We start from the raw sequence: 71,887 nt of genomic DNA, 5'->3' as shown, positions 1-71,887 counted from the left end.
ATCCAGTGACGACTGGACTGGTTCTGAAAAACATATTATATTTCCATGCCTAGAAGAACTTGTGATAAGGGATTGCCCTGAACTAAGGACATTAGGATTGTCACCATGCTCTTTTGAAACTGAAGGCTCTCACACATTTGGCCGTCTCCATCATGCTACTATCTATAACTGTCCTCAACTAATGAATTTACCACAATTTGGTCAGACAAAATATTTGTCCACAATATCTATTGAGGGAGTAGGATCATTTCCTTACATCCGATTGTTTGTGCGAGCATTGTATATCAAGGGATGCGCTAGCCCAAGTAAATTGGATCAAATATTAATGTTGATTGAGGGCAACCTATGTCTTCTTGAGAAATTAACGATTGAGAGTTGCCTCGATCTTACATATTTGCCATGGAAAACACTCAGCAAACTTGTCTCTTTGGAGATGCTGGTAATTGTGGACTGCCCAAGGCTTTCTTTGACTTTATATCCATATAACCAAGATGGGGGTAATTTTTCTTTCATGTCATTGCTCAACAAGCTTGTAATCCGAGCATGTAGCATTACAGGGAAGCAGTTATCTCACTTGATCTTACAGTTGCCCTTCCTTCATTACTTGACAATTGGAAAGTGCCCAAAGATAACATCCTTGTTGCTTGGTGATGTGATTAATGGGAGTGACAGCTCTTCAACATCTGATTACCTCCAATTGACAACTGATGGCATGTTGCAAATACCATCTCATCTCTTAATTCAACTTCAGTATTTGAGCATAGATGACTTTCCAGATCTGGTTCTACTCTGGAAAGAAGGCTTCCATGGATTCACCTCACTTCGGACCCTACACATCACAGGATGCACACAACTTCTCTCCCCCATGATAACAGAAAACAAAAGATCCAACAAAAACTCTTCCCTCCTGCCACCATTACTACATGACCTTATGGTTACTCATGTGCATAATGAGTTGCTACCTTTCTTGCTCTCGAACCTCACCTCGTTATCCATATTTGCAATATCTAACAGTCCAGAGTTAACATCCCTTGTTCTTCATTCTTGCACATCTTTAGAAACTTTGATCATTGAGAAATGTGTTGGGCTGTCTGCTCTAGAGGGTTTGCATTCCCTCCCCAAACTTAAGCATCTACGGATTTTTCAATGCCCTAGTTTGGCTAAAACATGGGGCCCTTCCTCAGTGGACAGGCCAGGTTTCTCTTTATATCTAGACAAGCTTGAAATTGATACCACTGTGTTATTTAACACAGAAGTTTGCAAGAAGCTTCCATCTCTTCGACATTTAGTGTTTTTCATGGTAACTATTAACACAATTAGTCAATAATTTCGTTGGAACAGATAAACTTGCTCAATATACAGTGGTTTCTCATCACTTCATTTTTTGCAGGCAAAGAATGTGAGATCCTTCACAGAAGAAGAAGAAAAAGCACTTTGTCACCTCACATCTCTCCATGTACTTGATTTTTGTTATTGCCCTAATCTCCTATCACTGCCTAAAATGTTGCATTGCCTTTCTTCCCTGAAGCAGTTGTCAATCAAGGCTTGTCCAGGAATTAAATCATTGCCAGAAAATGGCCTCCCAGCTTCCTTACACGAGCTCTACGTGAGCAGTTGCAGTGCAGAACTAAAGGAGCAGTGCAAGAAGACAAAAAATGTTAGATGTGTTTATGTTGATAGAAATGCAAGCAAATTCATAGTTATATGCAAGCTGCTACGTCTCTATTTTAGGTATTATTTTACAGTTTTAAAAAGATTAGCAATTTTATTTTGTGTTTTAGACACTCGTGGAATGGGTGCTCTCTGTATAATTGTTTTAACTGTATCAATTGATTAGTATTTATTTTTGTTGAATAACTGGTATTGCTAACCTCAGTTTATTTTTTGCCAACCTGGTTCATTTGTAGGAAACGGAAGAGATGAGAAAAATGAGAACTACTAGTTATGAATGAACCTTCAGTTTCTCAATTTATAAAAGGCATGCCTATGCTTCGCTTAATTGATTATTTTTTGTCACAAGAGGAGGATAGAAGATATTACTGATGAAGGTTCACATGCAGATGAATTCAATAAACCTTGTGTGCACTCAACCATTCTGTTTAATATAGTAGTCTCCTCAGATATCTGTAACTGGATGGAGCTTGAAATGAAGATGCCATGACTTCAGCAGATTAGTTAGGCTGCTTCATCACCAGCTGGATCAATAACTACTGTCTACATGAAGTCAAGACAACACAAGGTGTGGCTACACTTCTTTGCAGAAGATTTGTTTCAATTGCGTTTGCCATTATTTTGTATTAAATCATCTTTTCATAACAACAAATAAATATTTATTTGCGATACCTGAAGTGTCCTTGTTCTGACTGTGGAAAGAACATAGGTGCAACTGCAAGTTTGCAAACTACTATATTATATAGAATAATTGATCTTTCTCTTGGAAACAACCACTGTTTAGTATATGTTCATTCAGTAGTCAGCACATCAGTAAAATAAAACAAAAAACTATTTAGCTGCTATTTATTCTTGTAAATGAGGGAATTACGATATTAACTATATAGTTATTCTGATTTGATTTTGTTTAAGGTTTTAGCAAGCCGATGGGGGATTTATTTTTGTGTGTTTTGGAGGATCACCAAGCTGGGAGCATGGCAGCGATCACTATGGCTGCAATCAAGAACTGGGGGAAGCAATGAGCTCATGGTCCTAACCAAGTAAGCAGCTGGCAGCTGCACTGTTTTACTGTGGTAGTATTGCTCTATTCTGGTTCTGCATTACCGATCTTCATGGCTGTGAATAGCTAGGAATTTTTTAACAGACAAATCGATCACCATTGCCCTTCTCTTTTCCCCTTGAGCATTTTGGTTAGGTGATAATGGGGAAGTCTGCACTCCGAGAGTGGGACTGGGAGCCCATGCCCTTTCTGCAGAACTTATTTGTCTCTGCACATAATAATATATCGTTTAATTTCTTCAGAGTCCTATTTACTATCGCCACTACAGTTGTTTTCAGAACTGGACTAGTCATCTCTGAACTCTGATAGCATGCATAGGAATGCTGGACAGTGCTATATATCTCCTTTGATTCTTGAATTAGTGATCTTTTTTTCCTTCAAATTGACTGATGAGTTACTTATTTCAATCCTGTTCGACATCCTACCTTTCCACTTTCCATGTCCCATTCGAATCCTTTATTCTGTTGTTTATTTCTGCAGACCTACTTGTGTGCTGACATAACTACTTTATTGTGCCTCCATTTCTTAAATATCTTCAAGTCCGTACATACACGACATTTTCTCATAAATAATATATTAGATGGAAGGGCCAAAATGTTTAGCAGCACATACTTGTTCTAATAATCATGGCCATCTTAGTAGACGCTTATTTTTTTGCATTCGGCTTGTACTAGTCTAATACTTATACTTGCATACATTTACGATAGATATTGCAATCAGTTGAACTATGCTGCTCCAAGACAGGGCCGGCCGTGATAGTGTGCTTTTGCAATATGGCGGGCTGGCCTGGGGCAGCGTTACAGTGCGATCGTCCTGGCTATACACAGCTATACATGCATATATAGTTTGGTTGCTTTGCGCTGGAGTATTAGTTAATCTCACCTTTAAAACCAGGCCATTAATTTATCCTTATCATCACTAGTACAGAACCTTCTATGTGTAACGGCCTCTAATATGCCTTCAGCCGTCTTGTCGATGGCAGTTGGTTCTCTTTAAACGTCCTGAGAAACCTACCCCAAAAAATAAGATTACAATGCCTTGGGCTCCCGTTTGGGCCAACTGGGGGTGCCAACATGCTCACCATGTGGTGAGTGGTGGGCCTGGCGAGACCCAACCTGTCCGAAACGGTGCCACGGATCCATTCTTGCCCATTTGGCTGTGTCAGGTGTCGCTGGGCATGCACGACCATGTCCAGGGCTAATGACTTAGCTCTAGTGTCTTATCTACTACGCCTTTTCGACTTCAGATTGGTGGGGGTTCCTTCCATAAACCCATTTCACTTATGGCAGAGAGCATTGCTTCACAGCTGGGTGTTGTCACAGCCTGAATTTCCGTTTCAGGATTTATAAATTATTTAATAAACTAGAAAGGTAGCCCGCGTACATACGCGGCAACTGGGCACCTCCAAACATAATATGAGTGAAATTTTATTATAAATATTTATGTGCAGGTGGATTTTTATCAAAATATTTTTATTTTATTCTAAACTAAAATTAAACTTATTTTATGTGCTTTGAACCCTGCTTATTTCTTTTACAATTAACCTTGCAACATATAAATTATAAAATAAAATTACTTGAGATCGTGCGATTTTGAATTGATGAGAAAATATTGTGTCGAAATAGTGGAGCGATTCTTAAGAGAAAATTTAGGATATTTTAACTCCCTAGAAATATATCTTACAACCCAAAAGAAATCCAATAATATCAATTTTTTGATTTATTGTATTTTAGTTTTTATATTTTCTTTTCATTGCAACAGTCCTTGTAAAATGTTTGACTTTTTCTATTTGCAATGGGTTTTAGATCTAGCAACATTTGTTCAAATTTCAATTTATGTCATGTCCATTTTTATTTTTTTGGGAGATTTTCATTCTATAAACCATCCTTGAACTTGAAATGATATGATCTTTGCAAATCGAGACAAAAATATAAATGCATATAACATGGCATAGCGTAAAGGCATACGCTCTAAATTTCTCTCATCAAATATTAAAGTAATGGTCATGGAGTTTTTAGCAAATCATCACTGAAGTGGAGTATCTTATAACAAATACATGTTTATAGATTGTTCTACACTTTATAATTTACTGTAGCATGTTTTACCAAAAATAGAAAAATGGACATGGTATTTAATTATTATATGAAATTGACTTGATTTATTGCTAAGGCCACCACCAGGTTGTTTAAATATTAAGATTTTTTGGTGCAAACCACACGCTTATCAGTATGATATTCAACTGGACACATCTTTATTTTCAACCTATTATCTATATTGCTAGATGAATACTTATTATGATTATGATTAGTGACTTGATAGATCATATGTGTAATTCGGATGCTATGATCATCATTCTTTTGAATATTTATTTATCTCCTAATAAGATCATTTTAAAAGTACCAAGGTCAATTTGTATAGATACATAGCCCTCGTATGCATGTTATGAGAAATTAATTAAGCTGGTAGAAAGTCGTTAGATGCCTAACGGGATATGAGTAAGATGGAGGTACATTTGTGTTTTTTTCCATATAGAGAATTTTAATTTCAATTGCCAAGGAGATAAAAAACAGAGAGAAAAGAATGGCGCACACTGTACACGGGCAGAGAGGAAGGGGGGTTTGGATTTTTTTTTCTAAATGATTAATCTAACAACCTAAAATAATGTGTCTGATGTTTAAGTCAAAGCCGATGGTCAAATGTTTTGTTTTCTTGTTAGAATTTTTAGGATTTTTTTTACTTAAGAAAATGATGTAATATCTTATGAGCGTTCTCTGATTTAAGAGAATGACGAAATATGTTAAGAGCGTTTATAAGATGTGTAACGGACTTTTTCACACCGCATGCCGCAAAGAAGAATGATGGAGGGAAGGAGGTTGGATTTTTTTCCCCAAAATTTCTAAGATTTTTCTATAATTTAGGAATGTCATATAGCAGCTTGAGAAGCGTTTATAAGATGTTTAATAGATTTTAACGCCACGCTGGGATGGGGAGGAAGGGCAAGAAGTTTAGGTTTTTTCTTATTACAAAAACCTAACAAATCAATAGCCGGATGCTTTGTTCTTTTTAAAGATTTTCTAGTATTTTCTCTAATTTAATAGTACCACGTAGCAGCTTAGAAGCGTTCATTGGATGTTTAGCATGCCAGAGCGAGAACTGATAGACCTAGCAGGTGGAGGTCTATTTATGGTTTTTTTAATGTAGAAATAATTTTGATTTTAATTTCATATGAAGATAGCTCGTTCGTACCTACGTGACGGGGGAGGTTCTGGATGTGTCTTTTTTCTGAAAAAAATAATCTAACCTTCTAAAATAAAATAATGGATCCACTGATTTAAATGAAAATCGATGATCGGATAAGAGTACCACTTGGCGACCTAAAAACATTTTGTAAGTTGTCACTTGGCGGCTTAGGAGCATTTATGGGATGTTTAATGGACTTTTAAGTATATAATAGTATTTTTTCTATAATTTCTAAGATTTTCTTTAATTTAAGAATTAATGTCATATAGCAGTTTAGAGGCGTTTATAAAATATTTAATGAACACCGCACGGGTTGGGAAGGGAGGGAGAGAGGTTTGGGATATTTTATTAAAAAAAATCTAACAACTAAATGTATCCATCAACTTAAGTAGAAATCGATGGTTGGTTGCTTTGTATTTTTAAGATTTTCTAGTACTTTATATAATTTAATTGTGCCATCTAACGACTTAGAAGCGCTCGTAGGATGTTTAAAGTGATGGAGGAAGAGCTGCTAGACCTAATAGTTGGTCTATTTGTGATTTTCTGAAAGAAAAAAAATTGATTTTAATCTCATGAAATAGAAAATAACAGATGAAGGAATAGAAGGGAAGTACCACAGTAGAAGGAAAGTACCACAGTACGTACGTTCGTATAGTACATACGCTAGGAAGTTCGTATGATGCCAAAACTATGATTTTGTTTGTTTGTACATTGGTTTTGGATGTGACTTTTCTTTTCTAAAAAAAAAGATCTAACCATCTAAAATAATGGGTCCACCAACTTTAAAACTAGATGGTTGGATTTCTCTTATTTATTAGAGTGCCACTCGGCGATTGAAGAACATTTATAGGGTGCCACTTGGCGGTTTGAGAGTGTTTATAGAAAGTTTAATGGAATTTTAGTATATAATAGTAGATAGATTATTATATAATTTATATTAAAGGTTCATTAATTTACAAGTGAAGTTAAATGTGGAAAATAAAATTTCCTAAGCATAAAGCATGGTTGGATTTAATTGATATTTGTCGACGGGGGATACCCGTAGACCGGATATAGAGGGTATTGGGATACGCTGGTACGAGGATCTACGTAGTACGACATCAAGCAAACAGGAAACAAGGATTATACTGGTTCAGACCCCTTGATAGGTAATAGCCCTAATCCATTTGATATGGGATTATATAGTGGAAACCACAGACTACAAAGAGAATAGCAGAACTTGATGATACCGACGAGACCGTAGTTGAGTTGGCTCGACTAGATCACCCTGGCGACTTGGTTCCTAAAGACTCCGACTTCGTAGGCTATGGTGGTTGTGTTGGCGGTAAGATTCGATCCCTTAGGTCCTCTCGGGGGTCCCTTTTATACCGCAGGTCAGTTGGTCTCCAAGTAGGATTCGGAGACATCGGACCCTACATGATACAGTGACGACCCAGTTCTGTCCAAGTAGGACTCCTTCCATCTGTGGACTCCGTGATGGATTTCCTTAGCGTGTACAGAGAACGTCCGTATACGCACAGGTATGCCATATCAGTGTATGACGTATATCCAAGAGTAGAGGGTATACCTTATCCGTAACCCTGACAGTAGCCCCCGACTTCTGCTTAAATGAACTCATGTAACTGATTGCGACTTCAGATGTCGGAGTCGTTGTCATTCTCGACTGGTCGATCTCGGTGTGAGAACACCATGTGAAGTTCAACGGTCATAAGTGAATTTAAATTGAAGTCCAAAAACTGCTGCGCGTAACGGACCCAGAAATTTCCGGCGGCCATCTCTCTCCTTTTCTTGGAATTCGCACCGTCAATAGTGCGCCTATTTAAGGGAGTTTTGTGGATCCATTTTGAAGTCCGCCTGGTGCGAAAAACTTTCCAGCCTCCAAGCTTTCCTCGTCTTCTCCGCTCCCGCAAAAAGAAAACCCTAGCTTGGTCATCTTGGTCCCTTCTCCGGCGATCTCCGGCGGCAACGGATCTCGACAAGTCCACTTCCACCAGTTCGTCCCTGAAGAAGCTGCAGGAAGACGGCGCTCTCCTTGGTCGTGGGACTATGGAGAGAGAACCAGGAGGTACTGAACCCAAACCCGTCCTAGGCCGCATGGTTGCGGTTGAGGACTATATTCTTTATGGTTTTCTTCCTCCACCTTCCGAGTTTCTTCTCCTCGTCTTGAATTTCTACGGTCTTTCTTTGCTCCACCTGAACCCCAATTCTATCGCCTTCCTCAGTATTTTCTCCTATCTTTGTGAGGCCTACATTGGGGTAGAGCCCTTTCTTGATCTCTTCCGTTTCTACTATGAGTTGCGCTGGATGGAACCTAAAAAGGTGTCCGGATGTGTCGGTTTCAGGCTTCGGGATGGCATGAAGTCGCGATACATCCCCTTCCAGTGCCCCTCTTCTCGTAGCAAATGGCGGGGGAGGTGGTTCTATCTTCAGATAGAGAATTCGGATCCAGTCTTCATTGTTCCTGAGGAGCAACCAGATAAGATTCCCGAATGGACCACCAAACCCGCCCTAACCCCCTCCCTTCAGTCTTTCATCGATGTCATTGATGACCTCCGAGTACGAGGATTGTTGGGGTATGAAGTCACTGCCGACTTCATCGGTAGGCAGATTCAGCCGCCCCAGGCCTGAGCCCACCCAGCCTTTGACTATTCTGGGCCAGAGGACGCGACCCGGGTTTCTCCTCGGGGTATTGTTCTCGTATTTCATATTGCATTCTTTATTTGCGTGTTTCTCCTGACTTATCGAGTTCCAACTTCTCGATCTTATAGGTTTAAACAGCGAAACCGTGAAGCGCCGCGTTGGTCAGGTGATGATTAGCGGCACTACTACGGCGAGTAAAGTCCCCGTCCCCCTTTGCGAGAAGGGAAAGGTCGATCGCGAGGCTGCGATCAACGTGAGTGTATTTGAGAACTCCTTTACTTCTTCTTTTCTGGATCGCACTGTGACTTCATGTATGCAGGTCCTTCCTCTGACTGACGTCATCGGGCCGCTCGTGGACCACCAGGTGGTGGCTTCGTTGAAAGAGGGCGTCGCCCAGGAGGCGTCCGACGTTCCTGCTGCTGCCACGACCAGTGGCGGCAACATTCCGAAGAGGGGGAGGAAGTTTTCCTCCGTGCTTGGTAATCGTCGGAAGGCGCCCACCACATCGGTAAGCCCCTTTGGTTCTTTATTGCGTAGTCGAAATATCTTGTCCTCACACCGTACTCGTTTTACTTAGGCCTCGGATGCGTCTCCCCCGCCTCAGCGACGGCAGAGGCTGGTGACACTTGGCGAGAAGTAAGTAGACGAATTTGAGGTCTTTTAATTCATCAAACTTTGGCAGCCTGTCTTCATGGCAATCACGGAAATCCTTCACAGGGCGGCGCGGGCGAAGGCGGTGCAAGACGGGTCTGGAGGGAACTCCAGTGCGTCTCCTGCAGCGGCTTCGACAAATGTTGTGGTCGTGCCCAGGAGTTGTGAGGCGACGCCCAGCGGCCTTGCCGGCGGCCTTGTGCCTGCTCGAGGCCCGCCCGCTGACATCCTCACCTGGGGGAGCTCCAAATCGAGATGGAGCGCATCCTCCAGGCCGGTGCTCGCGGCATAGGGTGCGAGATTGAGGAGGCGAAGGCAGCGGCGGCATCGTCGGCGAACAAAAGCACCAACAAGCTGGCGCGTGACCTGGCGCGGACCTCCAGAAGATGAGGGAGCTGGTGGCCGGCAACGAGCGGCAACGACAGGGGCGCGAGCACCGCATGTCGGAGCTCGAGAACAACCTATCGGAGATCCGTGGCTCGCTACGGGTTACCTAACCAGCTTGCACCAGCTCGCCGGGGAGTGCGGCGTCACGACCACCATCCCGGCGAATCCCGATGAGTTCTCGCTGACGTCTTCGCTCGCGGAACTGGCCACGGCGATGGAGGAGATCCCCTCCAAGCATGCGGCCAGGATCGGGGAGGAGACGTCCAACGGGATCTACACCGGGGCGTGCCACGTCCTCGCGTGCGTAAGATTGGCGCACCCTGAACTCGACCTCGAATGGATCTTGGATCAAGGGGCTGCTAGTGACGCGCGCAAGGGCGTGATGGAAGAAGTCGGTGACTTGGGGGAGTCTGTTCTCCCCCTTTTTGAAGAGTAGGATTTTAGTTCCCCTGTACTCCTTAGTCAATTATGCTTGTGAAACTTTTGTTGGTTCAAACTGCTTTGTGTGCGCAGTCATCTCCTTCGTTTTCTTTAGCATATTGATCCCGAGTACTTTGTTGTCGTTGTAGAGATGTCGATGTTGAGGATGTCCAGTAGCGCGGGCAGCCTGAGTCACTGGTAGTCATTCCGGCACTTGCGCTTGAGCTATACGTGCCTCGGGATGTTAATCAGAACTTGTCCATGGAAGCGGGCATGGCGACGACTTCCATAGGTTGGTTCTTTGATCTTCATCTCCTTTGCTCTTTTTGTTAGGATCGACTTAATTTGCCGTGTTCTCGGAAGAGGGGCACGACTTGACTTAGTCATTTCCATGTTGAGCAGACCTCGAGAGTGCGTTGGCCGACCGAGATCGTCGGATCCAATATTGGAGGACGAAATTCGAGGTGGCCGAACTCGAGAGGACTATGGTGGAGGTGAAGAAGGACCGAGCCGTAGAAGCGCTCCGGGGTCGCGAGGTGTGGTTCAACTCGTACCTCAGGAGCTGTTGTACGGCCATGGCCGGAGTCTGCAGGGAACTCCGAGTACCTTGCGGGGACCCTGAGGAGTCGGCGGCTGGATACATCTCGTGGCTGAATGGGGCTTGTGCTCAGCTTGAAGGCGTCGGCAAGCGTATCGATGAGGCCCTGAAGTAGGAGTGTCGTCGATCGAGCCGATATGTAGGGGGGCATGTGCTGGCCTGTATCCGAGATCACCGCCCACAGCTGCACCTCGAGTTCCTGCACGAAGGATTTTCTCGTTCTCAGAGGACTCCCGCAGAGATAGATAATCTGGCGAAGTCGATGGCGCCGCTTGTAGAGAAGGTCTTCCAGTCCATGGACTGCATTGGCCTTCCTGGTAGTCTTTATATCCTGTAAAAAATATCTCAGGGAGACATGAAATATATTTTGGAATATTCAGGAACTGTAAGAATTACTTGTGAAATAGAAAAGAAATCTATCTAACTAAGTTTTCTTACTCTGGATGCGGTGTGTACGAGTGTCTTCTCACTTCGCAACTTCGATCAGTCACTTGAGTCATACACTCCCCCTAGCCCCCAGCCTTGTCATCGGAGAATTTTTCTCGAAAGATAAGGCTCTTGGACCTTTGACCTGCCTTGGTTGAACAAGCACTGATCCTAGCTCCCAGCCGTGAAGTTGGAAAACCCAATTTCCGATTACACGGCTTGGTTAATACGCATGACGAGAACTCTTACATGACCAGATCTTACATGGTCATTTGTCTCTACATAATCTGACAAGGCCTTATCCGCTCTGGGCGTCCCCAGCCAAAGTTCCCTTAGGTTCCTCAGAGGCCTTGTCAAGACGGCGTAAAGGGACATGAGGATAGGTTTCAACGCTAAGTGTCGTCGTGGTAAGGGATCGTCGGGAAGGAACACTTTGATCGTAGTCTTTACCTGAAATCAACTTTATTAAAGTCGTAAGATGTCTTACAAGTATGGATACTATTGATTTATACAAAAAATTTACGTAATTGATCAATGTTCCAGGAATTTACTAACTCGCGACCATCGCCGTCTGCAATCTTGAATGCACCTGGTCGCAAGACTTGCATGATCGTGTATGGTCCTTCCCACTTGGGTGAGAGCTTGTTGCGCCCTGCTTGGTTTTGAACCCGACGTAGGACGTAGTCGCCGATCGAAAGTGTGCGTGCTCTGATGCGCTTCTCGTGGTATCGGCGAAGGGCCTGTTGGTAGCTGGCTGCTCTAACGGCGACTCTTTCTCGATGTTCCTCGAGTAGATTGACGTCGTCGTTTCGCTGCTCCTCCTGATTCTCGTCGGAGTACTTCTGTACTCATGTACTCTGATGTCGTAGCTCAGTGGGGAGCATGGCCTCTGAGCCGTACACGAGGAAGAAGGGTATCTCCTTGTTGGACGTTGTTGGTGTGGTACGCACGGCCCATAGTACCGAGGGGAGTTCTTCGACGCACTTCTTGTCATGTGACATGAGCCTGTCGTAGACACGGGTCTTGATTCCTTGTAGTACTATGCCGTTTGCCCTCTCGACCTGTCCATTGCTCTAAGGGTGAGAAACCGAAGCGAAGCAGATCTTGACTCCCAGCCCAATGCAGTAATCCTGGAAGTCGGCACTGATGAACTGGGAGCCGTTGTCCATTATGATGCAGTGAGGCAATCCATATTTGCAAAATATCCCTTTAATGAATTTGATGGCGTTGTCGGCCTTGATTTCCCCTGTAGGTGTTGCTTCGATCCACTTGGTGAACTTGTCGATCGCCACGAATAGGAACTTGTAGCCACCTTGTCCTCGTGGAAATGATCCGAGTATGTTGAGCCCCCAGCACGAGAACGGCCAAATGAGAGGGATAGTTTGGAGCGCTTGCGTTGGTAGCTTTGTGTGTTTACTATGAAATTGACAAGCTTCACACCGCTGTACCATGTTGCAAGCGTCTTTGAGGGCAGTCGGCCAGAAAAATCCTTGTCGAAAAGCTTTTCCATCCAATGTGCAGCCGGCAGCATGTGACGAGATCCCACAGATCCCTTCATGTATGTTGACGAGATGTTTACCGTCGTCGGACGAGACGCATTTGAGAAGTACCCCGTTTGGCGCCTTCTTGTATAGATCGTTGCTGATCATATAGTAGATTTTGACATGGCGGGTTATTTTCTCGGCTTTTGCATCGTCCTTGGGCAACTCGTCGCTACTTATGAATTTAATGAGTGGGATCCACCAGTCATCTGTGGTCTCGATGTCGGCAACAACGCGTTCTGCCTCTGTAGCCACCGAGCTGATGTCGGGGGCGAGTGTGCTATCTTCGTCGTTTGCCTCTTTCACCAATGGCTTTGTCCGGATGTCCAGAAAGGTGCTGGATTCGAGTGGCTCCCGTCTGGACGCACGCCGTGCAAGATCGTTCGGTTCGATGTTGTCCTTGCGGTATACGTGTCGGACCTCGATTCCATCAAATATTTTTTCCAGCTTCCTGACTTCTGCGAGGTACTTGGATAACTCGGGGCTAGAGCACTTGTAGTCTTTGTGCACCTGGTTTGCGACTAGTTCGGAATCCCCTTTTACGATTAGTCGCTTGACTCCAAGTGCGGTTGCTACTCTTATCCCAGCGAGTAGTCCTTCGTATTCGGCAGTGTTGTTGGTCGCCCTGAAGTTGAGGTGAAATGCGTGCTTGAACTGATCTCTCGAAGGTGATGTCAAGATGAACCCTGCCCCTGCTCCTTGGCTGTTGAGTGCGCCGTCAAACACCATTGTCCACGTTTCGTTGTCGGTTTGATTGTCTGACCTGTTTTCAGGCATAGTCCAATCGGCTACGAAGTCGGCGAGAACCTGGTACTTGATGGCTGTTCGTGGCACAAAGTGAACATCAAATTGGCTTAGCTCGACTACCCATTTCGCAATGCGGCCGACAATGTCTTTGTTTCTCACGACTTCACCAAGAAGGAAGTAGGAAACAACTGTGACCCTTTGGGCTTGGAAGTAGTGGCGTAGCTTTCTTGACGTCATGATTACTGCATAGAGCAGTTTTCGGATCAGTGGGTATCTTGTCTTCGCGTCGTGGAGAGCTTCGCTGACGTAGTAGACTAGTCTTTGCACCTTCTCTCTCTCGACAACAATGACAGTAATCACAGAATATGGCGTGGCGGCAATATAGAGGAATAATTCTTCATTAGGTTGGGGAGCAACAAGTACAGGGGGATTTGACAGGTAGCGCTTGAGTGCGATGAATGCCTCTTCGGCTTCCTGTGTCCATACAAATTTGTGTTGTTTCTTTAGCAGAGCGAAGAAAGGTTGTCCTCGTTCTCCCATCCTAGCGATGAACCTGTTTAGTGCCGCCATGCATCCAGTTAGCTTCTGTACTTCCTTGAGTCTTGTCGGCGACTTCATGTTCTCGATTGCCTTGATCTTCTCGGGATTTGCTTCGATCCCTCTTCCAGAGACGAGCAACCCGAGTAGCTTTCCCGACGGTACTCCGATGCACTTCTCCGGATTGAGCATGAGGCGATATCGTCGGAGGTTGTCGAACGTTTCCCAGAGATCGTCAATCAATGAGTCGCTTGTCTTGGTCTTGACAACAATGTCATCGACGTAGGCCTCGACATTGTTCCCAAGCTGATCATTAAGTGCCCCTTGGACCGTTCGTTGGAAGGTGTTTCCTGTGGTTATCAGTCCAAACGGCATCTTAACGTAGCAGAATACACCGAACGGCGTGATGAATGATGTCTTCTCCTCGTCCTCTTTCGCCATGCTGATTTGATGGTAGCCGGAGTAAGCGTCAAGAAAACTTAACAACTCACAACCAGCTGTTGAGTCCACCAGATGGTCTATTCGAGGAAGAGGGAAGTGATCCTTGGGAGACGCCTTGTTGAGGTCGGTGAAGTCGACGCACATCCTCCACTTCCCGTTGGCCTTCCGCACCATAACTGGGTTGGCTAGCCACTCTGGATGGAGTACCTCTCTGATGAAGCCAGCTTTGAGAAGCTTGTCGAGCTCTTCTCGTATGGCCTGTTTTCGATCTGGTGCAAATCTCCGCAGTTTTTGTTTTACTGGTTTGGCATCGGGTCGCACCATGAGTTTATGCTCAGTCACCTCCTTGGGGACCCCCGGCATGTCAAACGGCTGCCAAGCGAACACGTCTGCATTATCGCGGAGGAAGGTGATGAGCGTGAGTTCCTATTTCTCGCCTAGTGATGCCCCGATCTTGACGGTCTTGTCGGGGTTGGTACTGGAGAGCAGAACGATCTTGATTACGCCGTCTGGTTTCGGCGTCTTGTTCGTTTTGCTCACTTTCTTGGGTGGCTCAGCTGTGGCGGGTGGGCTGGGCGTCTGCTCGACCATGTCGAGGCTCCGCTTGTCGCATTGTACCGTCAGCTTTGCGTTCCCTTGAATAGTGATTGTTCCCTTCGGCCCGGGCATCTTGAGCACTTGATACGCGTAGTGAGATGCGGCCATGAACTTCGCGAGTGCAGTTCTCCCGATGATGGCATTGTATGCTGTATCAAATTCAGCGACATCAAAGGTAATCTGCTCTGTTCGGAAGTTATTTGCTTGGCCGAAAGTCACAGGCAACGTAATCTTGCCCAATGGTTTGGACGATGACTGAGGAGTAATTCGATGGAAGGGTTGATCAGTGGGCGTCAACTCGCTTCGTGGGATTCCCATCGTGTCCAAGGTGCTGGCGAAGAGAAGGTTGATGGAGCTGCCGCCATCGATGAGAACCCATGCAAACTTGATATTCCGAATAGTGGGTTCGACCACGATTGGATATCGTCCAGGGGTGACAGCAGTCTTGGGGTGGTCTTCATCTCAGAACTCGATCTTCTATTCAGACCATTTCATCTTGGGTGCAGCCCCCCGCCATGTCGAACAAATTTCATGCTCCACTTTCTTGTACTCTTGCTTCGAAGAGTATGCCGTAGAACCTCCGAAGATGTGCGAGACATGGAGGTCGGAATCTGGGTATGCTGAGTCCGAGTAGTGAATAGCTGCTTCCGCGGCTTTCTCGACTACATGTACTCGCTTGCCCTTCTCCAATGCCAGTTGCTTTGTGAGCGACTTTTTGAAGACGAGGCAATCCTCCAGAGAGTGTCTGTCCGACTTGTGTATAGGGCACCATATTTTGTTCGTGTCACCACCTTGTGGGTCTGGGTGCTTGGGAGGGTCCGCGTATTCTGCCGCAAGGACTTCCGCTTGAGCTTTCCTTTTCTCACTCTTGTGACTTTTCTTCTTGCTTGATTCAGGTGCGTCCTTGGCTGGTTTCTTCTCTCCCCCTGTCTTCAGCTTGTCATTCTTGCGTCTCAGTGCGTCGTCCGCGTGAGCGTATCGATCGACAATCTCGAATAGTCTTCGAGCAGTCGTGATCCGCCTTGTTGCCAACTCCTGGGTAGTATAGCTATCTCTAACACCGGTCTTGAAAGCGTGGATCACAGAGGTGTCGGTGATTTCGGGGATTGTATTTCTGCACCCATTAAAGCACCGAACATAGTCCCTCAATGATTCGCCCGGATTCTGTGTCAACACGTGTAGATCGTCTTCGATCGTGTGGCGCTTCTAAGTTCCTTGGAAGTTAGCGACGAACTGCTGCCACATATCTGCCCATGAAGAAATCGAGTAGGGCAGGGGGTGCATCAGCCATGAACGCGCAGAACCTTTCAATGCCGTCGGCAAATAATTCACCAACGCGTTGTCGTCTGCTCCGGCAGCGTAGAGTACCGTGGAGTAGACCTAAAGGAATTCTTCTGGGTCGATACTCCCATTGTCCTTCTTTATTGCTCCCGGTCGGAATCTCTCAGGCCATCGGACATCACATAGCAAACGGCTGAAAGCTCTACACCCGCCGCTGGGGGCGGTGGGTTATCGGCTATCGTATGTCCTTCGTGGATGTCTATCTGACGATGAGGATGAAGAGGATGATGACGACGACGATGAGTCACTCGGTTCCGGTGTGCAATTCCGAGGATGACGTCCGAGTTCTCGAGAATCCTGACGACGCTCCCCGTTGTCGTTCCGGTGTCGATCTCCGTCGTCGTCATCGTTATGGCGGTGCCCTCGACCAGTATTGCCTGCCACCCGCTGTTCGTGATCATCGCGTTCGTGGCGGCTGTGGCGGTTATCACGGTCTTGGTTCTCGCTCGGGTGTCCTCCTCGCTCCTTGTTCCCTCGACGTTGTGAAGAGACGCGATGTCGGAAACGATTTTCGTTGTCTCGCGCGCATCGTGCTTCTCGGCGGCCATTCAAATGGTCATGGAGATCGCTGGTGCCGCGAGGTGGAGGAGTGGCTCGTCGAGGTGATGTCCGCTACTCAGGTGGTTCACCATCGGCGCCGCCAGCTATCAGTTGTTCTGGCTGTGCTCCGGCAGCGGCCTCCTCGAACGCGTTACTAAGATTAGCCACTGATTCCCGTAGCCGTTCTGTCCACTGTGCAAGGTCATCGTTTAGAACGGGATCATAAGGGGTTTCCCTCAGTATTGCGTTGATGGCCCCGATATGCTGGGCCGGCGTAACCACTTGATTCTCCGCTTCTGCGTTAGCGCGCGCTGACGTGCTGGTCCCATCGATAGCAAATACATCACGTGGTGTACTCGTCGACGATGAGCCCTGGTCTTCGAGCAAGTGTAGAACTGACGGCTCGTGGGGATCGATGTCGATTACCCCAACGAATCGATCTGAGATAACTGTCGCTCCTTATTCCTTGTCCGCATCTCTAAGAGAGATTTTTTGACTTCTGGATCTTAGGAGGCGACGTCTTCATGGCGCTGAGAAGAACCTTGCAGCTTGAGAGGTCGTGATTCTTTGTCTTGTGGATAGGACAATAGACATCACGAGTTAGAAAAGTACGTTGAATTCCATGCTCTTTGCAGGCACGGATCTTAGCTTGTACATCGAGAAAAACCCAACAAGCTTGCAAGGTGTGTTTCCTGGTTTTGTGGATAGGACACCAGGACCTTGTCGCCTCGGAAGTTATCCTTGTCGGCTCGTGATTCTTGTCGGAAGGACAAGATTTGGCCATACTAGGATCTTGCTCGGGCTCAGATGTCGTCGATGTTCCGTTCTCCACTTCTATGGGAGGATCCTTCGACATGGAGTCGCCTAGGGTTTTAACCATGACGTTCTCGCTTCCGGTCATTGGTGGACCAGTCGAGATCAGCACCCTGGTGTAAATCGAGAAAACAATTTCGCCGACTTGGGTCCACACCAGCATTGTTGAAGTAGAAACTCCTTGGTTGATGCCGGTGTTGACGCTGTTGTCGATGAAGCTTGACGACATAGTAGTAGAACCTTGAGTACCAAAAGCCCCTACCTGGCGTGCCACTGTCGACGGGGGATACCCATAGACCGGATATGGAGGGTATTGGGGTACGCTGGTACGACGATCTACGTAGTACGACATCAAGCAAACAGGAAACAAGGATTATACTGGTCCAGGCCCCTTGATAGGTAATAGCCCTAATCTAGTTGATATGGGATTATATAGTGGAAACCACAGATTACAAAGGGAATAGCAGAACTCGATGATACCGATGAGACCGTAGTCAAGTTGGCTCGACTAGATCACCCCGGCGACTTAGCTCCTGAAGGCTCCACTTCGTAGGCTGTGGTGGTTGTGTTGGCGGTAAGATTCGATCCCTTAGGTCCTCCCGGGGTCCCTTTTATACCGCAGGTTAGTTGGTCTCCAAGTAGGACTCAGAGACATCGGACCCTACACAATATAATGACGACCCAGTTCTATCTGAGTAGGACTCCTTCCATCTGTGGACTCCGTGATGGATTTCCTTAGCGTGTACACAGAACGTCTGTATACGCGCAGGTATGCTATATCAGTGTACGACGTATATCCAAGAGTATAGGGTATACCTTATCCGTAATCATGACAATATTAAATTCTCCATGATTAATTATACTCTCCGAAATTTTCTCGGATTTTTCAGAGATCAATTCCTAATTTTAATAATACAAAGAATATTTCAGTAATTATTCACATATTAAATTAATCGTTAAATGAGCTGGATTCAATTTTTTTAAATACTTTGAGTGCCCAGTTATTTTCAGGATTTTTCTTCAAATTATTTGAGCATTGGAATTATTTTTAACAATTGAAAGATCATTTCAGTGATTAATTTAATTAGAAAAGTAATTGAAATCAACTTTTCCTTTTCGGGCCGAATTAGGAAAAGTCCTCTCACTTCCTCTCGGCCTGCAGCCCTCTCCCTCTCTTTCCCCAAGTCCAGTTTCGTTCCCTCCTTCAATCGGGCCGAGGAAAAGGAAGCCCAGCCGAAGTCTTCTTTGCCTCCCTGGCGCTACAGTACTCTATCTTCAACCTCCAGACAGAGCCCGAGCCGTCCCAAGCCTGTGCAGCCGTGCCGATCTCCTTCCCAATTCCGACCTTCCCGTTGCTCCTCTTTCTAAATTAGTTGCGGGAATGGAATCCTCTCAATCTCCTCTACAATTTCACCAAAAAATCCCCAATAGTTTCTATATAAATCCTTTCCAATTTCGCGGATCAATCTTTCCTTTCTCCGGCGAAGATCCTAAACTTTCCCGAGTTTTTCTCGTCGATCTGGGCCCGGACCCGAGCTCCCTCCCGTGCCTATATAAAGTACCCCCTAGTCGTCCTCTACCTTTCCCCTCAAGTCCTGTCCTTCGCCGTCGCCGGAAACGCCCTCCCCGCGAGCACCTTCTCACTATTACCTAATGATGGATATTTAATTGTAGCTCACGGTGGTCAATCATGATTGGTTAATTAATTAATTGCGAATTAAAACTTGCTAATGGTGGGTTGTGAGCACATGGTTTTGATGGTCGTGCTCATGACAATTAAGCACCGTTTCACGAGTTTCGGTTGTAAAACATTAATCGTGCCAACCACTAGCCAGCATGGGCAACGGCTTTACCTTTTGTATAGCATGGTTCACTGCAGGGCACCAGATTGAGAAGTAGCGGAGATAAGCCCACGGGGGTCGCTGGGAGCCCATGCCTTATTTTATAAGGGGGTGATTATGATCAAGGAACGGTGCGCTGTGGTGGATTGTGTTATGCGAGGGGTAGTGTCACAACTCCTTTCCGAGGTACCGTGGTGGTATTGAGGCGCATGGTGACATGTTGTGGGGCTGTATCTTGTGGGTACAGTGGTACATCCCTGTCCAGAGTAAAACTATTCGAATAGCCGTGCCCACGGTTATGGGCGAGTCTAATAATGTCTTTTGTGATTAGTCTCACACTTCTCACCATAATAAATGATGCTATAACTGGTAATAATTTGATTAGCTCCTGGTTTAGAATGGTACATTCCTGGTTTGGAATGGTACATTTCTGATTTGGAGATAGATCTGTACAACCTGGTATGGTTGTTCAAGATTGGTTGGACCTGTGCAGCATGGGTGTGCTGTTCAGTGTTGATTAATATTGATGATTAATTACTCTATTATTTTACAATTCTCAAGTGTTTGCTAAATACTGCTTTTGTAAATGAGCCCTATATTATGCCATTCTGTGGTATCTTTGTGCACTTGCATAGTTGTGTGGCTTGCAGAGTATTCCATGTACTCACCTTGCAATAATCAATTAAACCTTAGTTGAAGACAAGTTGCGAAGGAGAAGACGTTTGGCTTATACCCCAGTTGAGCTTGCCTGTGGGAGTGGAGCCGGAGCTTCGCTAGATTTTATTTTCCGCTGCAGTTTTCTTCGTGGTGAGGACTAAGTGCCTCTTATGTAAGTATTTATTATTTTAGTTATTTTGATGAATCTGTATATTAAATTATCAGTTTGTGTACCTCGGCTGATTCCTGGACGAGGATTTTAATACACATTAGTTCGGAAATTACTAGTGAATTTCTGGGCGTGACAGGTGTGAAGTACGCTCGTCATCCCAACCCACTCTGGGGTCGTGCCCCCACATCCCCGAAAAGGTAGTTATGCTATTTTTAGACGAGCTTGTTGAAGATGTTTTTGATGAATAGATGTATATCTTATATGTCTCCATGCTCCTCTCACTGAGGAAAGTGTGACTTACAAGGCAAAGGTGCCTGGGTCCTCGGACAGGGCCGGGTCCGAGGCAGAACTTTGCTTATATTCTTTGGTTGTATATCTTATAGGTCTCCACGCTCCTCTCACTCAGCGACGTGGGACTTATAAGGGCAAAGGTGAGCCCGGGACCTAGGATAGGGCTGGGTCCAAAGTAGACCTCTGCTTATATTCTTAATATGTATAACTCGTAGGTCTCCACACTCCTCTCAATGAGGATTGCGGGATTTACAAGGGCATAGGCGAGCCCAGGACCCGAGACAGGGCCAGGTCCAAGGCAGACCTCTGCATATATTCTTAAGATGTATATCTTATAGGTCTCCTCACTCCAGGACCTGAGATAGGGCCAGGTCCGAGGCAGACCTCTCCTCATATTCTGAAGATATATATCTTGTAGTTCTCCACGCTCCTCATTGTAGGACTTACAAGGGCAAAAGTGAGCCCGGGTCCTAGGACAGGGCTAGGTCCGAGAAAGACCTTTGCTTATCAGGACATAAGTCGTTCAAGGTTCTTTCTAGAAGAGTTTTTAGTCATCTGGAAGAGTTTTTAGTCATTGTAGATTTTATATGTTTCAACCTCCTCTTTAACCAAGAAGGGTGATACATATGTTGGCAAAAGTGGGCCCAGAGTCACTGAATGGACCGGCCCCAAATCTATCTTTTCCAATCATTATTAAGATGTATTTCTTATAAGCTTCGCTACCCTTAGGAGAGATCCGCTCAGCCTACACAGACCCGGGGGGCTAGACACACCACGTTTAACACCTTAAAATGTAGATTTTGTACATAACTATGCTCCAACAAGTGAAGCATGCATGATTTATGAGGACGAGGGTGTGTCTGGCCCCAGAGCCAATTGGGACCTTGGTCACCTTGATTTTTCATTCAATCCAGTGGACCTAATATTTTTAACCATTGGATCAATCTCTAATCTCTAAAAGACTTAAAAGACTGTTCCTTTTTCATTTAAAAGACTTATCTTCCAAATTCCACTCCCTACCAGCACTGTACATGGAGTCGTAAGTATTTATGTGCTTATCCTTGGTTCCTTGGTCCACCTCTACGCCTCCTCTCTTTCTGTTTCTTTCCCTCTCTTATTCCTATTTTTATACAATATTAGTTAGAAAGCACAATACATGAGCACAGTTGATGATTAAAAAAATTATAACATCAAAATTGCTATTTTATCTGTTTATATCGTTAGATTATTTATGACTAAATATATGGTTAAAGATCATATTCATTATATCGTTAGCGAATGAATATAAGAGACGAATGCCAATGATAATTAAACAAATTCACTAAATTCCACGCTACTTGCATGTACAAGCCTCTAAGGTGTCAATAAAAAATCAATAGCATTTCTTATAATGATATGATTAGAAATTTCCTACCAAAATTTTATTTTAAGACTCATTGACTAGGTATTTTTCTTAAAAATATTATAGGGTCCTACATATAAGAAACACAATATAAGATATACATATTTGATAAATTAAAAAAAAAGAGATAGCAGGATGGTGTGTGTGAACACAATTAAGAAGGGCAATACCTCACTTTATTGAAACTTATTTTGTTATACCTGTTTTTTTAAACCAAATTAGAACAAGCACGTTCGTGCGAATGCGCGGGCTACCTTCCAAAACAATCAGGTAACATCAAAGCAAAACCAACACATAAGAAATAAACAATTATTAAATTTTATTTTGTGAATCTCCATCCATAGAAGGGAACTATATATTATATATAAGTACTTCCAAGTTCCAACAAACAGCCACACAGCCACACAGGTGCACATTCGGGCCATTATTTAGAACGCACAAAGCTGATATATAGCATGCAGCCATGCACGCATGCAGATGCAGGAGCATGACAGACCCAGTGTCAGCCACTCCAGTACATAGGGCTACAATTACAACTATATATACGCGACCAATCCCTAAACCGAGCAAGCTATATGCTGCTTCAGGCTGCAGAGACACCCACATAGTTTTAATTAATTAAGGGATTGATCTGTCGCCGGAGTTTCATCAGTTGGCGACGACCCGGAGTTTCATCCCGGCGGCGCAGTGGCCGGGGACGCCGCAGATGTAGTAGTTGACGCCCTTCTTGAGGAGGAACGACGCGGTCCCCGTCGCCGCCGCCACCGAGTCCGCCGAGCTGCCCACCTTGCAGCTCCTGTACGTCGCCGCGTCCACGGCCAGCACGTTGTGTGCGCCCGGTTTGTAGTTGAAAACTGCATGCATATATATATATATATATGTGCAGAGAGCAGACAGCAGTGTAGTCAGGACGATGAGTGATATATTTTTGTTCTTTACAGAAAGGGAAGTGTAACTTCCGATCTCCGTAACAACTAAATATGCACGCGGTTATATTCATGGACATGGGAATTTAAATTCTGATGTGTGAAGTCATACAACCATGATTTCACCATTGCAACCTTCTGGCATAACTTATAGCAACTAAAAGAAAGCGTCTTAGATGTATATGGACGCATGTGTTGGCAACAAGACATAATATAAGAAACTATTAATTTGCACTCGTTTTAACTGATATAACTGGCTTGAAAAACGTTACTTATGCTGATCAGCTATGTAGAGCGGAAAAGATATATATATCATCGAGAATTATATATACTCCCTCCATCCCTAAATGTTTGACACCGTTAACTTTTTAAAATATGTTTGACCGTTCGTCTTATTCAAAAAATTTAAGCAATTATTAATTCTTTTCCTACCATTTGATTCATTGTTAAATATATTTTTATGTATACATATAGTTTTACATATTTCACAAAAGTTTTTGAATAAGACGAATGGTCAAATATATTTAAAAAAATCAACGGCGTCAAACATTTAGGGAAGGAGGTAGTAGTATAAAGAGAGAAGATATATAGAGCGAGACTGTCTCTGTGTATACCAAGAGTGTCACCAGCAGCGAAGACCTTTCCATCAGCCCAGCTATCAAACGACACAGAGAAGTCCCAACCGTTGGAGTCACCAACAACATGTGTTTCAGCCAGCACAGTGGTCGAAAACGCAAGGGCCAGCAACCCTAAAACCACGAGACCCACACTGTACTTCCCCATGGCCCTATGCGATAATTACGAACTAACTGTGTTTACAGCAAGCTAGATTTACTTGTCTGATATGATCTATCTGAATGTGCATGCAAAGTAGCAGGCTTCATGGCTCCATTTATACCCGTAAGCTTGCTACCTTTTTGTGATGCTTGTGTTAGTGCATACGTGCTGATTTTGATTCCTCTAGATAAAATTATAGATAACTAGTTCGGTCACCAAGCTTTGTGGTGCATGAGTAGGCAAGCATGAAAATGTTTTTTCTAGCTTGTGAGTGGTTAATTATTCCATCGGGTGAAGCCACTGGTAACGAGAAGTTAACCATGGGCACAATTTTAGGTTAATTTTGGACATACCAATAGCCTGAGCACTTGTACAAACCCTTCCATAGACCATACGAAGATAAATCAATGTTATCGTTTCTCTGAAGGTGTAACTATTGCGAACCAGCTAGTTTAAACCACGGGCCCAAGGTAGGATTTGTTTCTGGTTGGATGCTGTAAAGTTCAGTTACAGTGCATGCATGTACCTAAAAGCTGTGGCGAAGTTGTAATTAAAACCAGTGGACACCCTACGCGTTGTAGCATGATAATTTAGAAATTCTTGCCGCTGGAAAAAGGCTCTCTACTCCCAGTTTACAACCCCTTCAATCGCAGGTTGTAAACCGGGACGTCCAACTCTGGTTAAAATAACCGGGACTAAAGATTTATTTTTAGTCCAGGTGTATAACACCAACCGAGACTATAATATTTAGTCCTAGTTGGAGTTACAAACAGGGACTAGAGTTTTTCTTTTTTTCATTGTTAGTTTTTTCTTTTATCTTATTGTTTTTTTTGTTGCTTGCATCTATTGATTTCAGTACCATCACCCCAAATCCCCATAGATCATACACAACAAAATCATCCACAATATATTCCCATCCACAAATCTGCAAATCATTCACAAAATAATCCACAATACATGCCCATCCACAAATCCACAAATCATTCACAAATATAAAAATTTTTACAGCATCTACAAATCATCATTCACAAAATAAAAAAAAGTCCACAGATCCACCGGAAGTCCACAGATCCACCGGCCGTGCGCGGCCTCCCGATCGACTTCCATCGGACCGCTGCCTAGCCGGCGCCCGGCTGCCACCGCGGCTGCTTCTGCCGGCCCACCTTTCCCTCGTGCGCCGCCCACCTGCGTCGGAGGGGAGAGGGTGGGAGCCGCCACCCGCAGGTGAGGGGAAGTGGAGGAAGGGGAGGAGAGAAAATGGGGAGAGGAAGAGGGAGAGGAGGGGAGGGGAGGGGAGGGGGAGGAGATAAGATCGAGACTGGGAGAGGAGGAGGCACGCTGGGAGAGATAAGATCGAGGCTGGGAGAGGAGGAGTGAGATGAGGAGGCGCGCGGCTCGGGTAGAGATTTTTTTAATCTTGGTCCCGGTTGTTATAACCAACATATAAAACCCGGGACTAAATATGAATCTTTAGTCCCGGTTGATATTAAACATAATGGAGTACTCACAACCGGACTAAAGATAATGGAGTACTCACATGTTCGTGAACCGGGCCTATAACAACCGGGATTAAAGATAATGGAGTACTCACATGTTTGTGAACTGAGACTAAAAATGATCTTTAGTCCCGGTTGACAAAAAAAATATGTTTAGTTCCGGTTAGAATAGGAACCGAGACTAATGTAGTTTTTAGCCAACCCAGCAAAGATCAATTCTCAAGTAGTGTCCGTTACAGAGAGATCGAAGTACCAATCCTAAATGCTGATATAAAATGGACGCATTAATTAAATTGCTGACATAATTTGATGATATGGCTAAACTTAAGAGATATTTTGTACTCCCTCCGTTTCACAATGTAAGTCATTCTAGCATTTCCCACATTCATATTAATGTTAATGAATATAGATATATATATATCTATTTAGATTCATTAATATCGATGTGATTGTGGAAAATGCTAGAATGACTTGTATTGTGAAACGGAGGAAGTAGTAATTACTTCCTCTGTTCTATATTATAAGGCGTTTGGCTCCTCCATTTTTCGTCTATATTCACTAACATCCTATGATTTTAGATATATATATATATATATATATATATATATATATATATATATATATATATATATATATATATATATATATATATATATATATATATATATATATATATATATATAATATGTAGCACATATATCTATCCATGCATGAATTTATTTAAACGTCAGAACGTCAATTAATTCTAATGGTGGAAAATCCCTATTACAAAAATCATCTGTGAAGGCCATATGCTTTCCTTTTCAAAGGCGGTAAAAAAAAACTGTATGTGAAAATGGCTAATGCCATCTCAGGGTAATGTTTGTGGAAAATATTTTTACATGCATATCCTTAGAGAAACCTCCTTGCATGGACAGTTTTCCTAAGGAACCGTCTACAGAAATCTCAAGGAATAAGTTTATAAAAAGGAATAAGTTCACTTTGACTCCCTTAAAAGTGACCCGAATATAATCCATGACCCTAAACCGCAAAACCGGATATCTCGACCCCCCAAACTATTGAAACCGGTGCAATTTGACTCCCTAGGCGGTTTTGCTGACGTGGCGCCTACGTGGCGGTATTGACCGGGTCTTTTTTACATGTGGCGCTTAAGTGGCATTAGAATTAAAAAAATATGTGTGGGACCCATTTGTCATTCACACAAAAGAAATGTGGGCCATGGGCCCTCCCTCGCTCTCCCACTTCTCTCTCTTTCTCTCCCCTTCTTCTTCCCCTTCGGCTGGTGGCGCGTGGCGGTAGGCAAGCTAAGGCAGCGAAGGCGAGCTAGGGTGCCGCCAAAGTTCTCGCTGCTGCCACCGGCGGCGGCATCGTCATGGTCACCTCGTCGGCCTGCACGGTGGCCCCGCGGGCACCCGTCTTGGTGTCCACCAGCTGCACGCAGGCGGAGGAGCAAGAAAACAGATTAAGCGTGACCGGCGTGACCCAACATAACACACGAACAAAAAGAAGAAAATGGAAAACAAAATATTGTACTCCACTTGTAATCGTAGATGAGATTGAGAATGATGAGCAGAACAAACTGCATTGGCATTGTATATAGAGGAGAAGAAATAAAGAAGCGGAAATTGAGGTGAAAGTAAAGAAAAGGATGAAAACTTTGCAACCAAGGGAGCAGAAGCGGAATGGGTCGAGGAGGTCGAGGGCGCAGATCTAGCAGTTGTAAGGGGAGGCGGCGGCCTCGCCGACAACGGTGCTGGCGTCGCGTGGCTGGGGGTGCTCGTTGAGGAAGAGGACCTTGGCGCTGTTGATGACGTAGGTCTGGACGCCGGAGATGTCGAGGACATCCTCCACCTCCGTCACCCGCACCACATCATTGTAGGAAGAACGCCGTATCTGCACCAAAAACCAAATCGATAATAATCTTCCTGGAAGTTGTTTGCAATTGCAATTGCAATAGAATGAAACAAGAGAAAGAGGAGACCTGGATAACACGGTGGGATTGGTGTCTGTGGGAGTGGCAGTAGTAGCAAAAGGGCGGGGAAGGGGAAGGGTAGTCGAGGATCGAGGCAGAAGATGTGGCACTCATTCGCGGCGACGCCGGGTGCGCCCCGCACGCCAAGAAGAAGCGCGTCGACAGTAGCGTCTCCAGGCACTCGGGCAACGTCCCTGCACCCTCCTCCTCTGACGCTGCAAGCTAGGGTGGTGAAGGCGAGCCCGCAGCAGTGGTGGCAGAGGAAGCGGCGAAGGACGGCGGTAGGTGGGAGTAGGCCGGACCCGCCGCCAAGGATTCCAACCCGGACGCGGAGTTAAGCACGGCCAAAGGGGAAGAAGAAGGGGAGAGAAAGAGAGAGAAGGGAGAGAGCGAGGAGGAAGAAGGAAGGAGACAGGGATGACTGACATGTGGGCCCACATTTCTTTTCATGTGAATAACTAATGGGTCCCACGCGTATCCCTTCTTTCTATATAGTTAAGACCGAAAGCTGATTTCTGGTTGAGCCACGTCACCTGTTAAATCTTAGTCATTCGATGTAATCTGGACGCTCGCAGCTGCCACCGCCAGATGCAGTCGCTTCTCCTCCCTTCTCCTTCACCCCGGCCCGCGCTCGCTTCTCCGCCCCGCACGCGCTCGCGGTCGCTTCTCCTCCGTCCCCTGCGAGATGCGCGGCGGGCCCGCCGCGGATGCGGTCGATTCCCCTTCCCTTTGCGCTTTCTTAGGATGTTCGCTGTCCTCCGCTTCCCCCCGCACCGATCCTCCCCCTAGCCCGTCTTCGCCCCCCATCGCATCGCCTCCCGCACCATCAAGATTCCGGGGCCGGAGTCATGCCCCCAGCGCAGCAGGTGGACCCTCCGCCCCATGGCCGCATCGCCTCCCCCCAGCGCTGCAGTCGCCCCTCCCGCTCTGCCCTGCGACGTCGCACCCTAGCGCCGCAGGTGCCTCACACCCCCAGCAGCCGCCTCCCAGCCTCTTCGCCTCCTTGGCTTGTATGGAGAAAGGGAACCATCGTTGGGCGCACGCTGAAACGGAAACCGTTCGATCCCCGAGTCCCATCTATTCATCTTCAGTTTTTTGAAACAGTACGTCGCCGCTTGCTTTATACTGGCCTTCTTTCCCGTCCTATTTATGTATGATGATACACACAACAGCTGAAGAAAAGTGGTACACAGCAGCTGGATCAATCTGCTCGGCCAGCTAGTAGCTTCTCCTCCATACAAGCACATCCTTGGATTGATCTGCTCTAGGTTGTCCACTGCTTGCCGATCTCACATGTTCCAGCATAGCTTCTTTCCCCATTCAGCTAAATTTTTTTATAATACATATTGTTTGATGCTAATTGTGTAGTCACACTAATTTCTTCGTGATTCAATTATCAATTTCCAACCGATTTCAGTATCCCAAATTGGTCCCTTCTTTTTTCCCTGTATAACAGTATTTGCACTAACAGTTTAATTATTCCCTTCAATTTCTTCACAGGATTAACTACTTCGATTTCGTCTTGGGTTTATTACTGGATTAAGTAATCCACAACCGTTTTACCCAGGTTGTTGAACTATTATGGGGAAATTTCTTTGACGGTAATACGTAACAATATAATCCTTTTTCCCCTAACTATACAATTTCTATTATTATGCTCCTTTGTTTTCCATATTTATTTGTCATATTGTGATTATTCTGGTTACCTTGCATCTATCAAGCACCTTTGTATTTTAAGGTTTTAGTATTCTATTATGTTACATGGAAAGTTTAGTAGTACACTTGCTGCACTGAATCCCTACAGATAATTCCTATCACTGAACAATGTTTAGTGAATCAATAATTCCTATCACTGAATGACATTTAGTGATTCAATGATTTTATATGTATCTTGTATACTTGGAGTACTAAATGATAAGATGAAATATAACTGCAGATAATTCCCAACTTATCAAAAGTTTGGTGATCCTTTAGTCAGCCCTGTAAGCATGATTCAGTGAAGCCATGGCTCAGATGGCTTTGGCAATTCTTTCAGTAACCATCAATAATGTAAGTGCCAGCTACAGTTTGTATAGGTCCCAGTCTTCTTTGATTTGTTTACCAAATATTACCTGACCTGAGTTCACAATTTAAGTCATAATAGTATGATCTCAAAATTCTCAAATTAACTTAAAATATGTTACAGTTTATTTTACCTCAAACTTACATTGATTCATATAACATGTTTATCTTCCTCATGTACTGAGAAACTGCATAATTTATCAACTTTTCATGAATTATATTTCCTCTTCTGAGGTAGCATCATGTCTTTTGTATCTTTCATGAATCATATTTCCTCTTCTGAGGTAGCATCATGTCTTTGTATCTTAGGTGAATCCTGTTTTTTTAGATATGATGATGATCTTCAAACTTCCATCTGTAGTGTGTGTGTGTGTGTCTATATATATATATGTAAGACAAGGACTGCATTGAGTATTTTCAGTATTGTTCTTCTTGCCCCCATAGATTTGGAAGCTAGCGTTTGATCAATATACTCCTATTTTCTGTCAGGCACTATTGTGGTGTTTTACATGAGGGGGTCTCAATGCACTCAAAGTGAAGCATTGCTATCAGATTATTCCTTGCAAAAGTTGCTCCACTATCATCCAGAATTTCAGACTGCAGTTGGTATTGCGTCAGTTTCCCTTCTTTGCTTATTTTTTTTTATCTCACAAAGTGTACTTGGATTTTTAAATTCTATTTCAATACAAATATCCCGCCGCAACGCGCGGGGTATCAACTAGTTTATTTTAATTCTAATGCCACTTAAGCGCCACGTCAACGCCACGTATAAAGAAGACCCGGTCAATACCGCCACGTCAGCAAAACCGCCCTTCAAAACCGTCTTAAGAGTCAAATTGCACCGGTTTCAATAGTTCAGGGGTCGAGATATCCTCCGGTTTTATGGTTTAGGGTCATAGATTAGATTCGGGTCACTATTAAGGGAGTCAAAGTGAACTTATTCCTTATAAAAATGTTGTAGGTTTTACAGGTGTTTTCTTAAGGAAAAGGTTTGTAAAAGAATGATTTTCACGAGCGGTTCTATTAAGGAACAGACCTTAAATACAACGGCAATATATTTTAAGGATAAAATGTCGTAACTCTTTCATATGAAGTTAATTGATGACAAAATTTGCCCAAAAAAAAAGTATAGCTCTCAATGAGATCAACATTATGTTAAATTATTTTTTTACATTTGAAATTGTTTATGGCCTAAATATTCGTTACAAGCTCTAATATATATTTTTACAAGTGGTTCTTTAGGAAGATAAAACTTTGAGAATTCATTTTGAGTCCAATTGAAATGAACGGAAGTTATCTGAGATCCTTACAATATTTGTTTCAAACAGAAAACCAGGCCATTCGCATGGATGGTTCATGGGCCTGGTTTTTGCCCATAAGAAAAGAGCCGTTCCAGCATCCTCGGATCCGCAATGGCTGAAATGGATCGATGAAACGTCGGGGAACACGTTCTACTAGTGGAAACTATTTTGATCCCTCGAGAGGATGCCCCCTCGTTGTTTACATGTCACTCAAATGATTTTTAAAAAAATTAAACAAAATTGAGAAGATGTATTAACATATGATATATCACTTCACAAATATACAAGTTCAAATTCAACTTTTACATCTCGCAACGAAAAAAAACAAATTTGACTTATATATTCGCCTTGCCGCCCTCCCCGAGAGTGGCAGGGTCTGTTTCTGTAAATATTTTTGCCGATAATATTTCTGTAAATATTAAAAAAATAAAAATTTAAAAATGAAAAAAAATCAGTAGTCTTCCTATCCTGTCCTATGCACTCTGTCCATCAATCCATGGAAGACGAGTCCAACAATTAATTAAATTGCATGAATTAGAGCTGATATCAGTTAATTAAGTAGATGGACCGGATATGAACTATCATGTGCGTCCGGCGCTCTAGGAGTGATCGAACAAAGCGTCTCCTAGGAGTTAGCACGTGTGGGCCCCCAGCTTTACACACGAGAAACCCCATGTGTCTTACAGTAGCACGTGTGGGCCCCCGGCTTTACACACCAGAAACCCCATGTGTCTTACAGTACCATTTCCTAAATCAGTAGATGGTACACACATGGCACGCTTGAATATCTCAAGCTGACATCATTATACAGGTTGAACTGTACATTAATAATAGAAGGGTAGCCTAAATAGGACCCAAATAGACCGAGCATGGTCATAAACAATACCAAATATCCAAAGAAGTAGATGAGCTAACGGAAGCGAAGCAGCGGCGGTCCAACATACTCCACAGGCATCGACTGGTGCACCTAGGTCCCGGCTCCACGGTCTTCGACATCTCTTCATCAGCTAGTTCCCGAATGGTCGACTCCAACTTCTTTCTAAAAGATTTAGTTAAGCAAGGGTGAGTACCAACCGTACTCAGCAAGCCACCACTACAGAATGTATTTAGTGCACACAGGGGGTTAAAGGATGGCTTGGTTTATTTGCAAAAAGTTAGATTTCACAAATCAGTTCACAAACCTAAGACCTAGCAGTTTTAAATGAAAAACAACGTTAAGTTGAAGTTGTCATTAATCCGCGAGGATTCATCCACATTCCCAAAGCCTCGCTTGGTCCGGTTTACCCTCACATCCAGTTTTCCACATTCCCAACATCACAATGACCTTCCCTGTCACATCCTGATTTTCGTTTCAGGATTTATAAATTATTTAATAAATTAATAATAGAATTTATATTAAATGTTCATTAATTTACAAGTGAAGTTAAATGTGGGAAATAAAATTTCCTAAATATAAAGCATGGATGGATTTAATTTTTATTAAATTCTCCATGGTTAATTATACTCTCTGGAATTTTCTCGGATTTTTCGGAGCTCAATTCCTAATTTTAATCTTACAAAGAGCATTTCAGTAATTACCCACATATTAAATTAATCATTAAATGGTCTAATTATAATTTTGTTAAGTACTTTGAGTGTCCAAGTATTTTCAAGATTTTTCTTGGAATTATTTGAGCATAGGAAGTATTTTTAACAATTCAAAGATCATTTCAGTGATTAATTTAATTGGAAAAGTATTTAAAATCCCCTTCTCCTTTTCGGGCCGAAATAGGAAAAGTTCAGCTTCTATCCTCGGCCCATTCTCCCTTCCTTTCGGCTGGCCTTATCCCTCCTCCAAAGTCTGCTTTGTGTCCCTTTTTCAATCGGGCCAAGAAGTAGAAGCCCAGCAAAAAGTCTAGTTTGCCTCCCTGCTACAGTGTCATCTTCAATCTCCAGCCGGCTGGAGACAGAGCCCGAGCCAGCCGCACAGTACCTGTATAGCCGCGGTTTTCCCCTCCAAATCTGACCTTTTCCCTTGTGTTTTTCTAAAATTAGTTGAGGGGAAATATTCCTCTTATCCTCCTCTATCTTTACCCCCAAAAATCGGAGCAAATCGTTGAGTATTTTATCCGAATCGAACTCGTTTTCGAGTTTATCTCCAAAACCGAGTTTTTGATTTCCCGGATCGATTTCTTGCGGGAGGAGTCCGATCTCTTCAATCCAAGGCTATAAATAGGACCCCCTAGTCCTCCTCTTTCGTTTGCCCCCTCTCCCGTGGTCTCCCGTGCCTCGTAGCGCCGCCGCCACGTGCTCCACCCCGCCGTCGTCGCCGGCCGAGCTCCATCCGCGTCGCGCCGCCGCCTCCGTCGTCGCCGCCGGTCGCCGTCACCGCCGTAAGGTGCGCCGAGGTGTGGAGAAGCCCGGCCGCTCTCTCCCCGCTGTCGCCGGTCACCGGAGTCCCGTCGCCGCCGTCGACCGAAGCCGTGCCGCCGCTAGACCTCGTCGCCGGCCGTCGTCGTTCGTCGTTTGGTTCGAGGGTGAGTACCGTTGGGTTCGTCTCGTCGTCCTCTACGTGTACATGTCCTCCAAAGTCGCAGCCGACCATCCAATCTCCGGCGAGGTCGCCATCTTGGTCCGGCCATTGATGAGGTCCTCATGATGTCATCATCGTTTTTCTTTTTCCTGTTGTTCTAATAGATTAAATCTTCGGAAATTCATAACTAAATCATCGTAACTCGGTTTTGAGTGGTTCAAGTTGCTAAATTCATCTAAAATCATGATCTACATGTTTGTTTACTTTATATGTACTGTTTATTTGGTTTTTATTAGTCTTTTTCTTCGTTTTGCGTGTTAGCTTGTCGTTTCCGTCGTTGCGAAGGTTCGTGAGTGCGTCGGAAGTGATCAAGAAGATTACTTGAAGACCGATTATTGCAAGGCAAGTCACACAGATCCTAAACACAATCCTTTGAGCATGTTGATCCTATATTTAAATTCTCTATTTATTTCAACTGTGCATTTATTTTCGAATGTCACCGGGTGGTGTGAACTTATTCCTTTGTTATGGCCAATTTGCATTGATTACTTTATTCCTTGATACCTTGGGTTATTATAACTTGACTAGTTGGGCTTTATATATTGGTTCAGCTAGATATTAGTTATGATTGCTTAGCCATGCTTAGAAACATTAGCACACTATTGGGATAACTTATGACTCACTATTATTTAAGGATGGCTTAATGATAGTTCACGATGGTCAATCGTGATTGGTTAATTAATTACTTGCCAACTAAAACTTGATAATGGTGGGTTGTGAGCACATGGTTTTGAGAGTCGTGCTCATGACAATTAAGGACCGGTTCGCGAGCTACTGTTGTGAAACATTTATCGTGCCAACCACAAGCCAGCGTGGGCAACGGCTTTATCTTTTGTGTAGCGTGATTCATTAGAGTGCGCCAGACTGAGAAGTGGCGAGAAGTCCACGGGGGTCGCTGGGGAGTCCATGCCTTGTTTATAAGGGGGTGATTATGATCCAGGAAAGGTGCGCTGTAATGGATTATGTTGTGCAAGGGGTATTGTCACAACTCCTTTCCGAGGTACCGTGGTGGTATTGAGGCACATGGTGACATGATGTGGGGTTGTGTCTTGTGGGTACAGTGGTACACCTCTGGCCAGAGTAAAACTATTCGAATAGCCGTGCCCGCGGTTATGGGCGGGTTGAGCAATGTTTTTCGTGATTAGTCTCACACCTCTCACAATAATTATGGATGTTATAACTGGTAACAATTTGCTTAGCTCCTGGTTTGGAGTTAGATCTGTACAGCCGGGTATGGTTGTTCAGGATGGTTGGGCCTGTGCAGCATGGGTGTGCTGTTCAGTGTTGATTAAAATTTTTAATTAATTACTCTACTGTTTTACTACTCTTAACTCTTTGCTAAATGCTGCTTTCGCAAATGAGCCTATATTATGCCATCCTTTGGTATCCTTGTGCACTTGCATATTTGCTGTGTGGCTTGTTGAGTATGTCATATGCTCATTCTTGCAATAATCAATCAAACCTCAGTTGAAGATAAAGGATCCAGAAGGAGAAGACGTTTGGCTTATACCCCAGTTGAGCTGCCTGTGGGAGTGGAGCTGAAGCCGTCGCTAGATCGTTATTCCGCTGCTGTTTTCTTTTCTTTGTAAGTATGTAACGTTATTATTAAGATGGATTTGTATATTAAATTGTCAGTTTGTGTACCTCGGCTGATTCCTGGACGAGGATTTTATGCACAAATAAGTTCGGAAATTACTAGTGAATTTCCGGGCGTGACATTCCCGCCCATCGGGCAAGGTCACAACACTTTCCTAATCTAAGCAATATTAAAATCTATGAGGCTAGTCAAGTGTAGTACAAGTCCCGGCGCTCAATAACCGCGAGCACGGCTATTCGAGTAGATTTGATTTACTCACACTGCAGTGGATGTACGCTTTTAATCCCGCACTCCATGACTTGCCCAACACATTAGCCTAATCCCAACACATGAGACTTGTCACGCCCCGGTTTTTCAGTCATTCTTGCATTTCGGCACTCGCTCCAAGGACTATAAATCCCCATTGCACTCCCGGCACAACACACCACCTCGAGCCGGTAGTGAGGAGAGTCCTGGCGCTCCCGGGATCACAAGAGGTTACATTACATATAGGTGAGGTGTGTTTTAAGTTTTGCCGCGGCATTCAAACGATCGATCCAATCGATCCATCACACTTCCCACACAAACGTCACCACTTCAGAACCACCATGGCAGTGGTGCTGTCCCACGAGAATTTCTTAGTCCACCGGGTCTATACCCACTCGAGAAGTGTGGTCGTACTCTGATCGTTTCCTGCATACCTTCTTGACTCGGTTCTTAATTGACCAGGGTCGGCGACTAGCCGTTTCCAGAACCACCCATATTCTATCCATGCCGCCTCAGTCGAAAGCATTTTGTCTAATTAGGTTTTTGGTTTTCGCAAAGGTTTTTGTGTCGCGGGTGGCGCTCATGCCTCCACCCGCCTTCTGGCAATCACTCTCGACGAGTGACCACCGCCAACACATCCATATCCAACTATTATGGAGTGTACAATCATCTATATATATAAGCCATACTAAGCAAATGTCAATATTTGACTACGTATGAATAAAAGACTCAGGCAACAAGGATATAATAAAGGTAACAATATCAATGATGGTTCACATACAACTTTAGGTACGCATTTTATAATTAGCATGCGACTTTATTTATAAACAAAACATTTATAAAATGGGTTCAATATGCTCAAGGAGGGGAGCATACTGACTTGCCTTGCTTTTAGAAATCGATATCTTCAAGAAATCCACGCCTGATGAATATCCGCAATACCCAATACGCGGTTAGCACGAGAAAACCATATAACAACCTCCGAATAAAGTACCAAACAGTAGTGCCATTGGATAGATCCCGATTTTAGAAAAAAATCCGGAAGTTGAACGGAATCAATCGGAGTCACGGTTTGGAAGATATGGACTTCCGAAGTTTAGATGATTTATAAACCGAGGAAAAGGATACCCAAAATAGGATTCCTTTTATTTTGGAGGAAATATTCCTAAGGTCATTCTCTGGAATGGAGGAGGTATATTGGACTTGGGTGGAGATGAATACTACTGCTGGGCTACTGCCCGAAGCTTGGAGGAGGGATATAATACAGACTTTTCTGTGGGATTGATTCTCTGGCTTAACCAAGGAAGTGGGGAATTTTTTTCATTTTTCAATTTAATTTTTTTAATATTTACAGAAATATTATATCGGCGGAAAGATTTACAAAAATAGACCCTGCCGCCCTTTATTTGGGCGGCAAGCTGATGTGGTACACGACGTTATCACGACGCCGTGTGCATTTTGCGTTTAGGCCCTTACAGCCCTCTGTAAGGGCGGCAAGAGGTTAAATGCAATTTTTGTCCTACCAAAAAAGCAATTGGCTAGTTCTTTTTGCATATGAGCCCTTTCCCGCCTTTGGGAATTTGGCGCGGAGACCCCTTGCAACCCAAACATAGGGCGGCAAGGGGGCCACGTGCAAAATTCGCAGTCCCCCAAAATGACCGTCCTGTGTGCCACGTCAGCTTGCCGCCCAAATGGAGGGCGGCAGGGTTTATTTTTTAAATCTTTTCGCTAATATAATATTTCTGTAAGTATTAAAAAATAAATTTAAAAATGAAAAAATTCAGGAAGTTGGGGAGGTGATATAGACTTTTTGGGTGGCCAAAGGTTTCCAAGGGGTCAAACAGGTGGGTCCCACGGCCCCCTTTTCCTTTTTCTTTTCTTTCGTATTCCTTCTCTCTCTTTCTTATCTACTACTCCCTCCGTAAGTTTTTGCTTATAGTGTTTGACCACTCGTCTTATTCAAAAAATTTTAGAATTATTATTTACTTTTTTAGAATTATTATTTACTTTTTATTTTTTATATTTGTATAAATTTTTTAAATAAGACGAGTGTTCAAACATTACAAGTAACAAAAAAAAAACTCAAAATTCATATTATGGGACGGAGGGAGTACTCTCGGTTTCTCGTCACATCTCTCTCTCGGTCTCTCCTCTGCCTCTTCACGCGTGCCTGAGAGGAAGACGCCAACGACGGCAGTCGGAACGGGACGGCGATGGGGGGAAGAGAGTGGAATAAGGGAGCAGCGCCGGTGGGGAAAGGGAGGCTGGGGCGCTGGCTGCTCGGGCTGGGCGGCGTGGCAAGAGGCGGCACGACGGCGCTCGGCGCTTGGCGCGGCGGCACGGCCGGCGTCCGGGAGCCAGGGACGACGGCGACGGCGGAGAAGAGGAGGTGGCGGCACGAGGAGGAGACTGCCTCGGCGCTGTCGGCGGGGCTGTGCCCGGCTGAGCTCCGGCCGGCCAGCGTGGTGGAGGGAGGGCGGTGGAGATCAGGGAGACGGCAAGAGGAGGCCGTGTCCGTGGTCGGCGACCTGGTGACGGCGTTCGTCCCGGCACGGTGACGCCGCCACGCGCAAGGGCGGAGGCGTGCGGGATGACTTGGCCGCGCGCGGGGCGGCGCTTGCGGCAGGCGGTACTCCACTCGGAGCGGCGGTGACCCAGATCAAGGTGACGATGGCGGCGGAGGTTGCAGTAGCCCCTCGGATGGGCGGTGATGGAGGCGTTCGCGGGAGCTGCTCACGTGGCCGATGTGGCTGTGTGCGGCGGCACCGGCCCCGAGGGTCCTTCGGCCGAGCGGAGGTCGAGGCGGCGATGGGAAGTGGAGGAGTGTGGCGGCAAAGCGATGGCCGACGAGGTTGTGGCGAAGCGGCTGTGGCCCGTGGCACACGGGTCCGAGCGGCGTGGCGCCCACAAGCTGCTCGTCCGTGCGCCCTAGCCGACGGGTGATGATACGAAGGTGGCGGCGGGGATTGGAGTGGCGACAGTGGAGGATGGTGGAGTGAGGCGGCTTCTCTAGCCATTGATTTGCTTGGTGATGCGGATGGCTTCGAGGGGGAAGGAAAGGGGAAGGCAGAGGTGATGTGGCGCGCGCCCATTGCTTGGACGGCGGCGGCGTGGGCCCGGGCGTCGACATCGACACAGTGGAGCACGTGTCGGCGGTGGATGGGATGGACGGCGATGAGATGCCGACATCCACAGGGTAAGGCTTACTCCGTCCAAGAAAAAAAACCCTGGATTTCATTATGTAACGTTTAACCTTCATTTGAAAATTTGAAAAGAATATGAAAAAAATTAAAAAGACAAGTCACGCATAAAGTATTAATCATGTGTTATCATTTAACAACAATGAAAATACTAATTATAAAAAAATTCAAGTAAGACGGACAGCTAAACGTTGGACATATAAATCTAGGGTTTGTTTTTTTTTTTACGGAGGAAGTACAGGGTAAGCTTCGCCTCTGAGATTAGAGAACTAGCTCTCCCCTTTTCGGTGTGGACTCGGCTCTTCTATTCGGCGTGAACCATCCTCACTGTGCTTTTGGTGTTTGGGGCAGAGATTATGTGGACTGGGTGCATGGCGTAGGAGGGGCTGCGCCAGTGCGGCTCCCCGGCGGGGATTTTGGACTTTATGCCATCTTCTCCAACGCCTCATTCCTAAATGCCACCCTCCTGAACATCCTCGCTAATTTGCCACTGGGCCCCACAAAACTGTTGTTTCTATGCCATTTTCCTCTAATTTTAACGCCACCACACCGGCAGACGTGGAATTCGGATGGTGAAATGTCCATCTTGCCCCTTGGCGCGCGTGGACAGAAAAAGGCGTTGTTTCTTCGTCGTTTCACTCCGCCTCCCCTAAAAAACATGAGCAGCCGCTTACGAATCCACCGAGCAGCGACGGCGGCCAAACCGTGACAGCAATCCCAGGTAGGAGATCGATAGATCCACCATCTTCCCCTCTTTTGGTTTAGTTTGGCATCTGTTTCCCTCACTTTTTTCTCCGGATTCACTTGTTTTTTTTTAAGATCTGATAGTCTAGGGTTTGTTGAGAAGGAGGCATGGTTCCGTCTGAGTGGCCATCGTGGTAAGATCCAAAATTCCTGCTTTATTCTGTGTTGCTTTCATGTGTCCACACACCACAGGGGCAAGACGGCCAATTCACCATCGAGATTCCACGTCCGCTGTTGATGTGGCGTCAAAATGGGAAGAAAATGGCATAGAATCAACCGTTTTGTGGGGTCAATGGCAAATTAGCGAGGATGTTCAGGAGGATGGCATTTGGGAATGAGGCGTTGGGGAAGATGGCATAAAGTACAAAATCCCTCCCCGGCGTGCGTGCGTTGAACGTTAGTTCGGGGCGGCGCACGACACTGCTCGTGCTGCCGCGTGGTGCGGCGCGACACGGTGTGCGGTGCGACTCAGCGCGGGAGCGCAATGCGGCGCACGCAAGGAGGAGGAGCGGTGCGGCACGTCGCGGTGGCTCGGTGACCTGGTGCGCCAGCCTTGCTCGGCTCGGCATTTTGCCGACCACGTGGCGGGCGGCGTGTCGGCCTGGCCGACTGAGGCAAGGAAGGAGGGGAAGAAGACTCGGCTACAATGGGGCAGGGGACGCAGAACGGACTTATGCTGTAATGAGCTGTTGGGTTGGCTGAGAACAGGAAAGCCCAAGCAATAGGAGTATTTGAATGACTATAACAAGGAATTTGTAACTGGGACTTGAAATTGGAATTTGTAGATTGCCTGTAAACATGTAATGGATTGTATGGTTGTAAATGGACTGTATAATTGGACAAGTGACTTTGAGCCGAGATTTGGGATTGTGCACGGACTGTTTAATTTTGGGTATTTGGATTGGATTCGAATCGGCCTCTCAGTTGCCCAAGTATTTAACTTAGGTTTTCTTGGCAACCGCTTGAATGAAAGGACCGCTATATCGACGGATTTTAGAACGATGCTTGGCATACAAATCCATCGGACGCAGTAGAGCTCCAAAGGTAGGGATGATATCAATGATAGGATTAGGAGCGGCGTATGGCACACAAACCCATACGTTGTGGCAGGATTCAAAAGTTGATATAGGGTGGAGGATCAAAGAATTACGTACGACAATTAAATATGCCGAACGACTTTAGGGTTTTAAGCGAAAGCCGCACTCAAGGACTTTTGAGTAGCATGAAACTAGGAAAGGAGGGGATCCGAGGGAGGCCAAGTTGAAGAGACGAAGCAGGTCTCGATTCAATCGCAAGGTTCCAAGGGTTGGGGAAAAGAAATGATGTTGCGGCAAAAGAACATGTTCCAGGACTTCGATTAGCTTATCATCGAAGCGCTTAGCAAAAGGGAAGGACGTCGATCGAAGGACATCCTTTAGGAGGAATGATTTGACTGCGGTATTCCAACGATTCAAGGACAGGACGGATAGAGAGTTGAGAGGACATAGGAGGGATTTCACAAGGATTGATGGATTAACTGAGATCTTTGGTACAAACATATGAATGCACACAAATAACACAAGTCCCATTATGTGGGTCGGCTTGGCCTTTCAAGGAGGAAAGCTAAGATTTTTCCGTGAGTTCTTTTGAAATAAAATTCTTTTAAGATTTTAGTTCGTAAATTGAGTTTTCCTAGTAAATTCCTTCTTGTCTTTCATTGTAAAATAATTTCCAAACACTTATAATTTCAAAATAGGGTTTTCAGAAGTTAACTAATATTAGCCCTCATTTGTAAAAATAGTTTTCTCGAGGAAATATCTCTCAAAGTATGTTTTCTAAATATTTAGTATTTATTTTTGTTTATACATCAAATACATCAAATAGGTTTTATTTCACCGAAAAGGGGTTTCAGAAAGATAAATAGTATTTTTTAAATATTTTCTTAATTAATATATTTCATAATCATGGTTCTCTTAACAAATAATATTTGAATCTAAATAAATTTGTCCCTAGATTTCTGTCCTCGTGGTCCAAGCGCAACCGAAAAATGGGAGATAAAATCCAATAAAATCCAGCATGACTGATTTTGGAGAAGATTTTTGATTATCCCGAATTTTCAATTTCGCAAATCAAAATAGAAATTTTCAGGGTGTGACAGAAACTCATAGAAGTGGGGTCTTGCTGGAGAGTCTTGTGCATATAAAGATTGAGCCATAAGTTGATCAACCACCAAGGTCCTCCAGGATTGGTGATCGGCTGACCAGTAGCTAGCTTAGCCGATACATTGTGCAACAACGAATATACTGAGCCTAGCAGATGCTTGCCCAGAGGGATGGAGTGGCCAGACACAAGTGCTTCTGTTATCGCCTGGGGATTTGTGGTCGGGCCGACAGTTTTTCCACAGTATATGAAGCGTTCTAGCCACATGTTGAGGAATGCAACGTGATCCCTATCAGTGACGGTGCTTGTCTTCATGTGGTGAGCCATGTAACCTTTCCAACCTCCGGCGTCCTTGGTTTTCAGTTGATAAGTGGGTTTGGTCATGAGGTGGAAAGGATTGTCCAGAGCCGATATGTTAAGTGATGTTAGCATGATGACATCTATCAAGGTTGGAGTCATCGACCCACGTCCAAAGAGAAAGGCGTTCATGGCGTCAGACCAGAAGTGGGCAGCAACTATTAACATTGATTCATTTTTGGCCATGTTGAAGAGGGAAAAGTTAATGCACTGGTTTATATCATAAACTTCCCATATGGTACTCTTAGCTTCAGAGACGCGGAGGTACCAGTTCCTCCATCCAGGAATGGGGCTTGGCCAAGATCTGAAGGCATTTGACCACCGTGATAGATCCAAATTTGCATGTTTGAAGGGCAGACGACCTATTTCTAGATTAATCGGATCTGTGGGGTCTAGATCGCCCATCGGTCCTAAACATACTAGGCCAGGTCTATCTTCCAAAGCGATGATAATCCTATCTCTCAGATTCTAGATGAAAAAACAGAAAAGAGGAAAGAAAAGCTTGAAATCAGAAAAATGGCGGAAGATGAGTAAAGAAGATGAGAGGATGGGAAATGGATTCGGGGATTGTCCTGATGGAAGCCATGAGAGTCGACTAGAGAAGCTTGCTGCGGTAAAAATCTTGTTCTTGAGGAGGAGTTCTTGAACTTGGGCAGATGGGATCTTGAGAGCGGGCTCTGTTTGGAAATGGCGAAAGTGAAGGAAGAAGAAAGGGGGCAGTCGAGTGGGGCTTTATAGGCTTGCGGTGGGAGATAAGGCTCGATTTTCGAGGCGTCGTTTGTGCAAGACACAAGAGACCAATCGCTGTGTGGCGCAAGAATTGAGGAAAGGGTGCAATCATGACTTGAAAGAATTTCGGAACAAATCCATATTTTATTCCGAAATTGGGGGGCATGTGCTGACACCTTTTTTACATCAAACTGGTCAAAATGTAGTCAAAGATGGAGCAAGCCGATGAAGCTGACATAGCCAATAAAACTGCTGAGGCCGATGAAGCATGCAGCCGATGGAGCCGACGTAGCGTGTAGCCAGTAAAGGACTGAAGGATTAGTCGACGTATGGCATTGTGGGGCCACGAAGAGTTCGGCTTGTATTAGGAGAGTCTTTATTTTAGGAAATTGTAATTCCTTTTCGGTCAAGTTTTGTAAGTCGTAGTCGACAAGGAGTCTTTAGTTTAAACTATAAATAATAGCCTGATGGCTTTGTAAAAAGTCTTTACCTACCAATCAAACAAACAAGTTCTTACTTTTCATTGCAATTTATTTTCAAACCCTAGTTTTAGTAGTTCATCAACGAGTTCTTTCAAGTTAAGCAGGGCTGCATCATCTTGATCTCCGGCTTGCCTGTAAGTTCCGCTTTTATCTGGTGCATCTAGATTTAAACTTCCGGGTGTATCGCTGTAGTTTGATCTAGTTTCTCCTAAGAGTTATCGTATATACTAGATTTAGGGCTTAAACGCATCGTTTTGTCTTGATCTAGTTGTTACACAATTTATCGAACGTGTCTGTCCTGCCAATCAAAGTTGTCTTATAGGCTTTCTTTGCTCTGTTTTATCCATACGTTCACCAAGTTATCGATATTTGTTAAATCTTAATAGATTAATTATTTAAATTTTTTAAGCTTTAGCTTTTATCACAATTTATCCAGTCCACTTACGAGCTTCTCATCGGCTTCAAAGCTTTTAAGCGCATAGCCGATCTAGACTTGGATTTGGACTTTAAACTACGCATCGGCTGATTCTAGCCGATATAATTTTCGAAGACAGTTCGGAATCATAGCCGATCTGTGAATTTTACACTCTTTATCCCTTGTCAATTACAGGTCAAATTGACTGTTATGCCCCGAACCTCAAGATTTGCAGGCTCATCATTGGAGTGAAGCAAACCTCTGACCCCGAACCTATGTCGCGTGATGCTTACGTGAACAATCATCGCCTGATTTTTGCGTCAATAACTCACTGTTTGATATGATGCCACGGTACTGCGGGCACGACGACGTACGGTGCGCGTTCGCACAGGGAGGACATGCACAAGCTGGCATTTGTGTACATAGCCTGCCTGCCGCAATGGTTTCCAAGTTGGAAATAAACGGTGCTCTATCAATTAAGGCCAGTCTCACTGCACAGTTTCACTACACGGTTACCTAGACCAGAAACTAGGTAACTGAGCCAAAGGAGTTTCATGGTGATGAAACTCCTCTCACATACCACTACGTCAAAACCCAATAAAGAAGACACAATTTAGTGACGCGAATTTGTCACACGTCTCAAATATGACTTCAGTGACGTATCGGTACAAGACGCGTCACTAATTAGTTCACCCCGGTCATATGCCAGCCCAGGGGAGGCATATCACAGATGTGTCTCCACAAAACGCATCACTGGAGTTGACATAGTGACGGCTCTTGTTGAGACGCGTCTCTGACATGTGGGTCTTCCAGAGATGGGTATAGTATGAGCATATACCAGAGTCGCAGTTTTACAATCCGCGTCACTATTGTGGATAATATTAGTGACGCGTTATTACGATCCGCGTCTCTACCTCGGGTAACCCTATACAAGTGATGCGTTTGGTAGAACCGCATCACTAACGTCAGCTTTTGGCGCGTGGGCCCATTTTCTTCCCGCGCGCCGCCGGTGCATCCATCCCGGCCGGCGCTGTCCTGTCCTTCCATCTCGTCGCCGCCCGTACGTCCATCCATTTGCCAGCAGCGATGCCCACCACCATGCACCACCCATCCGAGCCAAGGCTGCTCCCTCCACGCCACCACCGTCGGTAGGTGCTAGTTTCTCCCTCCGCGCCGGCGGCGGTGGCAGGCTGCTCCTCTGCGCCGCCTCGTCCATCAATCCGCCGGCCGACCAGTACTTCATCTGGTGCTTTGCTGAAGGAAATTGATGATATTCATATTCAATGTATAAGTTGCCATGTGCTGAATATGATTGTTGATGTAATGAAAGATTGCCCTTGTTGACTGATATACTGATTTTGTATTGCTCTTTTGAGTTTTGATGTTGGTAGTTTTGTAAATGTAGGGATTCAGTAGATAGTTGGTCATAGAATTTAGTATATACCAAGTGGTAGGTCTGTTGATGCATCATGCATGAGATCATCCAATACTTGGGTAGCGAGTAGATTACACTAGTACAGATCCTTCCATTTGTGATGGCCCCTAACAAGACAGGAATTTGCGGGAGGAAGTAATCTCAATCGGGCCGAAGTTTCGCCCGATTGAGATATGGTCGCACAGCCATGATAGATCGGCATAAAACTAAAACCCGTCACGGATGACACTTATCTGTGACGGGCCATAATTGAGGCCCGATTGAGATGAGGGTTCCATATCTCAATTGGGCCCTAAAAGAAGCCCGTCACAAATGACTGTCATCTGTGACGGGCACCAACCAGAGGCCCGATTGAGATAAGTTTAATGCCCGTCATAGATGACACTCTTCTTTGACGGTCTTTTATTAAGGCCCGATAGAGATTACTTGTATGTCCGTCATGGTTGATTGTTTTAGGACCGTTACAGATATTTGTTGCACAGTATAAATACCCCCCTCCACCTAGTGTAACTGTATCCCACTGTTCACTATTTTGGTGGGAGGCTGCAGGGGGCGATTTTTTTGTCTTTTTTCCAAGGAAAACAAAAAATTCCCAAAAGTGATCAAAATGGAGCAATCAAGTGAGTAATATTAATCATTAATTGAGCAATTTCATCACGTCTTACTTTTGCAATACTGATCTTATAAGATATGCCTCTGATTTGTTTTTTTTATTTTGTAGCAATTGATCGAAGTTGGGTGTATGCGAAAAATTTGAAACGTCATTCTACGGAGTACAGAAAGGGCGTAATAAATTTTATGAACGCCGTGGAGGAGGATCGGAAAAGAAGAAACAGTGATTACATGTGTTGTCCATGTGTAGATTGCAAGAATGAGAATATGTTTGATAGCGGAGAGGATGTACATGGTCATCTGATACAACGAGGATTCATGGACGGCTATACATGTTGGGTGAAGCATGGAGAGCTAGAATTAGGAAGTGGAGCAGCAACAGACAGAAGTGGTGCGCATAATCAGGAAGATGAAGATGAGCATGACATGTTTATACCTTCTCCATTGGGCGGTGAAACGGTTGATGTGGATTACGATCTACTGCAAGACATATTACGTGACCTTGAGGACCCAGCCCAGAACGAGAGAGATTCCATGAAGTTCAGTAGGTTGGTCAGTGATTCCGAGACGCCTCTGTATGCTGGATGCAAAGCAAATCACACTAAGTTGTCAGTTACCTTGGACCTAATGAAGCTGAAGGCAAGTAGTGGATTGACAGACAAAAGTTTCACAGATCTTTTAGGAATTTTGAAGGCTATGCTTCCTGCTGAGAACACATTGCCCGAGACGACATACGAAGCAAAGCAGGTTTTGTGTCCACTGGGGTTAGAGGTCCGTAGAATTCACGCTTGTCCAAATGACTGCATATTGTAACACAAGCAATATGCGGACTTGGATGCTTGTCCTGTCTGCAAGGCTTCTTGATACAAGTGAAAGAAAAGTGCTGACGAAGGAAAGAAGTCAAAGAGGGGTGGTCCGGCAAAGGTTGTGTGGTATCTACCTATCATTGATCGTTTCAAGAGAATCTTTGCCAACCCGAACGAAGCGAAGTTAGTACATTGGCACGCCACGGAGAGAAGGAATGACGGTATGCTTAGACACCCAGTGGATTCGATTGAATGGAGGAATATCGATCGAAAATACAAAGACTTTGCTGCCGACCCTAGAAACATGAGGATATGTCTGTGTACGGATGGCATGAATCCTTTCGGTGACATGAGTAGTACTCACAGCACTTGGCCAGTTCTTATTGCGAACTATAACCTCCCGCCATGGTTATGCTTTAAACGGAAATATATTATGTTGTACTTGTTAATCCAAGGTCCGAGGCAACCCGGCAATGATATCGATGTATTCCTAGAACCTGTTATCAATGATCTTGAGATTCTTTGGAAAGAAGATGTGGAAACTTGGGATGCATATGGTCAGGAGAACTTCAAGCTAAGAGTTCTATTGTTCTGCACCATTAATGACTACCCTGCACTCGGTAATCTTTCCGGACAAACTATAAAAGGAAAGAAGGCATGCTCCGATTGCAAGGAACATACACGAAGCCGGTGGCTGAAGAAATCACGAAAGATGGTATACATGGGTCATCGGAGGTGGCTCCTGCTACGTCACACATTTAGAAGAAAGAAGAAAATTTTTAATGGTAAGAGAGAACTTCAGCCTGCTCCCAAAGATTTGTCCGGAGATGAGGTCAACAATATGGTTAAGGACATAAGCAATGAGTTTGGGAAGAAAAGAAAACGTGGCAAGACAAAGGAGAAGGGTATGTGGAAGAAAAAATCCTTATTTTGGTGGCTACCTTACTGGAAAGATCTTGATGTCCGTCATTGCATTGATCTCATGCACGTAGAAAAGAATGTGTGTGAGAGTTTGGTTGGCCTGATGTTGAATATTCCTGGGAAGATAAAGGACGGGTTGAACACGCACCTTGATCTACAGGACATGAATATTCGTAGTGAACTCCAACCCATATGAGATGCAGAGACAGGTAGAGTAGATATTCTACATAAAAGGGTGGGATACGCCGATGAACCATTTGTACTTGCAAAACAGGTCGAGTAGATATTCTACATAAAAGACCCTTCAAACAAGAAGATGCACATCGTGAGGGATGGCAAGCGCCGAATTGTAGGAGTTGACAACGTCGTCGATGAAGAAGAATACAACCAGAATCTTCATGTAAGACCTCACATTGACCTTGACGATGATCCCCAAGAGCCTGCGGCATATGCTCGTTCAGATCATACGGAAGGTATAACCTTGTGACCGATGCATTTGTACTTATCTATTGTAATGAATGAAGTATTTTGTTTTATTACAAAGACTTGATATGTGTACTCATTTATATGGCTAATTTTGTTTTATTACAAATGTTGTTTAAATATTTCAAATATTCAAATTGAATTTCATGCTATTGGGAATATAGTTATACATAAAAGTAACCAAAATAAAAGTTGTAGATCTTGAAAGGCTCTACGACTTTGCTGTTTATGGCTTTTCCATTTGAAATCATTTAATATTTACAAATGCCGTTTAAATTTGTCATATATTCAAATTCAATTTCAAACTATTGGGAAAAAAGTTATATAGAAAAATGACCAAAATAAAAGTTGTAGATCTTGAAAGGCTCTACAAGTTTGTTGTTGACCATATTTATATTTGAAATCATTTACTATCCTAAAATGTGTTATGACTAATAAAATAAATTATTACACACCAGCTATATATTTTGCACTCACAAATACAAATACTTTAAATGGAAAAAATGGAAAAATAGTCATCGGTGATGGGCCTTAGTTTAAGCCTGATAGAGATTAATCTATCTCTATCGGGCATTACCGTAGGGCCCGTCACTGATGACTCATCGGTGACGGGGTGCATACTAATGCCCGATTGAGATGACAATCAGGCCCGTCACTGATGACTCATCTGTGATCGGCCATAGGGTAATGCCCGATTGAGATAGACTAATCTCTATCGGGCTATAACTAACGCCCGTCACCGATGATTATTTTTCCATTTCAAGTATTTGTATTTGTGAGTACAAAATATATAGCTGCTGTATAATAATTTATTTTATTAGTCATAATACATTTTCGGATAGTAAATGATTTCAAATCGAAATATGGTCAACAACAAAATTGTAGAGCCTTTCAAGAGCTACAACTTTTATTTTGGTCATTTTTCTATATAACTTTTTTCTCAACAGTTTGAAATTGAATTTGAATATATGACAAATTTAAACGGCATTTGTAAATACTAAATGATTTCAAATGGAAATATGGTCAACAACAAAGTTGATCCTCTCATCAATATCTACAACTTTTATTTTAGTCATTCTTCTATATAACTTTTTTCCAAACAGTTTGAAATTGAATTTGAATATATGACAAATCTAAACAGCATTTGTAAATACTAAATGATTTCAAATGGAAAAGCCATAAACAGCAAAGTTGTACAACTTATCAAGATCTACAACTTTTATTTTGGTCGCTTCTTCATCCGACAAAGTGATAGTTATATTATTCAAAAAATCACATTTCTCTCATCTGGTTTATAAACATCAACACAACACAGATATGTCAATTTTATAAACATTAGTACTATCACTTTGTTGGATAAAGAAGTGACCAACATAAAAGTTGTAGATCTTGATAAGTTGTACAACTTTGCTGTTTATGGCTTTTCCATTTGAAATCATTTAGTATTTACAAATGTTGTTTACATTTGTCATATATTCAAATTCAATTTCAGGCTGTTGGAAACAAAGTTATAGAGACAAATGACCAAAATAAAAGTTGTAGATCTTGATGAGAGGATCAACTTTTTTGTTATTGCCTTTCTCATTTGAAATCATTTACTATTTACAAAAGCTGTTTTAATTTGTCATATTTTCAAAATCAATTTTAAGCTGTTGGAAACAAAGTTATATAGACAAATGACCAAAATAAAAGTTGTAGCTCTTGAAAGGCTCTACAATTTTGTTGTTGACCATATTTCAATTTCAAATCATTTACTATCTGAAAATGTATTATGACTAATAAATTGAATTATTATATAGCAGCTATATATTTTGCACTCACAAATATAAAGAATTGATGGGAAAAATGGAAAATAGTCATCGGTGACGGGCCTTAGTTTAAGCCCGATAGAGATTAATCTATCTTTATCGTGCATTGTCGTAGGGCCCGTCGAAGATGAGTCATCCGTGACGGGCCTAAATGTCATCTCAATCGGGCATTAGTATGGAGCCCGTCACCGATGAGTCATCTGTGATGGGCCCTACGGCAATGCCCGATTGAGATGACTCATCACTATACTATAACTAGGGTTTCTCAGATCGGATCTAAAATTTTTCTAAGTCCCGCTACAGTTCCCGCCTCCTTAGAACCCTAGCACCGCCGTCGTCCTCCATTGCCGAGCCCGCCGCCGTCGCCATCGAGCCCGCGGTCACCGCCATCGAGCCTCCTCCGCCCTCCATTCGAACTGCCGCCGCCTCCTCACCGACAACCCCCACCGAGCCCGGTGACATCCTTCCTCATCGTCGTCGCCTCCTCCTCTCCGACGACCGACGCCACCTCCACCGAGCACGCCGCCGCCTCCACCGACCCCGGCAACGCCCTCTACCGAGCCCGGCGCCGCCGCCATCGAGACTATCCGCCGCCGCCAACTCCTCCTTCGCCGACTCCTCCCTCGCTGAGCCCGAGGCCGCCGCCTCCACCGAGCCTCCGACGCCCGATGCCGCCTCCACCGAGCCTGGCGCAGCCACCAACGACCTCGGCGACGCCCTCCACCGAGCCCGCCGCCGCCACCGAGCCTGCCGCCTCCACCGAGCCCGGCGCCGATGCCCAGGTGAGTCCTCCATCGCGCATGAATGATGAATAGATGAATGTGGTTCGATTGATGAATGTGATGAATAAATGATTAGATGAATGTGTTTGAATACTTGCATGTGTATGGATAGATGAATGTGGATGAATAGATGATTAGAGAGGAATGTGGATGAATAGATGAAATATTTAATTTATTTATATGTGATATTCAATTCATTTTACATGTGGATGAATAGATGATTAGATGAATGTGTTTGAATAGATGAATGTTTATGGATAGATGAATGTGGATGAATAGATGATTAGAAATGGATGTGGATGAATAGATGAATAGATGAAATGTTTAATTTATTTATATGTGATATTCAATTCAGTTTATTAGATTTGTGAGACGTGCAATTTAGTTTATTTATGTGAATAAGTGATTTTAGAACTTTGGATTCTAAGCCATTGAAGCATTGAATTCTGTATTTTCGTTATTTTGAAAAAAAAGTAGACGATGTCTCAGCAAGGCGAACCAATGTCGACGACAACTAGTGGGTCCTCAAGGGCACGTACTCCTAGGACAGGGAACAAAATCCCTAAGGAACGGTTCCGCATAACGACAGTGAACCAAGTAGGGTTGCCGACAGGTCCAAGGAAAATATTGAGCCGATTTAGGTCTATCTGCGGGGTCATAGGGAGGCAGAAATTAAGTATTCTGCAAGATGACATTAAGCAAGTGCCGGCCGCAGAGAAGGATAGTGCTTGGCTAGCGTTCAAGGAGAGCTTCGATTATCCTGTAGAGCACGAGAACCTTATCAGGCAGGCTGCTTTTAAGGTCATGGGCAACGCTTGGAAGAACTTCAAGAGTAAGCTAGTCGGCGAGTTCGTCTTCAACCCGGCGAATCCTGATCCAACAGAGAAATTTCCTTGGATCACGGAACAGGTCTGGGAGGAATTCCATGTGAAGAAGTCGACCCCCGAGTCCATAGCTAGAAGCGAGGCATATCGCTTGCTTCAGAGCAAGAACCAGCATCCGCACCGGCTTGGCACCGCCGGATATGCCGGTAAGGAAGAGGAATGGCAGCATGAGGATGAAGAAGCGGAGGAATCGAACACACCGCTCGTGTTTGGCGATATCCCACACCCTCGGGCTAGGAACTGGGCCAGGGCCAGGTACCAGAAGAATGCTGATGGCACAATCTTCATGCCAAATGCAGAAGATCAACGAGTGTACGAAGCTATAGTAAGTGTCTAGTCAAACTAGATGTTCGCATTGTTTCCCATCTTGCAGTTTATTTAACCCCACTAAATTGTAATGCAGAAGGAATTGGTTGTCGAGCAACAAGCCTCGCAAGAGGCCAGCTCTCAAAGACGTGAGGATGACCTCCTCACGAAAGCGTTGGGCAACAAGGAACACCGTGGACGGACACGGGGAGTTGGGTCCTCCGTTCCCTGGAAGTATAGATTTCCAGACTACGCGTGGCAGTACAAGAAACGAACTTCCATCAAGGCAGAGAAAGATGCACGCCTTGAAGCCAAGATCCGGGCGTCGATCAGAGCGAAGCTGACATCTGAATTCGACGAAAAGCTCAAGTCGATGAGGGCAAATATTAGGCAAGAGATCCGAGAAGAGCAACAGAACCCGCAGGCCGCCGCTGCTGCTGCGCATGAAGAGTTAGGAAGTCCCACCCAAAAACGCAGCAGTTGCGCATCAACTGAGTTGGCGGAAAATCCAACATCGGTCGACAGCGCCGTCGACCACATAATGGTAAAAGTTTCGTACACAATGCATGAAAGGCTTAACGAATCCATATGATATATAATATTCTAAAGAAATTGATGAATCTATCGCAGGAACCAACGAGCTACACCTGCACAGTTAGGGTGATGCCGACCTTCACGGTTCCAGCAGCCGAGGGACTTGCGTACAAGCCGACCCCAGAGACAAGAGTGCATGACTGTGCAAAAGTTCAAGTAGACTCGGTTAAGCCCAAATACGAGCTGTTCCCACTGAGGTACCCACCGAACGACGAGGTCCTCTCACTAGGAAATGCCCGTGGTACCTTCATCCAATGGCCCAAGGACCTCATTGAGATAAGGGTTACAGCGAGTCCAACCACTGCACCAGGCGGTCGTCCGCCAAAGAGACCCGCCTTTGCTCCTTCAGCCCCTCCTGCTCAAGATCGTCCTGCACAATCTTACGATGACATTAATATAGTACAAGCCCGGTGACATCCCACACCCTCGGTAAGAACGCATATGATTGGACCCCAATTCAACTAGCGATAGATGAAGCGTAGACCCAATACGTGCAAAGAGGAGGCCTCAGGAAGACAGGACATGACACCCTCATCCACAAAAAAGACTTCCCGGTGAAGCAACAAATAGGTGACCAGTGCGGATTCCATGTGTGCCACAACATGCGCCTTCTGTACAGAGAAAAGGTGAAGACTTTGGCTGAGTTTGAGGTCGGTGGTCTCAATTGTGATAGACTAACTACATTTTAGTACTTATATATGATCGATCAACTAATCTGGAATTATGACAATGTAGGGCACAATAACCAAGTCTCTGCCTACCAGCTTTGAGGAGATTCGCGAGGAGATAGCCAGCTTCATCCTCCGCGAAATAATTAACCCCAAAGGAATGTTTAGGCTTAAACTAAAATGATGAGCAATGTTGAACTTTTATGTCTAGAGAATGATGAACACTTATTATGCAACTGTGATGATGTAACTGTGATGCTTATATTTATGTATATATTTCATATGTTTATGTTAAGACTTGCTAAATAAATATTTGATCCAATTAACTCGGTTTTGCAGGTGAAATACGATAAATATTTGAATGGATGTGAAATATGTGAATGGATATGAAATATGAGATGGTTGTGAATGTGTGGTTGTGTGAAATATATTGATGTCTGTGTATGTGAATGCATATGTATGAATGGGTGATGCTGGGGACCTAGGAATATTGGATATCTGTGTTTGTTTCTGTCATTTTTGCACGGGCATGGCTAGCAAAGGCCTAAGGCTAGCAAAAAAACAAAATTTATTTTTTTTGTGGATTATACTCATCTGTGACGGGCCATAACTAAATGCCCGCTTGAGATGATGTTTATTTGTGACGGGCTCTAGTTTAGACCTGATTGAGGTCAGCAGTCATATGTGACGGGCTCTAGTTTAGGCCCGATTGAGGTCAGCAGTCATCTGTGACGGGCTGTAGTTTAGGCCCGATTGAGGTCAGCAAACATCTGTGACGGGCTGTAGTTTAGGCCCGATTGATATGAGTGTCATCTGTGACGTGCTCTAGTTTAGGCCCGATTGAGGTTAATAGTCATCTGTGACAGGCTCTATTTGTGGCCCGATTGAGATAGGTCATCTGTGACGGGCTATAGTTTGACTGGTAGACTGGGTCAAAGCTATCGGTGACGGGCTTCAATTAGGGCCCGATTGAGATAGGTTCATCAGTGACGGCCATTTGCCCGATTGAGATTACTTTTCACATCAGTGACTTCTAGCCTGTGACGGACGCCGTGCCCGATTGAGATGAGGGTATCTGTTCTAGTGTTAATAAATATTCACTCAACTCCTTGATTGCTTTGAAGCTTTATAGCATAGGGTACAAATAAGCCTTACATGTGTGTTGAGATTAGGTGCTCGTTATATAGTCCTTTTTAGGCTTCCAAGTTTCCCAATATTTTCATTTACAGCAGAAAAGGCCTGCTTTGCCTATTTGTCAAAACAAAGGATCTGATCAATATTTTCTCAGATGGAGTAGCCACCAGTTTGGGTAGAACCATGGATGCGTTTTGAAATCACGAACTGCCTAATAGAATAGGTATCCTCCCAATTAAAGAATTGATGGTATTCATATTTAATGTACAAGTTGCCATGTGCCAAATTGTCGTAGGCTCTCCGGACCTTCCATTATATTTGAGAGATGAAGTGAATAATTCAAGTCATCAAACAAGCATAATGAAACATCCGACACCTCGAGAGAGGAATATTGGAGACATTGCTGGGCCCTTAGCCTGCCAGTCAACTTCAGCCTGAGATGTGCCCGTCAAACCACTCGAAGGCGGCGACCAGATGTGTTACACATTCAGGAGACTTGACAAAAATGGCTAAAGATCTACAACCTCTCAAATATTCCTAACTCATACTCATGTGAATCTAGTTCCCAGGATGTGCACTAGATTCACACTTTCATCTTAAGCATGATTATACATAGCAAACACAACTAAGATGAAAGAAACTTAAGACTTACAATAACTTAATAATTACATAGGCCAACCGGCCAAATAGACTTATTAGAGAACAGCGGAAGCTTGACTACCCAATCACAAGCACACCGACTAGGGGTTTACCCCATTAAGTTCTCATCCTAGAAGAAGCAATCGGAACCCGCATCACTCAAAGACTAAGACTAAACCTGCAAACAAAAGGTTATATCAACAGCAAGAGTCAGTACATTAAACAAGTTAATGTACTGGCAAGCACAAGTCAATCCTACCATACTACATGTAAGGCATATATTCAAAGGAAGGCAATATGTAGATCATTTTCAGCATAAAGCAAGTTTTGTTTCGCAATTCTTTTGTAAAAGAGTTGATGCTTCAATTAACAAAACAAGTTTTAAGTTTTAACATTAAGTTCATCATAATTCCATCATAATCAATCTCTTGTTGTCATCCTTGACAACAAGTCATAATATATCATCACACTCACACAACTCAACACATTTTATCAATTTCAAATCAAGTCACATGTTCACATTTTAAATCATAAAGTCTATACTCATGACACATCACCAAAGCGCTCATGACCGTGAGCACGGCTAATCGATTAGTTTAAAGAACTCTGCAGAGTTTGTACAGCTTTACCCACATGATATGAACTCTCTAGTTTGTTTTGAGTTTGCAAGACTCCATCACACTCTTCATGTTGAATGTGATCTAGAGGTCATAACGAAGCCTTTACACTACTTAGAGCCTAGCCTTGCACCAGCACGATACGTGTTCCTCCATCCTAGGCATACTTGGAATATACCTAGAACCGTTAAGTGGCGGGCCCACGCCTTAAACTTAACGCCGTGGTGGCGGACACGACGGGAACCCACCACGTGGCACAATACCGTTGTATTGGACAGACTTAGTCACCTAAACTACCACGTCGGGGCAAATAGGAAGTTCCTCTGAATCATCGACTAATTCCTCAGAATTATCGACTAACTCATACACACCGGCCTACCAGAATGCAAGGCTAGTCCTAAATAGATTAATCAGCTTAGGCCATCCCATACTAGCACATGTGGATGTACGAATAACTTTAAATGGGTGACACAAGTTCGGTCCTTATGGACTTGGGCAAACACTTCCCCTATCGGTATGCAACTAACACCATATGCACACCACTTGCCGCCCAAGTATAAAATCACATTTTACACATTTTAATTCGCAAATACCCATCATATTCATTTTATTCCAGCAAAGGTTCAAGTATCAAAACCACATTTTAATTATAGATGGAATGAGCATTTGCATATTTCTAAGCATGGCTAAGCAAGTAATTGCACATAGAGCATATATAAATCCATTTGAGCACAAAGAGTGTACTCTAACCATTTCTAGGGGTTCAAACAGCAAGAGGATCAATTATTCAAGGTGGAATATGCAGCAAATAGGTCATAACTACCTTAACCCAATTTCAAATACCGATATAGTCTGAGTTCACATGCAACTTTGCAAACAAATATTTTCATTCCTCAAATCATGGGATTCAATGTGTTCAAAGGATGGGAGGAGAAAACTTGCCTTGATCAGAGAATTGTTAGCACCTAATCCACTTCTTCACCGATTATGCAATTATCTAGATAAAGGACACGATATGCAATTAAACACCGAAAGAGCTGAAAATCCAAAATGCTCTAAAATGCATGATTTATGCACAGTGGGTTGGTACTGATCTAAAATGAATTTAGGTGAAAGAATTTTTATTTTATCTTATTCCATTAGGGAGTTATGAATTTTTAGAAGTTTTATCGGTTTATAGTAGTATAGTCTTAGGTAGTGTTATGAAATACTTTTGTAAAGTGATTTTTATTAGATTAGACTTCACAGGGGTGTGAAGATGTGTTTTCTAAGACTAACACATTTGGTTTCACAATTTTTGGAGTTATAATGATTTTCTTATAGATTTTACAAGTTACAACGTGTTTTAGGCATATAGTGTTTTATATGTGCATGACTTTTGAGTGATAGGTTCAGAACATGCTACTTCCTGTTTAAGTTGAATAAAAGGAATAATTTGGTTAACTAAAACATTTTTAGTTCACATGTTTATGATCTTTACTAGTATGGTTCATATTTTATAAACTAGAGATGCTCTAATCTAAACTAGCAATATATTATATTAACCTAGAAATTGTTATATGAGCTAAGTTCTTCTAATTTTAGTGGATGAGGATGGAACTATGGATTCACTGGTCAATTAAGTTTTTATTTAGGTTTAATTAGACCTAAAGTGTATATATATACTTATACATGTTTATGTATTACTTAAACAACACTATGTGTTTAAATTCTTATTTCACTAAGTTAAGGTTTTAATCAATGTTCTCTACAAAAGGTGCCAAATTTTATTTTACTATATTGAAGATAACTATTTGCTGGTTCTATAGAAACTTTGTTCATTTCATTTGGACTAAAAATAAATTTTCTACAAGTTTTACAAATTAAAGGCTGCTCTATGTTAGTAAATCCTTATATGAATATTTAGAGACTTTTTCTACACAGTAAGTATATAATCTTATTTCATAACTTGGAAATACATATTTTAGCGATCCTACAGAACTTAAGTTTATTCAAATTGAAGCTAAATTGGGTTCTACATGAATTTCTAAAGTTTAGCTTATCTAAAACTAATCATTATAGAGATAATAGTTTTAGAGGCATTTGATGCAAAGTAAGTCATTACTTTTATTTAACCTAATCAGAGAGTGTCTGATGATGAATCTGCAGTTTTTGAGTTTGTTTCAAAATGAGTTGAAATGAATTTTCTATGTATTTTATAAGTTTGTACATGTTTTATGCATGACTTATCTTAGATAAATCTTAGAGACATTATTTGTACAGTGAGTGTCAAGTTTTATATTCCTGGAATAAAGTTCATAACTTCAAGAATCTACAGCAACTGGAATCACTTCAAAATGAGCTATATTTGATTTTATATAGATTTTACAACTTTGTGCATTTTTCTGCTAAACATATAATTGTTTGGGCATTTTCCTAATTTTTCTTCAGATTTTAAAGGATGGGTCCACATGGCTGTGAGGGACCAATATGCACAAAGGCCCTTGAGTTTTCTAGGAATCAACCCGCAGTCCTAGGCCCATATGTCAGTTACTAACATTTTACGCAAAAACCCCTGGTTTCTCGGGAAATAGATCCCGCAGTCCCCTAGTTTTAGGTTTGTATGCAAAACGATGCTTGAGTTTTAGTTTATTTACAGATTATTACTGGTCCTACTTGTAAGTGACTGTTCCAGTTGTTAATACATCCCTGGGAGTCTTTAAATTTCAAAAGCCATGCCCTTGCTCTGGACAGAGCAGAGCAGCAGCACAGCCGCGAGCTTCACAGCATCACCAGTGGCGAACAACGGCGATTCAGCTTAAGCTCCCAAAACAAAAAGTGTAGAGAACAACCGTGCGAACCTATTGGCTCACCAAGAATCAAGAACCGTGCGAACCGTGAGAACTACTAGGAGGCTCACCAAGAATCAAACGCGGCTCGGCGAAGTCTTGGCGACGGTGTACTGGTTCGGCGACGGCGCGACTGCTACGGTCGTCGTCGACGGTGTACTCCCGGGCTTCTACTGCATATAGAGGGTGCATGCTTCGGTTTAGATCAGCACAAGGTAGCTCTAGGCGAAAAAGATTGCGCCGAAGCTCACCAGAGAAGGAGAAAGAAAGGAATGGCGTCGGCGGCCAGAGTTGGGAAAAAAGAAGAGGATCTCCCACCGTGGTCCACCTCGCGTCGATTCCTTCGGGATTCTTGATCTACAGAGGTTGATGAAGCTCGTGGCGAAGTGGCTCAGCTTGTCACGAACCGTGGAAGCTGGGCGACGAGCAAAGGCGAAGCAGCGGCGTCCAGAGCGCGACGGTGTTCCGAGTTGACGCGGTCGCGTTCCCGGAGATTGGCTGCACTAAAAGAGGCGTTCTTGGTGGCGTTAGAGACGGCATTCAGAGGGAATTACAGAACGCTTATTGAACGGAAATGGAGCTCACCGGATTGCGACGGCGTCGAGGACTTCTCTCACCGGCGCCGGAGTTGGCACCCCCGTTCCCGGCGAATCCGAGGCGGGGTACCTCGGTTCTTCCGCGAAACGAGACAGGGGCGAGAGAGAGTGAGAGTTGGTCGGCCGGTCGGGTTAAGTACGGTCGCCGGCGGAGATGGGGAGGAGGAGCTCGCCCTCTTCCGCGCTCAACGCGTGCTCACACGCGTGGCGCGCGGGGTCTGAGTCGTGGGCCCGTGTGGAGAGGGATGTGAGGCTGACAATGGGGTCCCACTAGGCAAGAGAGAGGTGTAGAAGGAGGAAGTGTTGGACAGGGCTGAACCTAGCCTAAGGCACTGACAAGTGGGGCCAACTCGATGGAAACTAGGCCAGGGAGAGAGATATGGGTAGAAGACCGGTAAACTTGATTTTTAGATTAATTTTCGGAATTATTTTCTCCTCTAACTTTGTAACTACATAATTCAATGTGTGGACCAAATTAATTAGTGCTGATTTTACTGGAGGTAAATGATTACACCTAGATTCCATTTTATTTGGTTGCACTCAAAAATAATGGGTGGACTGCTCACAAAAAATAAACAAAGATGGGCTATTAGAAAGCTAGATTGAATTTTTAGGAGGCTTAAACAGAGAAGGAAAATTCTAGAAAAATTACATTTATTCATGATAACTAATCTAGTATTTGAATAAATTATTTTCCATGTTCACTTATGTGCAGTTAAATGTACTTTTGGATGAAATATGGTTTTAGCCGATTAAAATTTAATTTGATTTCTTTTAGTTGTCTGCTTCGACCGATTAATTTGAGATATCAACTTGAGTGTTAACACGTTACCAAATTACGGAGGATAAGTTTGTGCTAATCATTGTCCACATTAATTTTTCCATGATTTTATCTTGCACAAAATATTTTAGAGAATTAAGTTGACCTTTATTTGTATATGTGTTCCCACTTCATAATTGCATCTAATATTATTATAGGGATTACATTAAACTTCTTTTAGACTGAGAAGATGATATTTGAGTTTAATATTAAGTCCACATGTTATCACCCAAGATTAACAGATTAACTATAGGTTTGTTTAGTGAAGTAATTCTTTTAGATTATGCTCATGGGACCTATTATGGAATGCAAGACCAAAACTCCAAATGCACAAAGAACTCGAGCCTAGGCATGCATTATGTACATGTATGCTTGATGACATTTCTAGTCTAATGTTGGGAATGAAAAGATTTTATTTTGTTCTCAAATTTTAATCATGCAATGGATTAAGTTGGTCATCACCTAAATTAAAACGGAAATTTTTGGCTCTCAAAATTTGGAGAAGTTAACCTCTAACTAGTTTGACAAGAAATTTTAAGTCCTAAAATTTCGGGTATGTTACACAAATATGATTATCGATAAAATGAAAGATTGCCCATGCTGAGTGAGATACAGATTTTGTATTGCGCTTTTGACTTTTGATGTTGGTAGTTGTAGATGTAGGGATTCAGTTGATAGTTAGCCATAGAACTCGAACTTGCCATATACCACGTGGGATAGCCGTGTGCAGTGCAATCATGCGTTGCAATTTGTCAGTCACAATCACTGGGATGCATATGTGTGGAATAACTTGAAGAAAAGACAGATTCAAGGAGGTTACATAGCCTAGATTTGATTTATAAGGACAATCTCCAGAGAATAGCATTGCTTGGGATAAGTAATGGTCAATTTCGCTTAACTGAAAGAATAGTATTGTTTTAGCTGCATGATTTTTTTTGAAAAGGGCGTCTAATTATTAAGGACAAACAAAGAAGATTACCTTTTTGCCTTCTGTACTACAAGGTTTCGACAGAGAAAATGTGTTTTCTTCCAGCACACTAACATGATCAGCCAATGATGCTATGAGATTTAGATGAGTCCTCAAGTCAGCTTTCATTTCTGCATGTTGTTCCTGGATGCCAGTCAGTTTTTTCTGCAGTTACCTTTTTGCCAATTATTTCTATTGGATTATGTATAGTTTATGTGACAGTATTTGTTACCCGAGAGCCCAGTCAGGGGTTATTTTCTCGATAGTGGCAGGGCTCTTGTAGATCAACTAGAGGGGAACGCGCGCTTTGCGGGCTGCACCATTGGTGCCATTAGAGAGAATCAGTGATTACATAAGTTCTGGTAGGTAGCTAAAACAATGTTCTTTGTAAGTTCAGTGAAGGACATGTATAAGTATAACGATATGTTGTATGCAAATTGTGGACAGTAAGTACATAACAAAACCTGCCATTTGTTTGATTACAGGATAGGCAGTACATGGTAGCTTTATAGCAGTAGCATTGCAACAGTTCTGCTAGATGAGCACATACAACTACATTACAGATGGCTAAATTCTAATGTGGTTTGGATGCTTTTGCATTAATTGCCCTTTCCCCCATGAATTCAGAGGATTGCATTACTGCTTTACTGCAAGGGCCTTCTTGTTGATGTGCAAACGGAAGGCACACATTTTTTTTTACTACGATGAATTGCTTCCACTTATGCATAGTTACTCGAGAAGTGCTGCAAAAATACAATTTTTGTGTCAATACTGGGAGTCAACAATCTTGTGGCATTGAACTACTCAACAATATTAGTCCTCTCCTAATTTTCTTTTCCTGAATGTGAATAAAATAAGTTAATGGAGTTATTTTTGTGGCATATGTTAAATTGTAAGGATGAATGCAGTAGTGGTGTAATATGTGAATTAACCTAAGGAGCACCAGCAGGTACTATACCAATTTTAGACCAATATAAGGAAATCAATCAAACATCTCAATGACAGGGAAACACAAAAAGGTTTTCAAAACCGAAGTAATGATTTATCCATACTAAAAACACAACAAACATGTAAGCAACCTAAATTGTTCTCTTAGTAATTTTCTCATAATCATGAAAGTGAACCAAATAATTTATTCAAGAACATATTTATCCAGCAAATAAAGTTGAAATGGACAGGATTGTAAATGTCAATCTATCAAGTTAAACTATTGGTTTTGGGTTGTGCATCTTTTACATAGATTATAGGTATGCGATTTTAATACTTAATACATTGCAAGCACAACATTTTTGTGAGCAGATACTATCAGTATGTTTAAAGGAATATCATGAAAGTTCAAGCTAGTCAAATACATAATTTGGTTACAAGGGCAACACTCAACGTCAACTGAAGCTTTATGGTAGCACGACATGTTGGTTACCTATTGTTGACCACCTGAAATGATGATGAGCAGAAACAAACCAACTCTGCTTCCACCAATTCCTACACCTATAAAAAAAGTAAATTACTTATGAAAAGATCACATCATTTAGTATGTGTCCAAATTGTCCAGCACACTATCGCACAGCCTATAGCTTAACAATATGTCACTTACTTAAAAAGCAAGCTGCCCTGCTGAAAGCTCAGAATGAGAAATGGCACTCAGCAGCAGCACCAATAGAATGTTAAAAAGAGTTAATATATAAGCAAAGGCCTAATCAAAGTGCAAAATTAGCCCATTTGGAAATGGGCTGAACAAATAACTTGTACTATATAAAATAAATATGTAGTTTGTTCGAAAGGGGAAAAAATTGTCTTGCAAGCAACTGTGCCACTGTCCTAGCCATCATATAAACTACATCATACTATGTTTTCAACTTAATTTGTAGAAAAGCAGGGACAGGTAAGCAAAGCTTTTGCTTTAAAGTCGCAATGGACAGATTGATTAATTGTATACTTGTTTCACCAGAGAGAACCAGTAGCTAATAATAGAGGTTATATCTTAAAAACTTCATATAGCTAGCTTGTCTTAAAAATAATTACATAGTATTTTACAAACTTTTGAATGATATTTTCAATTTTACCTTGAATTAAGGGAGGTAGAGGTAAAAAATAGTACTAAATAGTTGGTGGAAAACATATACTCCAGATGAAGGGCTATATTAAATCTTTTGAAGATTGCTTTTGTTCCCTTTCCTCCAGGCTGCTTTTTGTCCTAATAAGATGCAATACAACAAACATGTGGAGTGCAGTGTAAGTGATAGGGAAATGATTCATTGGCAAGAGAAGGGAGAAGAGTGCATAACTGTATATCGTTTGCCATCAGCTATGTCCAAATATGCCAGATTGGGGCGATCCATCCCTGCAGCTCTTCAAGCGAAGAACCATAAAATTAGTTTAACAGTGGGCCTATAAAACGTAATCTGGTAGTTTTCTTCTGTCAGGCTAGCAACACATTTTATGATAAATAGACTCTACAACCCCAGAAATAAACACTCCATATATTAACGGGCATATTTAAGAAAAAAGAACATTGGAAAATCCATTTGTTGTTTTAAATTTCCTGATGTCTATTAATATGGGTTTTCATCCTTTGATGAACAAAAGCACATTAGTCCATCATGGATTTAGAGCCAAACCACTTCCAAGAACATTTTAGGTGGGCATATTTGCAATTGAATGAACACACAAACCCTATAGTGTTTTGTTCTTATGTATTTACAAATACAATTTTGGTCAAATTTATACAATGAAGCAAGCATAAGAAAGCAACAAGAGGCAAGCACATGCACCTTGTCAATTGTGGAGGCCTTCTTGGAGTTGAAGGTGGACGTGCAAGTGTGGAGGCAAAGTGGAAGGACAGCTTGAAGCCAACCGCTGGTCCACGATTTTCTGGAAGTACCGCTGCGGTGGATGGAGGCATCCTTGCTCTGCCCTGAACTCCCTCTCCTTTTTTACTCTTCCATAGCTATTAGCTGCTGCGAAGGAAGCAATTCCATAAACACATAGCTGCTACCAATGAAAATATTGTTCAGCAAAGGATGAAAACAGATAGACTACTTAGGAATTTATTGAACAGTTTCAAATATCACACCATATGATGAGCTAACAAAATAGTAATAATCAATCATCACTAGGTTTAGCAAAAAGAAATTTAGCTGCGAACTTCTGTTCCAATTATTTTTCTATATTTTCATGCAAATTTAGAAGGAATTGTATTAATTGCACCAAAAATAGTCAATGATCTGAAATCAGGAAAGATCTACACATATACAAAGCAAACCTGAAGACATTTTTTTATCAAGAGTGCAGCATCATTTTTTTCTAGATGGAAGGGTCGGATTAAATTTAAAACGGAAGTGCAGTATCACACAGCTGGAAGAGTGACAAGCATGATTAGTGCCGCGCCAACATCGAGAATCAGATTTAACAAATACTTTCCACCAAACATACGCAGCTCGACCACTCGCTGGTTGGCCCTGCATACACCTCTGCTGTTGTACTATTAAATGAACTCGCCATCCATTCCTAGGACCAGAGTGGGTAGCCATACAGCCATGTTGACCACGAGTTAAAACATTTAGATCAAACTGACAGGTGACATTTAGGAGCTAATGCATCTAAGAACTACTTTAGTTCTAACTTAATTGGTAAAAAATTTAATCACTCACCATATTATCTGAACATAAAAAATTGACACAAAACACTAAAACCAGAACTTCAGTCCTATATTTCAACTGTATTATCAGCATTGAATGAATAAAATGTAGTATGTACACTGCTAGTAAATGGATAAGAGGAGCACTTTTTAGTGGCTCCTGGTTGTTCTAATGGAATATAGCTTATAGTTCTCAGTAATGGAAATAAAAAATTCTGAGTAATTGAAAATCCAAGCAAATTTAACACTTGAACCACGTCAAGGAAAGAAAAGGATACAGAAACAGATATATACCTATGCAAGATCCCCAAAGCACTTTTTGTAACTTTGCATGATTAATCTATTGACAAATGCAATGCAGGACTTTATTCACTATCACATTAGTAAGATAAAGGAATAAATTGAATCACTACTGGTCGTGAATTGGAAGCCCAGCCTGGGCATAGTAATACATATTCGAGAACAAAAGATGCACAATAAATTTGAAGTTTTCAAATTTGAATTGAATGACATCTCAGCAAATGTACTACATCCACTACATAGTAGTCTAGCAGTAATTTTCCTCAAAAGTAAGGTACACATCATTGAATAAAAATTGCTTCCTGAATTTAGAGAAAGATTTCATGAACAAATGAAGGTAATAGACAACATGGCTTGGTTACAATGTGATCTAGGCATACTACAAACAATAAACAGAGAGCTCTAGACTTTGTGTTGGCCTACGGTATCTGCAGTAGCTAGCTTCAAGTTCTTTTCAACAGAATTATCCTGGTAAAATGGTTGTACAGATAATATAGTTACTCCCTCCATCCCATAATATAACGCATGGTTAAAGTTGACACGGTCTCCAAAACTAATCTTTAGCTTATAATTTCTCATATACTATAAGGTTTGTAGCCACAAAATTATAACCATATGAAAGTAAATGTAAATCTCAATCTAATGATATAATTTTTAACAAATAAAATACATTTCATATTATACTAAATGGTGGTCAAATGTTTTAAAGTTTAAATCTTGAAATGCGCGCGCGCCTTATATTATGGGATGGAGGGAGTACCATTTTGTATGGAGCCTAACTCTTATATAATTCAACATAATGAAAAAACTAAAATTAAATGAAATCACCATGCAACTTTGAGAACTTAATCAATAATGCATACTTGTACACTATGTTCGTCAAGCATTTCATTGAGTATATGATATACACAAGCATGTGTAGAACATGAGTGTCCGGTTAACTTACCTTCTATTTCAAAGAGTTCTACACAAGCGATTGTAACCAAGATCGAGATCAAACCATCTTGCCTGTAAGACTGTAAAGAAAATAAAAGCTTTTGAACAAAAAGGAGAAGAAAGATGTATTACCTATCATTCTAACAAGGGTCGTCCGGGTGGGTGCACGGCACTTAATGGCGCCTTGGATGCGCTCTGCGAGCCGAGGCGCTGAGCTGCCGTGAGGAAGAGGGTTTGCAGCCTATGCCCTTCAGCCCCGTAGGCCTGTGTCCTCTCGTCCCTTCATGAATTCACCGGCTGCTCAGCTCAGCTCATGGAGCATGGGCACATAATGTCTCTCTCTCGGATCATCGTCTTCAAAACCTGTGTTCGCTACAGGACGATGGGATTGGGAACATGCAGCGCAGGGAAGAAGTACTCTATTAACGCGGGATTATGTAAGTACTAGTTATTTTTTTAAAAAAAATAGATCAATATGATTTTTTTAAACAACTTTCATATATAAACTTTTTTAAAAAAAACACACCGTTTAACAGTTTCAAAAGTGTACGCGTGGAAAACAATTTTTCATGGCGTTACCCTGTAATTTTCACTAGGACCCATACGCGAAAACTGCCAGCAAAAACATATCTAGGGGTGGGAGGCCATGGACCACCAGCGAAAACCGATTTTTGCTGGCGACCACGCTAAGATGTCCGCCATAAATAAAAAACTCTATTTTTTCGAGCGGACCTCTTAAGTGTCCGCCAGCGATCGCTGGTGGTAGGTAATAAAGACCGCTAAAAAATTTTTTGAGGCGAATAAAATCCACCGCGCGCCCACCGCCTAGTCCATCCTCGTCCTTATCCCTTCTCGCAGTCTCTCTTCCTCTCTCCCTTCTCGCGGTCTTTCTCCGCCTCTCTCCCTTCTCCGTCTCTCCTCCCTCCCTTCTCCACCGCCGCTAGCTCGTCGCCACCCCACCAACGCCGGCTGCCGTCGCCTCAGCTCCACCGCCGCATATCGATAACCGCTAGCGAAGATCGATATTTCCCTGGCCTTTTCTTTGTGGCGGCTGCAATTTCCGCTAGGAAAAACCTAAAATAGCCGCCACAAAAGATGATTTTCGTAGCAGTGGAGTGTTGGGAACTTGCTCTTGCAAACACACGGAGTTTCTATAAGAAATTGATCTGTGTTGTATATATATATTTTTAAAGTGGCCAGGGGTTTGTAGTTTAGTTTCGATTATCCCCAAGGATAAAGATAAATTAGCGACAATGAATCTAAATCAACATCCCAGCGCCATTTGTCACTAAAAAACTATGAGGAAATGGTTTAATTAGAATAAAAATCCTTGGCCAAGAAATAAATCTAATAGTATTGCCACACTCAGGAAAAATTATAAATCTAATAGTGAAAAGCAAGGCCTCACATGGAAATTACACCGCCAGACAGGCCGAACACTACTACACAGAAGGTTTTCTCGTGCGGTCGAACGGATTTTCGCGTGCGGAGCTTCGGCCCGTCTCGAGCAGTTCGTCTATAAAAATCGTTATTTGTGCGTGCGGGCGGCGCAACTGCACGGAAAAATAAAAAATCAAAATAAAATCGAAAAAACGAAACCCTAACCCTAGCCGTTGCCGCCTTCCCGTCATCGTCGCCGTCGTCTTCCCGTAGTTGCCGTCGCCTTCTTGTTGTCATCGCTGTTGTCGGAGGGCTGCCGCCCCCATCACGCCGCCGGATCCGCGCGGGGGGTGGCCGCCGCCGCCGGATCCACGCAGGGGGCGGCCGCCGCCGCCTTCGCGACGCCAGATCCGCGCAAGGCCTCCGCCGCCGGATCCGCGCGGGGGGCGGCTGCCATCGCCTACGCCCGCCGCACGCCGTCGTCGCCTTCGCCGCGGGCTGCCGCCGTCGCCGTCGACGCAGGCCGCCGCCCTCGCCTACACCCGCCGCCATCACCGTCATCGTCGCCTTCGCCGCGGGCAGCCGCCGTCGCCGTCGCCACAGGCCGCCGCCCTACATCCGTCACGTGAGGAGAGGAGAGAGGAGTGAGGAGAGGATTGGAAGGGCACGCATGAGGAGAGGATAGGAGAAAGAGCACTGAGAGAATAAAGGAGAGGAATGGGACCGAGGCGTGGAAAAAGGAAAATTTTGAAGTGGGTAGGAGGGAAAGAAGGGATGATTATTTTTCCGTGCAGCTCTCTTAATAGGCCCGCACGGAAAAATTGGTTTATTTTTCTGTGTGGTTCATTTAGGAGGACCACACGGGAAAATCGATTTTCCCGTGCGGGTGATAGCCCGACACCCGGTCCCCTATTTTTCCGTGCGGTTCCACTTACGAACCGCATGGAAACAAAAGGGGACGGCGTCCAGAAAAATCAATCCTCTAGTAATGGAAGAGCCGCCCATTTGCACATGTGATTTTCGTAAAAGAAGAGCATGTGGAAATCAATTTCATAGGTGGTTTTCATAACCGAGAAAAAAAAAGATACATCTTACGAAGGGGTCTAATAACAAATTAACAAATTAAATCCGGTTTCCTCATGCCTAAAAGAGCAACTGTTAGCCTCTGAGCTATGATGCGAAGGGGTCTAATTACGGAGGGGTCTAATAACAAATTAACAATTTAATTTCATATATTGATTTAGTTTGTAGCATCATAGTTATTAGACCGTAAATGATAGTAAATTAAATCAACAAATTAAATCCGGTTTCCTCATGCCCAAAAGAGCAACTGCGAGCCTCTGAGCTCTGCGGTCCCCTCCCCAATCTTCCCCATTCTTCCCCAATCCGGTTTCCATTGGTCATCACCATCCGCGCGATTCGCACAGGCTTGGAGCTCGCCGGCCGCGCTACCGAGTCCGGCCTCCAACGAGGAAGGGATGAAGCCAGAGGACGGGAGGAAGAGAAGTGCGACGGCAGTGGCGAGGAAATGTCGTCCGTCGGTCCCAAAGCGAGGAGGACGACCACGCCGAGCGTGGGAGGAGAGGAGAGTCGGGATCACCGCCGTATCGCCGCCGTCGTCGAGTTGTCGTCATCGACGCCCACCAGATCTGCGCTGCTGTCGTCGATTCGGTCGGTCCGGCACCGCCGCCTCTGCCGTCTCAGCCTCCTCGACCGCCGCCGCTCCGGATCCAGGCCGTCGCGTTGGCCTCCTCATCCACCGCCGCTCAAGATCCACGCCGTCACCATGGTCTCCTCGACATCCGGGCGGCGCTGGTGTTCGTCGTCGAGGTGGGGGAGAGACCGGCAGCAGTGGAGTTCGTCGCCGATGTGGGGAGAGGCCGGAGGCGGCGGCGGCGCCGGTGGAGCTCGCCGAGGTTGGGTGGGTGGGGAAAGTGGAGAGGGGTTGTGCTTGTGCGATTGTGTGGGGGTGCCTGGGTAGCAAGGTAGGGTTGAGATTTTGTATATTTTCTCCACCGTAAAGTGTTAACTGTAAAATTTATACTTGTTTATAAATTGAAAAAAGTATTAGGGCTGAAATCAAAAGTGATAGGGGCTGAAACGAAAAATCGAAGGCACCCATGAGACCATTTGCAATGTGGGGAACCAAAATTTGGATACGGTGCTTTTTAGCCTATGTGGCATTTTAGGGCCCATTTGATTTGGAGGAAAAACATAGAAATTGTAGAGAATTTCAATCCTATAGTAAAATTTCCTATGAAGCCCTTTGAAACAAAGGATTGAATTCTATCCAATCCTTTAAAATTCCTATGGAATGGACAATTCTATAAAGATTTTGGAGGAAATTTAGCAAGAGCTTCAACCTCTTGCTAACTTTCCTTTGAGTCTATCTCTCTCATCCAATTCCTGTGTTTTTCCTGTGATTCAATCAAACGGTCATTTCTGTGTTTTTCCTGCGTTTTACAATCCTCTATTTTACACTTACATTCCTATCAAAATCCTGCGTTTTTTCTATTCCTATATTTTCTCAATCCTGCGATTTAAAGGGGCCTTAGTTTCCTCGAGTGGGTAGCTTGCATTGCTACTACCCTTATTGCGCTCCAGAACCCATACCGGACTGCTCCAGTGAACCGGTGCCAGCGTTGTTCTCTCTGCAGGCGGCTGCAGCGACGTCTTCGTCCTTGCTGTCCCAGCCAGAGCTACACCGCGCTAGCCTCTGCCCGTCACCATGGCGCTGTTTACTTCACGAAAAAGAAATTTTTTAGATATCACGTTTGACCGAATGTCAGAAGATGTTTTTTTTTATACGAATGAAAAAACTAATTCTATAACTCGTCTGGAAATGACGAGAAGACGAATCTTTTGAGCCTAATTAATCCGTCATTAGCACATGTAAATTACTATAGCATTTATGGTTAATTATAGACTAATTAGTCTCAAAAGATACATGAAACGAAGAAGAACGGCAACAACTTCTCCTGTGCCTCGAGTCCTCGACAATTGCAGTCACCGGCCAGACCCCAGTGGATAGCCGCGGTGGTGATACTCCGGTCTGATTTACAATCTTGCTATGGGCTGTCTACGACGCATCGGGAAGCTCCTGATCACTCTAAACCTGGCCGGAGGAGGAAGACACAGCGGGCTGAATCCAATCGTTAACACGTGAATGAATGGCCGAGGAATTTCCGATGACGTGGCCCATGGAAGGTCAAGAGATGCCCGACTCCAAGGTCAGGTTTTGTCTTATAGAGATAGTGGCCCCCATCAATGGATCAACACGTTATCAGTCACTTGCTTTCCGCTGAGCGTACATAACAGAATAGAGCACGAAGGCCTAACGCAAATCGCAAGGGTAAGAACGGACCTCTCGCCAACAACCATTATTGGTACACTACACGTCATCGCCGTGGCCTCTACTTCCGAAGCAAAATTGCCCCTCCCTCTCTCATTTTTAGGGGTGGACAAAAAAAACCAAACCGAAAAACCGAACCGAACTAATTGGGACCGAGACCGAAAAATTCGGTCACAAATTCGGTCATCAATTGTAACTAACCGAATTTTATATGGTCTTTTCGGTCATTTAGTTCGGTTAACCGAAATAACTGAACTGACCGAATCACTGTGAAAGCCCAACACCAGCCAATAGCCCATTAGCTAGAAAACCCTAACCTTCCTTCCCACACCACACGATCCTTCCCACTTCCCAGTCCCCACATGCGCCGCCTCTTTCTCGATCTTTCTCCTCCTCCTCCCCGCCTCTTCTCCGCTTTCTCCTCCTCGCACGCGCCTCTCCGCCTTCTTCTCGCGCCGCGCCACCGCCTACCTCGCACCGCGCCTCTCCGCAGAACTTGCGCCGTGCCACCTTCTCCTCCTCGCGCTGTGTCGCCACCCTCTCCCCACACGTCTGCGCGCTCGCGACCTCCTCCTCGCGCTGTGTCGCCGCCCTCTCCCCACACGTCTGCGCGCCCACGACCTGAGGCCTCGATGATGGAAGGCTGATGGGAGACGCGAGATGGATGGGATCTGGAGTTCTGGACCGTGGAGTGGTTGAGATCGACGGGATCAATGGCTAGATGGATTTTCTTGATTTGATTTTTTTTCCATGAATCATGCTCTACTTGCTACTTGCTGGTGGCATCATCATATTTTAGTCCTTCTTCCCAATTGCTTTTTCATCGATCTTGTGCAGAGTATTCTTTTTTGGGAATTGCTACACAGCTGCCGGCTGAAAAAATTTGTTTTATCAGCTGAATTAGAGAGCGTTCGATTTTTCTTTTTTTTTGCCTGGTTTTTTTCATCTGGTTTTTTACGGACGATGGAAGCACCTCTTATTTTTTAAGTAGTATACATATATATATATAGATATATATATATATATATATATATATATATATATATATATATATATATTATTCATTGTGTTAAGCTAACAATTAGGTGAAGAGATGTCCTATAAGATTGATCAATATAAAAGCAAATAATCGTTCCATATCTCTACATTAAATGAGAGTTGAAGGTCATGAAGATCTAGAATAGCAAGGTACTGTTAGTGATCAAAAGCTAATTTTCTTTGGTTTTTATTTAATGGGTTTCGCTACAATTGTTTTTGCCATGCTACTCTGGTGTGCACATTTCTCGGTAAGTTAGTTCTTACTAAGAAATGACCCATAGACCGGTTTTCTACCTTGGAAGTGGAATTCGAGGGTCGCTACAAAATCTATGAAATTGGAGACTGATAAAATAAGCTAGACAAACCAATAGATCTATACAAACGTGATGAAAATAACAAATATATCTAAAACAACTGTACGGTTAGAGAAATATGAACTTAGCCAGAATATCGGACTCAACCGAGAAGGTCCTAACTAAGCCGATAGGACCCTAAATTGTGATACAGTTAAAGATAGAAATACTATATCAGATAGGCAACACTTGAGTCAACTTGAATAGAATATCAGACTTAACTGAGGAAGTTCTAGCCACGCCGATACAAGCGAAGTTGACAGAACTTACTTCCTCGCTAGAGATTGAACTTAACCAATGCAGTCCTACTCGAAACTAAGAACTCGCAGGGATAAAAGGTGGCGATACGCTGAAAGTAATTGTATTGATCGATCTATGAAGATAGATTACACAGATCCTGGGTGTACATATTTATACCCTTGGGTTGATACTAGTCCCGACCGAACAAGATACAAGTTTCCTAAAGATAAAAGAGAAAAGATATTAGTCCCGATGAATAAAAGTTAAATAAAAGTTACTAAATCCTGTCTTATCCTATAATACTATACAAGTGATCCCCACTTAGTGTAGTTATTAGGATTTTGCTGAGTTCTAGTGAAGCCACGTCACTCTTTAATCCCAACCGTTCGATCGCGCTGCAAACGGTCCGATCCGTTCTATCCTACCCTAACCGCTCTGCCTTCCTTCTCCACCGAGCGTAGATTCTCCGCCGCCGCCGCCGGGCATACTCCTCTCCCCACGCGCGTGACTCCTCCCTTCCCCACCAGCCCGCGCTCGCTTCCTCCCACATCGCGCGCACCAGGCGTGGGCCCGGCGCCGACTGCTCTCGCTTCCTTCCCCAATAGCGCGCGTGCGTCAGGCGCGGGTCCTCCCCCGGTCGCTCCTCCAACCCCCTCCTTCCCGGTGCTTCTCCTCCACCCCCGCGCTTCTCCTCCACCTTGCCTCCGGTGCTTCTCCTCCGCCT

General features: G+C 43.7%; 2 protein-coding genes and 5 long non-coding RNA genes across 11 annotated transcripts in view; 5 read left to right on the top strand and 2 right to left on the bottom strand.

Annotated features, from left to right (window-relative positions):
- Nucleotides 1-2,980, top strand: part of LOC4350389 (disease resistance protein RGA2) — a 5,699-nt gene extending 2,719 nt beyond the window's left edge. The window contains exons 1-5 of one of the 4 annotated variants that reach the window (XM_066305647.1): nucleotides 1-1,300; nucleotides 1,391-1,731; nucleotides 1,908-1,978; nucleotides 2,061-2,239; nucleotides 2,591-2,980. The exon at nucleotides 1-1,300 is cut by the window's left edge and continues 2,719 nt beyond it. In XM_066305647.1, coding sequence (XP_066161744.1) covers nucleotides 1-1,300; nucleotides 1,391-1,731; nucleotides 1,908-1,923 — 1,657 coding nt within the window. In that variant the 3' untranslated portion in view covers nucleotides 1,924-1,978; nucleotides 2,061-2,239; nucleotides 2,591-2,980. Of the gene's footprint in view, nucleotides 1,301-1,390; nucleotides 1,732-1,907; nucleotides 2,240-2,583 lie in introns of all 4 variants that reach the window. The other 3 variants (XM_015762290.3, XM_015762291.3, XM_015762289.3) reach the window with 3 other exon arrangements.
- Nucleotides 2,981-22,330: 19,350 nt separating this feature from the next.
- On the bottom strand, nucleotides 22,331-23,804 carry LOC4350388 (basic blue protein). Its single transcript, XM_015760313.3, has 2 exons — nucleotides 23,554-23,804; nucleotides 22,331-22,867 (listed from the first exon to the last, which is right to left on the bottom strand). The coding sequence occupies exons 1-2, from the start codon at nucleotides 23,720-23,722 to the stop codon at nucleotides 22,662-22,664; spliced, it is 375 nt and encodes a 124-aa protein (XP_015615799.1). The 5' UTR covers nucleotides 23,723-23,804; the 3' UTR covers nucleotides 22,331-22,661.
- Nucleotides 23,805-27,770: 3,966 nt separating this feature from the next.
- On the top strand, nucleotides 27,771-29,977 carry LOC107279293 (uncharacterized). 2 transcript variants are annotated; one of them, XR_010737743.1, is made up of 5 exons: nucleotides 27,771-28,287; nucleotides 28,381-28,452; nucleotides 28,685-28,785; nucleotides 29,121-29,233; nucleotides 29,735-29,977. It is a non-coding gene; the product is annotated as an uncharacterized lncRNA (long non-coding RNA). The 2 variants fall into 2 exon arrangements; XR_003239210.2 differs by having other exon boundaries at nucleotides 28,357-28,452.
- A 2,606-nt stretch (nucleotides 29,978-32,583) lies between these two features.
- On the top strand, nucleotides 32,584-34,892 carry LOC136354041 (uncharacterized). The gene is made up of 3 exons (XR_010737744.1): nucleotides 32,584-33,062; nucleotides 33,380-33,460; nucleotides 34,586-34,892. It is a non-coding gene; the product is annotated as an uncharacterized lncRNA (long non-coding RNA).
- A 3,092-nt stretch (nucleotides 34,893-37,984) lies between these two features.
- Nucleotides 37,985-39,167, top strand: LOC9268502 (uncharacterized). The gene is made up of 2 exons (XR_001541053.3): nucleotides 37,985-38,157; nucleotides 38,513-39,167. It is a non-coding gene; the product is annotated as an uncharacterized lncRNA (long non-coding RNA).
- A 16,490-nt stretch (nucleotides 39,168-55,657) lies between these two features.
- Nucleotides 55,658-58,523, bottom strand: LOC112936965 (uncharacterized). The gene is made up of 4 exons (XR_010737843.1): nucleotides 58,130-58,523; nucleotides 57,796-58,047; nucleotides 57,616-57,717; nucleotides 55,658-55,713 (listed from the first exon to the last, which is right to left on the bottom strand). It is a non-coding gene; the product is annotated as an uncharacterized lncRNA (long non-coding RNA).
- A 13,090-nt stretch (nucleotides 58,524-71,613) lies between these two features.
- The window catches only part of LOC107279292 (uncharacterized), an 844-nt gene continuing 570 nt past the window's right edge, over nucleotides 71,614-71,887 (top strand). The window contains exon 1 of the long non-coding RNA XR_001541175.3: nucleotides 71,614-71,887. This exon is cut by the window's right edge and continues 275 nt beyond it. This is a non-coding gene — a long non-coding RNA (uncharacterized lncRNA).

The sequence above is a fragment of the Oryza sativa genome, chromosome 11 (genome assembly GCF_034140825.1).
Source record: "Oryza sativa Japonica Group chromosome 11, ASM3414082v1".
Lineage (NCBI taxonomy): Eukaryota > Viridiplantae > Streptophyta > Magnoliopsida > Poales > Poaceae > Oryza > Oryza sativa.
This window is presented reverse-complemented; position numbering and strand designations above follow the sequence as displayed.

Bases quoted from the DNA above. Each gene is read 5' to 3' on its own strand.
- LOC4350388 (XM_015760313.3), bottom strand. From the start codon at position 23,722: ATGGGGAAGTACAGTGTGGGTCTCGTGGTTTTAGGGTTGCTGGCCCTT. The intron at 22,868-23,553 runs GTATACACAGAG...ATATGCATGCAG, and splicing joins CGCTGCTGGTGACACTCTTG to TTTTCAACTACAAACCGGGC.